This window comes from Mustelus asterias, chromosome 18 (assembly GCF_964213995.1).
Source record: "Mustelus asterias chromosome 18, sMusAst1.hap1.1, whole genome shotgun sequence".
Lineage (NCBI taxonomy): Eukaryota > Metazoa > Chordata > Chondrichthyes > Carcharhiniformes > Triakidae > Mustelus > Mustelus asterias.
This window is the reverse complement of record NC_135818.1, coordinates 12,155,599-12,227,687: the sequence shown is the minus strand read 5'-3', so window position 1 is coordinate 12,227,687 and position 72,089 is coordinate 12,155,599. Positions and strand designations below refer to the sequence as shown.

Sequence of the window (72,089 nt, the reverse complement as noted above, 5' to 3'; positions counted from 1 at the left end):
CCATGTTCATTTCAAAGCATCCTCCAAAGACCATATTTATGTCTTTGCTTTTGACTGAAAGCTGTTGTACGCAGTCCTGATTACTGCTCAGATGATGATTGAGAGATAAATATAAGGCGAGGGTGGGATGGACTAGGGTAAGATGCTCCTTCAGAGAGCTGGTGCAGACTTGATGGGCTGAATGGCGTCATACCATACTATGGAAACCATAGAAACGATAGAAACCCTACAGTGCAGAAAGAGGCCATTCGGCCCATCGGGTCTGCACCGACAACAATCCCACCCAGGCCCGATCCTCGTATCCCGACATATTTACCTGCTAATCCCACTAACCCTCATATTTACCCACTAATCCCTCTAATCTACGCATCCCAGGACACTAAGGGGCAATTTAGCATGGCCAATCAACCTAACCTGCACATCTTTGGACTGTGGGAGGAAACCGGAGCACCCGGAGGAAACCCACGCAGACACGGGGAGAATGTGCAAACTCCGCACAGACAGTGACCCAAGCCAGGAATCGAACCCAGGTCCTTGGAGCTGTGAAGCAGCTGTGCTAACCACTGTGCTACCGTGCCGTGCAGGATACTGTAGGGATTCTACGGATATTATGTTGAGGGTGGGCAGCTAGTGGGAGGCTTGAAGATCATTGGAATTGTCAAGTCGAGAGATAGCAAAAGTGGGATTAGGGTTCACCAACAAAGCTGAGGAGGGAGGGGAGGTGGGTGATGTTACAAAGAAATGGACAAAGAACAAAGAACAAAGAAAATTACAGCACAGGAACAGGCCCTTTGGCCCTTCAAGCCTACACCAACCGTGCTGCCCATTCGAACTAAAAAAACCCATCCTTCTGGGGACCATAAACCTCTACTCCCATTCTATTCATGTATTTGTCCAGATGCCTCTTAAAAGTCACTATTGTATCTGCTTCCATTACCTCCCCCGGCAGCGAGTTCCAGGCACCCACCACCTTCTGTGCAAAAAAACTTGCCTCGTACATCTCCTTTAAACCTTGCCCCTCGCACCTTAAACCTATGCCCCCTTGTAATTGGCCCTTCCACCCTGGGAAAAAGCTTCTGACTATCCACTCTGTCCATGCCTCTCATAATCTTGTAGACTTTTATCAGTTGGGGGAGAATTTACTTTTACACAGAGTTGTTATGATCTGAAAAGCTCGGCCTGAAATTGTGATGGATGTCATCGGCCCAATAACTTTCACAGGGGAATTTAATAAATATTTATAGAGGATATCATTTCAGACCTGTGCTTTCAAAGAAATCCCTTCTTCTGTGCTGTAAGATAGACATCATGCTGTGTTTCGTCAGGATAGCCCCTTTCCTCAAAAACACGGACATTCATCTGTCGGGTAAGCAGGGATGTCCTATCTGATTTATGGGTTAAGTGGAGCAGAATGCAAAGCTGTGTCTCTCAGATAATGGGTCTGATGGAGTGCTCATTAATACTGACACTCATTGTGAGCTCACAGGATATTGATGAGTTGGCTCCATGAAGGCTTTCTCAAGGTTAGGCTACACGGGATTACATGGCATGCCAGCTATATGTTGGGAGTTGGAAGGACATATGTGTCTGCTGTGTACTCCATTCATTCACCTTTAAACAGGTGACAATTGAATGCTGCTCAATGATGTTTAAAGTTTATTTATTAGTGTCGCAAGTAGGCTTACATTAACACTGCAATGAAGTTACTGTGAAAATCCCCTAGTCGCCACACTCTGGCACCTGTTTGGGTACACTGATGGAGAATTTAGTACGGCCAATGCACCTAACCAGCACGTCTTTCGGACTGTGGGAGGAATCTGGAGCACCCGGAGGAAACCCACACAGACACTGGGAGAACGTGCAAACTCCACACAGACAGTGACCTAAGCCGGGAATCGAACCCGGGTCCCGGGACGCTGTGAGGCAGCAGTGCTAACCACTGTGCCACCGTGATGTTGAATAAAATTGCTGAGTTTTCCTTTAATATAACCCTTCCCCATTTCGTGCTAGGCACATTATCTAGGCTGATACTCCAGTGAAGAACCGTGGGAGTGCTACACTGTGGGAGGCATTGCGATGTTAAAATCAAGGCTCCCTTTGCCCTCTCAAGGAGGATGTAAAAAAATGCCAAGGTACCATTCGTAGAAAAGAAAGACAGGTCTCCCAATGTCCTGGGAAATATTTCTCACTCAACCAACACCACAACCCAGACGAATGCAGCAAACATTGTCGTTTGGGGAAAGTTTCTGTTCATACATTCATAGATTTCCTGCAGTTCAAAAGAGGCCATTCGGCCCATCGAGTTTGCACTTACTCTCTGACAGAGTATCTTACCCAGGCCCGCTTCCCCACCCTATCCCCGTAACCCCCATACATTTCCCATGGCTAATCCCATCCAACCTAAACATCATGGGACACTAAGGGCGGAATTTTCCTGGAATTGTAGTGGGCGGGACACGGACCATTTAAAGGTCCATTGACCTCGGGCAGGATTTTCCAGTTTTGGGGCAAGCACGGCTGAAATATCCTGCCCTAAGGGACAATTTAGCATGGCCAATCCACCAGCACATCTTTGGAGTGTGGGAGGAAACCAGAGCACCCGGAGGAAACCCACGCAGACATGGGGAGAATGTGGAAACTCCACACAGACATCACCCATGGCTGGAATTGAACCCAGGTCCCTGGAGCTGTGAGGTAGCAGTGCTTGCCATCGTGCCGCCCTTCTTTGAAGATAAGGATTTCATAAACAATTTTCATCTGTCGCAGTTTTCAATGACACGCATGTGAGAATCCAACTGTTAGTTTGACATGGATTAATCGGATCCAAATACATCAATTGTTGGAAGATTAAATCCTTCCTACTATAGCCCGCAGACAAGTCAGATGTACATTGGTGATACGTCACATTTGAAAATGTGCCACACACTTTGGCTGCTAAATATCATCAGTGACGACTGTTCAAAAGTAATTAACTGGTTTTGAACCTGAAAAGGAACTAGACTAAATCCTCCTTGAGGCAAATTGTGGACTCAGGGGTATCTGGTGTGACATTGCTGTCCATTGTTCTGCGTGAATAAAACTACCGCACCCAAATGATAAAAGAAAAATGAAATAATTTTTTGCATTGTAGATCTGTGTCACCTCATCACACCATCTGAATGCTTATCACAAACTTCTTTCAGGAGTGATTGTTGGGGAAGGGTTGTTGAATTCTAGCATGTGCAGTGGCTCCGATCTGTCAGCAACCCTTTTGCTGGCCAGTTTGATGACTGGCCAGCTGGGATTCTCGCATTGCTGCCCCCCGCCCCCCCCCCCCCAGCTCCCACCATGGCCCGATCGCGGCCCCCACAAACATTCCTGGGCTAACCCCGCTCCCCCCCCCCCACCCCCTCCCCGTCCTGGAGCTCCCCGATCTCCAACCCCCCACCAGCTGTGATGATACCCCCAACCCCCCCCGCAACCCGGCAGACCCCAAGCCCCTGGGAGGCAGACCCCACCTCCCGCCCCCCAGCCCACCCCAATTGCTGGCCTCCCCTCCAGCCCCCGACTGGATCCCAATGCGGAGTGGCAGCGGGACCCCCACCCCCACTAATCGCCCCCTAGGCCACGCCCCAGTTGGTCCTAACCCTAGGCCCTGCCCCAGGCCCTGCTCCCGAGGCCCCACCCCTTGGCACTTCCCCATGCTCGATGGGCAGTTCCAAGGTGCTCCCTGGGCACGGACACTTTACCCCAGTGCAGTGCCAGGGGCACAGGCTGGCACTGCCAGGGTGCCCATGCCCAGGGGGCACCCCCTGCTGCCCAACCTCCTGGGGGCCCCGGTTCCCCCTCTTCACTCCAGCAGGGTCTCCCACTAGTTCCCCACAAGTGGGGAGCTACTCTAAACCCCGCCGGAGTGAATTTATACTGGCAGGGTGGGAGATGTTACTGGGCCTGGAGACTTCAGTCCCGGGCCCGATATCACATTCAAATAACATTAAAATTAGATTAAAAGTATTTACTTGGTCTTCCCCCCCGTTTCCTGCGTGGTCCCGACTGCGCCGGATTTCTGGAGACGCGCGTGCGTCAGGAACGCTTGTGCGAATCTCGCAAATCAGCGCACGTGCGCACCGCCCGAACGAACCCGTCAAAAAATTAGCGGGTCGGAATTGGAGAATTGTCCCCCACATCTTTTCCTTTTGCTTAATACCCACAAGCCCTAACATAGTTCGGACATTACACTGATTTAAGTTTTAGGTGTTTTGCAATACGTTGTTGTTTTCCCCTTGAGAAAGCCGGCAGCTGAATTGACGTGAGGATGGCTTCGAAGAGAATATTAGTAGTTCCTCCCAGCACCCCCAAGATTTCCCACATCTAACTCCAGTGCCCCAGTGCCAGGTTCTGGACTCCACCCCCCACCCGCCCTCCCCACCAACCTAAGGATTGGCTCAAGGCTCTGACCCCACCCCAGGCTCCTCGGTCATACTTAGCTGACACTACGGCCTGTTCTCGAGTGTGACGTATCATCGTAAACAGTCCCAGGATGTGTTTAACAAAGCCTAGCAGAAACAAGGCATCCAAAGTACTTCCAACTATAATGATATACAACTGTGCAACGGATAGGTAAGCACAAGGCTCCTACATACAAACATACAAACTAGGAGCAGGGATTACAGAAGCATCCCTCTCTGAGTTCTCGTGACACGTGGTCAGACACTGAGGATGTATGTTAGCTATTAGCATAATAAATATTAACCCTTTATAGCACAGATTGCTCCCCGTTTAGCTCGCTGCCAAGCCAGTCAATCAGGCTGACATCCAGGTTGGGAACTTAAAGGGTCAAAATGAAGTAAATATAAAGGTGTTCGAGCTCCATAACCCACAATTCCAGGTTTCCCATCCGAAACCCTGAGCCCTCCACCTATCCATAACCCACCCCTGTAAATATGATGCTACACAAGAACATTAACTTTTGGCGTTCTTTCGTGATGTACCAAAGAAGGAAACTGCAATGGTTTTCTCAAGTAAAGTTGGTTGCTTTCCAGATGACGGGATTAGCACGTTCCCTGATTATTCCAGCAAGGGCACAAGATCTGAAGCTGTAATTAATCAAATCTGAAGTAATCCGTAATGCAAATATTGAAATGTGAATCTGGCTCCAATTTAGACCAGCTCCAGCTTTGGAAATGTGACCATTCCTTTATCAATAAATTGCATCACTAATCACTTTAAAAATAAACAAGATCGCAATTTAATCAAACTATATCCCTAGGGTAAAAGATAAGCAAAGAAAAATTCTCTTAACATTTACTTAACCCTGTTTAGAAAATCCCATTCATTTTCTTCCTTAATAGTTCTTGATTTCCATCGTATATTCATTGGGTGACGATATCTACGGCCAAATCTCACTCCAGCAATCCTCTAATACAGAAGTTATGATGGTTGAATCATTTATGAACTATACATAGAGCTATATTTAATCCTAATTTTCCATTTGATTTGATTAGATTTGATTTATTATTGTCAGATTTATTGGAATACAGTGAAAAGCATTGTTTCTTGCGCTATACAGACAAAGCATACTGTTCATAGAGTACATAGGGCAGAAGGAAAGGAGAGGCTGCAGATTATAGTGTTACAATCATAGCTAGGATATAGAGAAAGATCAATGTAATATGAGGTAGGTCCATTCAAAAGTCTGATGGCATCAGGGAAGAAACTATTATTGAGTCGGTTGGTATGTGATCTCAGACTATTGTATAATTTTTCCCGACGGAAGAAGGTGGAAGAGAGTATGTCTGGGGTGCGTGGGGTCCTAGATTATGCTGGCTGCTTTTCCAAGGCAGCGGGAAGTGTAGACAGAGTTGATGGATGGGAGGCTGGTTTGTGTGATGGACTGGGCTACATTCACGACCCTTTGTAGTTTCTTGCGGTGTTGGTCAGAGCAGGAGCCATGCCAAACAGTGATACATTCGGAAAGGATGCTTTCTATGGTGCATCTGTAAACGTTGGTGAGAATGGTAGCGGACATGCTGACTTTCCTTAGTCTCCTGGGAAAATAGAAGTGTTGGTGGGCTTAACACCCAGCTGAAAATAATTATTTTACAGTTTCCTCTGTGCTATATAGAATCTTAGTTAGGCCGCACTTGGAATATAGTGTTCAATTCTGGTCGCCACACTACCAGAAGGATGTGAAGGCTTTGGAGAGGGTACAGAAAATATTTACCAGGATGTTGCCTGGTATGGAGGGCATTAGCTATGAGGAGAGTTTGGAGAAACTTGGTTTGTTCACACTGGAGCGACAGAGGTTGAGGGGCGACCTGATAGAAGTCTACAAGATTATGAGAGGCATGGACAGAGTGGATAGTCAGAAGCTTTTTCCCAGGGTGGAAGAGTCAATTACTAGGGGGCACAGGTTTAAGGTTCCGGGGGCAAGGTTTAAAGGAGGTGTGCGAGGCAGATTTTTTACACAGAGAGTAGTGGGTGCCTGGAACTCGTTGCCGGGGGAGGTAATGGAAGCGGATACGGTAGTGACTTTTAAGGGGTGGCTTGAAAAATATATGAATAGGATGGGAATAGAGGGATATGATCCCCAGAAGGGTAGGGGGTTTTAGTTAAGTCAGGCAGCATGATCGGTGCAGACTTGGAGGCCCGAAGGGCCTGTTCCTGTGCTGTAATTTTCTTTGTTCTTTGTATATGTCAATCAGTTCCCCAACTATGGCCTGAGGGGCATCAGTCGCAAGTCAAGTTCGAACAATCCAGCCCAGAATTGTTAGGGCCCTGGACCAGTATCTTTGTTTCAACCACCCTTTTGTAAGCCACACTGAGAGACCTCTTCCATGCTCAGGAAGTCTCTAGCCACTGAGTCACTTTCACAAGGCACTCCCTATTTAAACTAACCAAATAAAACACCTGAAAGAAAGCATCAATTCCTCAACACCCTCACTGTCTTTAAATTCAATAATCCCAAGACAAAAATGGAATCATACTGTTTATTCCCAGAGGAGCTCTCAATTTCTGTGAGGACACTTGACCAGAATCCCAAATTACATGTGGAAGACAGACTAGATCCCAACATTTTATTTCTATTTCGGCATAAATGTGAGGATAAGATACCTCACTCCTGGAGTAATTCCGCCAACAAATTAGGAATATTTTACAGTAAAACAAATTTAGTTAATAACAGTTCAGGTGTAACTCCAACAAAATGAAACAGCTTAACTATCACCTGATGAGCAATATTTGAACATGAAAAGAAACAACTTTAATTTCTAACTTATCACAGTTTCAGTTCCAAACAAGCAACATTCTTCTCACAGAATCAAAAACAACTTTAAATATAGTTAGCAACCAAATATGCTTGCTGCAATGAGTGCTGGCAGTCTTGAAGCTTTCAGAGAGATTTTGTGGAGACAGCAGTTTGCAGACCTCCATCTTTAAACCAATCCCACCCAGGACTCAAAAGCTGATTTTCTTTTCTCTGTTACATACTTAGCTCCTCCAATAACTCCATTATTACATGATCCTGCATATCTAAACCCACCTTCCATTCATTTAATCAAAACCCCAGTCGACCTTTTTCTTTTTGTAAACAAAATTCCATTAGTTTTCTCCTGAGCAAACACTGCATGGCTGAAATAGATAATTATCCTGCTTTCCCAGCATCTGAGCTGTATTCCTACCAGACATACCAACTGTTTTAGAAAAGAACTGAACTTTAAAACAGTCCCCTTAAAGATAAAAAACAGTATACATTTCTAGAGGAACTACTATTATCACAGAATACACACAGCTCTGCTGACCCCTGCTTATAACAATATATTTGGCAGTGTCCCAACTGGCCACCAGTACACAATCAATGGACAGGATGTGGTCTCCTGTACACTTGTCATATCTTAATAGATACTGGCTGCATGCAAGCCAACACTAATTCAGGAGCACTAATTCACTGATTTTGGACCTTCTAGTTTAACAAGGATCAGTGACCCACTGGTGGATAAATTCCAAGTTGGGAGGCAAAGCACTACTAGGAGATATATGTAAATTGTAAGTACATATGTTACCTTTATAGGATTTTTATAATGAGATGCTGGAGTGAAATAGCATGCAGCAGATATTTTCACATGGGGGTATGAGACAGAACTTCTCTTAACCTTAGAAAGGATGGTTAGAGTTTTTTCATGCTTTGCGTTCCACTATGGTATCTTACCCACATCATCTCAGGCACATTTATACAGTTTAGAATCATAGAATCCCTACAGTGCAGAAGGAAGCCATTTGGCCCATCGGGTCTGCACCGACTCTCTGACAGAACATCCCACCCAGGCATTATGCTCGTAACCCCATGTATTTACCCCAATAATCCCCTCTTAACCTACACACCTTGGGACACCAAGGGGCGATTTAGCACAGCCAGTCCACCTAACCTGCACATCTCTGGACTGTGGGAGTAAACTGGAGCACCCGGAGGAAACCCACGCAACCACGGGGGAGAGCATGCTAACACCACACAGACGGTGACCCAAGCCGGGAATTGAACCCGGGTCCCTGGCGCTGTGAGGCAGCAGTGCTAATCACTGTGCCATAGTGCCATTTTTATATAATGCTACAAAAGAAGGTAATTAAATCGTGTGGACATGTTTTATCAATAACATTTATTCCCAATAATTTACCAGAGATATTATACCATTGGATAAGTCAAATTACAATCATTGGTTAAACTTATTAAGTTTATATAAATAAACTTATCTTATATCTCTTGATTGAGTAAATGCTGAGAGGCTGTTTCCCCTCATGGGAGAATCTAGGATCTGAGGGCAGAGTCTCAGAATAAAGGGTCGCCAATTTAAGACTGAGATGAGGAGGAATTTCTTCTCTCAGAGGGTTGTGAGTCTTTGGAACTCCTTGCGACAGAGAGCTGTGGGGCAGAGTCCTTGTCCGGAATCTTACCACCGTTCATGCTGGTGGGATTTTCCCATCCCGCCGCAGTGAATGGAGATTTGGCTGGCTGCCAAATTCTCCAACCTCATTGCAGCAGGAGTGTTGCATGGCTGGGAAGTAAGATCGCACCCCTTTTCATAGAAGATTCATAGAGACCCTACAGTGCAGAAGGAGCCATTCGGCCCTATGAGTCTGCACCGACAACAATCCCACCCCAGGCCCTATCCCCATAGCCCCAGACCGTTACCCCACTAATCCTTCCAACCTACATATCCCAGGACACTAAGGGGCAAATTAGCATGGCCAATCAACCTAACCTGCACATCTTTGGGACTGTGGGAGGAAACCGGAGCACCTGGAGGAAACCCTCGCTGACACGGAGAGAATGTGCAAACTCCACACAGACAGTGACCCAAGCCAGGAATCGAACCCAGGTCCCTGGAACTGTGAGGAAGCAGTGCTAACCATTGTGCCACCGTGCCCCCCAAATATGGTTAAGGCTAAGATAGATAGAATTTTGATCAGTAAAAAAAAACAAGGGTTACAGGGAAAGGGCAGTAATATAGATTTGAGGGGCATCGAATCAGCCATGATCCTATTGAATAGCACAGCAGGGTAGAAGGGTCGAATGGCCTACTCCTGTTCCTATTTTTATTTGGCCTTATATCTCAGAGCTCTGCAGAGATTACACTAGTTTATAATTGTGCAATAGGTTTATTTACATGAGTTTTAAGCTATCACTGCAATCAAAAAATGTTTGTATTTATGCTTACAGATTACCTTCTGGTAGCTTCTGTGCTGCCTGTTTACTTTGCTCGGAGTCCTCGCCCAGGCTTAACCAATAAAGCACAGTGAGCATAGATCAGTTTCAAGACTCACATAGCGAACACAGAACAATTGAACAATTCAACACTACAGGTGGAGGTGGCTGTTCAAGGCTTGGGGGGGCTGGTGATGGTGAGGTTTGAATTGATTCAAACCTCACCATGAGCAGCACAGTGGCACACTGCCGCTTCACAATGCCAGGGACCCAGGTTCAATTCCAACTCGGGTCGCTGTCTGTGTGGAGTTTGCACGTTCTCCCCGTGTCTGCGTGGGTTTCCTCCGGGTGCTTCGGTTTCCTCCCATCAGCCAAAGATGTGCGGGTTATGTTGATTGACCATGATAAATTGTCTCTTAGTGTCAGGGGAACCAGCAGGGTAAATATATGGGGTTACAGGGATAGGACCTGGGTGGGATTGTTGTTGGTGCGGGCTTGATGGGCCGAATGACCTCCTTCTGCACTGCAGGGATTCTATAAAGTACAATCCAACCTCCATGCCCAGGCTTAACCAATCAAACACATAATGTGGAGATGCCAGCATTGGACTGGGGTGGACACAGTAAGAAGTCTCACAACACCAGGTTAAAGTACAACAGGTTTATTTGGATTCACAAGTTTTTGGAATGCTGTTCCTTCATCAGGTGACTTACCTGATGAAAGAGCAGTGCTCCGCAAGCTCGTGATTCCAAATAAACCTGTTGGACTTTAACCTGGTGTTGTGAGGCTTTTTAATGCAATCAAACACAGTAAGCGTGGATCAGTTACCAGACTCACATCATGAACACTAAACAATTGAACAAGTTGATGCACCATTGATTACGCAAAGACTCGTTGTTGCGAAATAACAGGCTTTTATTTACGAAAGAACTGGAGCCACACCCGAACCGATAGCTATTCCGAACTGAGGCAAAAGGGGCGGAGAGCAGTCGCCTTTATACCCCGAGAAGGGCGGAGTCCCGGATTGAGGCAGCAGGGGCGTGTCCAGGCATATCACATAAACAGACAATACTACAGTGGTTCACCACATTCACCCCCTGTTCAAAAAAAAGAGTTCGGCGGGAGCGAGGTGGTGGAACGACAGTCACAGAGTTAAAAGTTCAGTCTCTCCGGGGGCTTGATCTGCCGCTGCGACCGCCACAGTGTCAGCCGTGATGCCGTTTCAGGAGGCTGCGGTGATGGGTCAGACGCCAGTCCGTAATCGGTGAAGCCGTCAGTAGCCCCTTCGGACTGCCGGGTGTGTGGAGGCTGCTCCTGGGGCTCAGGCGTGCCGTACACGGGGGCTAGATGTGTGTGCTGTGACCCTGGTGCATCATGGGCGACGTTGGGAGCTGAGGGTGAGGGGCCGTGGGACGTGGCACCTGCGGGTGCCAGGTGGGCGAATGGAGACCATGTCCTCCCGCCCGTCGTGATACGCCACATAGGCGTATTGGGGGTTGGCGTGGAGGAGTTGGACCATTTCGACCAGAGGGTCCGATTTATGGTTCCGCACGTGCTTCCAGAGCAGGACAGGGCATGGGGACGTCAGCCACGACGGTAGTGAGGTCCCCGAGGAGGACTTCCTGGGGAAAACAAACATTCGTTCATGAGGGGTGGCATTGGTAGCCGTGCACAGTAATGACCTAATTAAGTGTAGCGCATCAGGGAGGACCTCTTGCCAGCGGGAGACTGGAAGACCCTTAGACCGGAGAGCTAATAGAACGGCCTTCCAGACTGTCGCGTTCTCCCTCTCCACCTGTCCGTTCCCCCTGGGGTTGTAGCTGGTGGTCCTACTCGAGGCTATACCTTTGGAGAGCAGGTACTGGCGCAGCTCATCGCTCATAAAAGAGGAACCCCGGTCGCTATGAATGTAGCTAGGGAAACGGAACAGGGTGAAGAGGCTGTGCAGGGCCCTGACGACCGTGGCCGAGGCCATATCCGGGCAGGGAATAGCGATGGGGAACCGCGAATACTCATCGATGACGTTGAGGAAGTATGTGTTGCGGTCAGAAGACGGGAGGGGGCCTTTGAAGTCAACGCTTAGGCGTTCGAAAGATGGCTTTGATGAGGTGCGCTCTGTCTGGCCGATGGAAGTGCGGGTTGCACTCTGCGCAGACCTGGCAGTGTCTGGTTATAGACCTGACTTCCTCGATGGAATAGGGCAGGTTCCGGGCCTTGATGAAGTGGAAGAACCTGGTCACCCCCTGGGTGGCAGAGGTCGTTGTGGAGAGTCTGTAACTGGTCTAGGTTCGCGCTGGCACAGGTCCCCCGGGATAGGGCATCTGGGGGCTCATTGAGCTTCCCAGGCCAGTATAAAATGTCGTAATTGTAGGTGGAGAGCTCGATCCTCCACCTCAAAATCTTATCATTCTTGATTTTGCCCCGCTGCGCGTTACTGAACATAAAGGCAATGGACCGTTGGTCCGTGAGCAGGGTGAACCGTTTGCCAGCTAAGTAGTGGCACCAGTGCCTTACAGCCTCCACGATGGCTTGTGCCTCTTTTTCAACAGAGGAGTATCGAATTTCAGGGCCCTGGAGGGTGCGCGAGAAGAAGGCCACGGGTCTGCCCGCCTGGTTAAGAGTGGCGGCTAGGGCAACGTCAGACGCATCGCTCTCCATCTGGAATGGGACGGATTTGTCTACAGCGTGCATCGTGGCCTTCGCGATATCCACTTTGATGCGGTCAAAGGCCAGCCGAGCCTCCGCCGCCAGGGGAAAAGATGTGGATTTGATGAGCGGACGGGCTTTGTCCGCATAATTGGGGACCCACTGGGCGTAGTACGAGAAGAAGCCCAGGCATCTCCTCAGTGCTTTGAGGGTGGTGGGGAGGGGAAGTTCCAGGAGGGGACGCATGCGGTCAGGGTCGGGGCCGATGACCCCGTTCTTCACAACACAACCAAGGATGGCGAGGCGGCGCGTGCAGAATACGCACTTCTCCTTATTATAGGTCAGATTGAGGAGTGCCGCGGTGTGGAGGAATTTTTGGAGGTTGGCGTCGTGGTCCTGCTGATCATGGCCGCAGATGGTGACGTTATCCAGGTACGAGAAGGTGGCCCGCAGCCCGTTCTGGTCCACCATTCGGTCCATCTCACGCTGGAAAACTGAGACCCCGTTGGTGACGCCGAAGGGGACCCGAAGGAAGTGATAGAGATGGTCATCCGCCTCGAAGGCAGTATATTGGCGGTCTTCCAGGCAGATAGGGAGCTGGTGGTATGCAGACTTCAAGTCAATGGTGGAGAACACCCGATATTGCGCAATCTGATTGACCATGTCAGAGATGCGGGGAAGGGGATACGCGTCCAACTGCGTGTATCGGTTAATGGTCTGACTGTAGTCGATGACCATGCAAAGTTTCTCCCCAGTCTTAACAACCACCACTTGGGCTCTCCAGGGGCTGGTACTGGCCTCAATGATCCCCTCCCCCAGGAGGCGTCGCACCTCGGACTTCATAAACGCTCTATCTCCAGCGCTGTACCGTCTGCTTTTGCTGGCAATGGGCTTGCAGTCGGGGGTGAGGTGTTCAAAGAGCGAGGGAGGGGCGACTTTAAGGGTCGAGAGACCACAGGTGGTGCGCGGTGGCTGGTCTGTTAGCTGTGGATTGCGGATGGAGATTGAGGGAAAAGGCCCATTATATGCCATGGCGACGCTCCCAAGGTGACACATGAAACCTAGCCCCAGTAGTACGGCAGCGCAGAGCTGTGGCTGCACGAGGAGCCTGCACTTCTCGTACACCATGCCCCATACAGTCAGAGTTGCCACACAGTAGCTGAGGACATTCACCGACTGGGACGTCGAAGCCATGGAGATTGATTGCTGCATTGGCAGTACTGGCTGTGCGTAGCGACTCACCGTGTTAGGGTGGATAAAACTCTCCGTAATCCCACTGTCAAATAAACAGTTAGTAGTGTGGCCGTTTACCTTGATGTCCATCATAGACCAGGTGAGTTGGTGAGGCCTGGACTGGTCCAACGCGACCGTGGCCACCGTCGGATTAGGCGAGGAGCCACGCGGTGGACGGTTCCCAAAATGGCGGCCCGCGTGGCTCACATGTGGCTGATGTCATCCAAGATGGCGGCCCCCGTGGGTCCACGCGGCTGATGGCGTCCAAGATGGCGGTCCCCATGGGTCGCACGCGGTCGATGGGGTCCAAAATGGCGGCTCCTGCGGTGCGCACGCGGCCAATGGCGTCGAAGACGGTGCCTCCCGCAGATCGCACGCGGCGCTGCTGGGCCTCGAGGCTGATTTTGCCCTGCAGACTTTCAGGTAATGGCCCTTCTTATCGCCGGGCAGCGTCATCGTGGGTGCTTCTCCAGGCCGCAGAAGTAGCACCTCGGGTCTCCGGAGACTGCCGCAGTGGTCAGTTCGGTGTCAGGACGGGGCGTGGCGTAGGCTTGCGGCCCTCCCGGGTACAGAGATGGCTGCGGTCGCGGTGTCCACGGTGCGCCCTCGTGGTCGGGGTTGTAGGCCTCGAGATTCCGAAAAGCCACCTCCAGCGAGCCGGCAAGCTCCACAGTCTTCTGCAGGTCCAGCCCACCTTGTTCCAGCAGGTGCTGCCGGATATAGGTCGACCTGATGCCCGCGACAAAGGCATCTCTGATCAGGTCGTCGGCGTTTTGGGCGGCTGAAACGGCCTTGCAGTTGCAGGCTCTGCCGAGTGCACGCAGTTCGCGCAAGAATTGTTCAGTCGATTCCCCGGGCTGCTGTCTGCGAGTGGCCAGCAGGTGTCTGGCGTAGACCTCATTCGGCTGCCAGTTGTACTGGCTCTTTAGGAGATCGATTGCCTCCTGGTAAGCTTCCGCGTCTCGGATTATTGCGAAGACGTGAGCGCTGACGCGGGCGTGGAGCACGTGTAGTTTGTCGATGTCGGTTATGACGGCGGAGGAGGAGGCGATGAAGGTCTCAAAGCAGAGCAGCCAGTGATCAAAACAGTTTGAGGCCCCAACAGCCTGGAGGTCCAAGTCCAGTTTATCAGGTTTTAAGAGTTGCTCCATCCCAAAACTTTCGTAAATAAAATTGATGCACCATTGATTACGCAAAGACTCGTTGTTGCGAAATAACAGGCTGTTATTTACGAAAGAATTGGAGCCACACCCGAACTGATAGCTAATCCGAACTGAGGCAAAAGGGGCGGAGAGCAGTCGCCTTTATACCCAGAGAAGGGCGGAGTCCCGGATTGAGGCAGCAGGGGCGTGTCAAGGCATATCACACAAACAGGCAATACTACAGTGGTTCACCACACAAGTCAACACTACAAGTGGAGGTGGGTGTTCAAGGCTGCGGGAGCGGGGAGTGGGGGGGAGGGGTGAGGTTTGAATTGCTTTGTAAGGTGCTATCCAGCCTGTTTGTCAAGCGGCCTGCGAGGGGTCAAACACATGGAGATATAATTGTGAAATGTTACTGGTGCAGCAGCAAATGTTCTTTTTTTTCTTTGCTGGAAGACTTAAATCTCAGTTATTATTATTGCCTTCAAAACAAAAATAAAATATAAAGCTGGCAAACAATGAAAATGCATTATATCAGGGAACACATTGTAGGTTTTTCGCATACTAAAGTTTGATAAATCATCTGACTCAGCATGTAGTGGATGAAATGAATCTGCATTGTAATGACAGTGATTATTTACCGTGTTGCAGTTGCTTTAAATCACTTGTTGGACTTTGCACAGAACGGAGGCATCTTTCTCGTACGATGTTCATAACTCGATGAGCTGTCAGAAGTAACCGTGATAGGTTGGAAATGCAACACTGGAGTGAATATCACCAATAGGGAAAGACCCCAATCGAAATTCAAGCCAACAACTCTTTTGGGACTCCCAACCTCCGAAAGAAATCAAGCAAGCTCATGATGCATCATTAAACATTGCATACATTAAACCATCTCTGCCTCGGCATGGTGACACAACAGTTAACACTGCTGCCTCATAGCACCAGGGACACGGGTTCGATTCCTGGCTTGGGTCACTGTCTGTGCAGGGTCTGCACGTTCTCCCCGTGTCCGCGTGGGTTTCCTCCGGGTGCTCCGGTTTCCTCCCACAGTCCGAAAGACATGCTGGTGTTACGTGCATTGGCCATGCTAAATTCTCCCTCAGTGTACCCAAACAGGCGCCGGAATGTGGCGGCTAGAGGATTTTCACAGTGACTTCATTGCAGTGTTAATGTAAGCGTACTTGCGCCACTAATAAATAAACTTAAAAGCTTATATTTCTCAATTTCTTTCTTTGCAACACACACCAAAACAGGCCTGGGTATAATCACATTGGGCCTGTCTCAGAGGTCACAAGCTTCTTAATCTGTTCTACCTCTGCTATTGTCAAAAAAGTATCAGTCACTCTGCTAGAAGTCTGCAATGTTCTCCAATTCCACTGCCACCACAGGCCATTCCACATGTTGACCTTTCTTTGAGTTTGTATTAACCTTGGTCATGCTGGGATCCTGTTTATCCATTTCCTTGCTGATTCTTGAAGAGGTTTGCCATGGCTACCTTTATTCCAATATCAACACCATCAATTTCTCTTAATCTTCCCTCGCAGCTCAGCTGGCTAATCCCATTTATCACCTTTCTTTCCACCAAGCCAGGGATTACTCCACTGCATGGTGTGCTGCCCAGAACAGGATACAGGAGACAAGCTGGACAGGAATCTGATCTTGATCCAATCTAATTATCATGCCCTTGGTTATGTACTGCCTCATTTAAACTCTGCATCCTAAGAAATTATTTGCATTCCCTTTGACTATCAGTGCTAAACGATGAACGATGTAGATTACCCTCTTGTGCTGTTTGCAGTGAATTGTTCCAGTTTATTTTGTACCCTCGCTGTTTCATTCCTAAATTTGATGACTTTACATTACAGGGTTGTGAGTTTTTGGAACTCCTTGTCACAGACAGCTGTGGGGACAGAGTCCTTGTGTATATTTAAGGCTGAAAGAGATAGATTTTTCTTCAGTAAGGAAACCAAAGGTTACGGGGACAGGGCAGAAAAGTGGACATGAGGCATGTTGGATTAGCCGTGATCCTATTGAAAGGTGGAGCAGGTTCGAAGGGCCGAACTATCTACTCCTGTTCCTATTTCTTATTGTCTTATTGCACAAGGGATGTTTTGAGGAGTTGCGGAACATAGATTCATGGGAACGGATTTAACTTCAAAATATAGTGTGTGTGTGAGTGTGTGCGCGAGTGTGCGCGCGAGTGTGCGCATGTGAGTGTGCGCGCACAAGTGTGCGTGTGCGAGTGTGCGCGCACGAGTGTGCAAGTGTGCATGTGAGTGTGTGTGCGAGTGCGAGTGTATGAGTGTGCGAGTGTGTGTATAAGTGCGTGTGTGTGCGTGAGTGTGTGTGTGTCAGTGTGTGTGTGTGTGAGTGAGTGTGTGTGTGTGTGTCTGGTGTGTGCGAGTGCAAGTGTGTGTGCGAGTGTGTGTGCGAGTGTGCGTGTGAGTGTGCGGGCGAGTGTGCGAGTGAGTGTGTGTGTGTGCGAGTGAGTGTGTGTGTGCGAGTGTGTGTGTGCGCGAGTGTGTGCGTGTGGCCATTATTGTAGTTATGTGTACCTTTGTTTTGTGCTGTGAAGTGTTAAGTGTTTTATCTGTTAATAAACCTTTTTTTATTTGCGTGCTTCCAACAAGACTGGACCTTTCCAGGTTTGCATATCTTTCCTCACATTATAGTAAAATGAAAAAACACACTGGCATTCCAGGTACCCTTCGGAGTTTTGGGATACCATCGTGTCAGTGGGGTTCTAGAGTGGTGACCACACAAATCAAGGGATCCCAATTTGACTGGCCCAGGATTGTTTTGCACACTGGACAACATGATGTATTTATGTTCCTGCTCAGTTTTAAAAGCCAACCGGTTGCAGTAAATGTTAAAGTGAGCAAGTCTGTCCAATCTCAGGGCGGGAACTCTTAAAATGAAGCCTGGTAAATTTTGGGCAGGGCAGTACAAGAGAGAAGGCGGGAAATTAAAAATTACAGCTCTTCCTCGCTGATTCTTCTCCCTGTGCCTCCAGCGACTCATTGGGTGTCAGCTGGAGGTCTCACACATCCACCCTGTGTGATTGGGAAGGGGAATCTCAGAAAGGCACTGCCTTCCTACACCGAATTGGAATGCAAAAAAGACTCATTACCCAATCGGATGATAATTGACTGTCAGCCAAGCAGTTTCCCCCACCCCCAACCCCACCCCCTGCCTCCTTTTTCAGTACTTTTACATCTGGCAAAAAATGGAGAGAAATATTCAAAATAATTACAAAAGAAACCAATCTTTTTTAATCCCCCGATGATTTTTTTCCACAATTTCACTCAGCGGTGTCCTACAGACTGATCCTCAATTTCCTGGAGACTCCAGACCAATATTAGAGGGTTGGCAACCCTATTATGAATAGATAGTGTGATAGCTCAGGTTGGTTGAAAAATTTAACCTCGTCCTTAGAACATGTTGCTGTAACTCGGGTCAGCATTCACACACTTAAGTCCATCAGAATGCAATATGTTGTTTGAAATAGAGTATATACAAAGACCTAACTAATGAAACCTTAAAGCTGATTTAATTGGGATTGAGATGATCGCAGGAGTGTCAGACTGTCAGGCGGTTAAGATTACTTAATCTCAGGGCTTGTTATGGTTCAGGTTAGAAACTCCAAAGTGTTTTATGGAGCCCACCTGAATCAAAAGTTTTGCATCTTGAATTTGACGAGGGAGCTTTTATCAAACAAAGTTTATTTAAGGATATAGTTAACATGAATAGTAAGAACATTAGCAAGAACTTTTATCAATTACAAACAATCATAATAATGTCTAACCCTTGACAATGATCTCTACAATGTTCCAATAAAACCAATCCCATAAACAAAAGACCCTTTTCACAGATTTAACACATTTAATGCTCACGTGATGCTGGTATCGAGGCCGTCAGTTGAATTCTGCAGTCAAATGTTCTTGAGACTCAGAAAGTTTGAAGACAAGACAGCTTCCCAAAACATCAGAGAGACCCTGGTCCAGCCCCCAACAACAGCAGGTTTTCACTCTTCTGGAAAACAAGAGAAATTCCAAAGGGAAAAAATACAGGGAGAGAGGGAAAACAGTTCTTTTTAGCTTGCTGTCCCTTCTAAAACCAAAAAACTCAAACCTGCAACTCCAAACTGAAACTAAAAATGAAATCCCAGTCACCTGACCTGCCCAGTTTTTTTTTCTCCTCCCAACAATGACATTGCCTAAGGCTCTGAACATGAATTTTAAAAACTCTTAAAGGTACACTCACATCACAGGCTTGCATTTCAAAAATATTTTGTAATCCGCTTTTCAACCTCTGAGAACTAGGGAGACGATGGCTGAGTGGTATTATCGCTAGACTATTAACCCAGAAACTCAACTAATATTCTGGGAACCTGGGTTTGAATCCCCCCACGGCAGATAGTGGAATTTATATTCAATTAAAAAAAATCCCTGGAATTAACAATCGACCATGAAGCTATTGTCGATTTGTCAGAAAAACCCATCTGGTTCACTAATGTCCTTTAGGGAAGAAAATCTGCCGTCCTTACATGGTCTGCCCTACATGTGACTCCAGAGCCACAGCAATGTGGTTGACTCTCAACTGCTCTCTGAAATGGCCCAGCGAGGAACTCAGTTTCAAGGGTAACTAGGGACTGGCCAGCCAGTGACATCCATGTCCGACGAATGAATAAAAAAAGATCTCTTTTCTGCTTCATGTTCTCAGGCTGAGTTACGCTTAGCTCAGGCTGGACGGGTGGGAAATTCATGCATTTTCAGAGATAGTTTCGGAGACAATCCCAATTTTCACACCATTATCCCAAATCCTGAACTCCCCTTCCCTCCCTCCCCACCCTGAACCCACACACAACCTTTTGGAAAGACTTTCTGTTTCTGAAAACAAACTCACCCCATGCAAGAAGCACTTTTCCAATTCACTCACTCCGCAGGAGCTCATTGTTGACAGTGGGTGAAATTTTACTACCACTCCCGCTGACTGGATTTTCCGGTCCTGCTGAAGTCAATGGACATTTGAGTGCCTTGCCACATTTTCTGACCCTACCATCATCGCGACAAATGTTAAAGTTCCCCTCAGTGTCATTCTCCTCCCCTGCGCCCCTGCCTTTCTCCCTCAGATGTCCGAACCCTTATGTTGTCCATTCTTTCTCTCCTCTTACCTGTGACCTTATCCTGTCAACTCTCTGCATGCTGGCAACGTACTGACATAGCCACTTTCTTTCTTCTCCTGTGCCAACTGTGCCTGCTTTCCCAGAAATCCCCTTTTACCCAAACAGTCCCTGATCTTAGGGCATCGAAAATAATCAGCCTTTTGGCTATGATCAAGCGTCAGATCAAGCCCAATATGAGGTACAATATCTTAGCTTGGATCTTGTTTGTCTCGCTTTAGGGAACATCGAATTGGATTCAATTGGATTTTAAAATTTCAAGTTTATTTATTTATTAGTCACAAGTAAGGCTTACATTAACACTGCAATGAAGTTACTGTGAAAACCCCCTAGTTGCCAAACTCCGGCGCCTGTTCGGGTACACTGAGGGAGAATTTAGCATGACCAATGCACCTAACCAGCATGTCTTTCAGATTGTGGGAGGAAACCAGAGCACCTGGAGGAAACCCACGCAAACACGGGGAGAACGTGCAAACTCCATACTGAAAGTGACCCAAGCTGGGAATTTGAATTTGGTTTTTGGAGCAAGCAAGGAATGGATTTGTGTTTCCCGTTCCATTCTGACCACTGGCTTTGTAACTTTGAGGATGGAATAAAAAAAATTAAAAATTAATATCCTAGTATAAAAATTAGATTAAATGTCAACAAGGAAGTTTCAAAATGGAGGCTATGCAACTGGATGCCAAGACATTTCAGTCAGTTTGAGGAGAGCATGGAAAATCACCCATCAAGTTGCAGGATTGAATGTTTCCTCAGTTCCTCTGATAAAGTTAGTGATCCACCAATATCCCTAACTCCCATTTCTGCTTATCTGCAACTTGGATGTTGATTATTAGACAGAGCTGGACAAAGAGATTGGCTCAACTGACAGGATTCTCTGACCGTTCATGTCCCATTGCCACTGCAAGCAAGGATGGAGAATTTGGTGCTCAGCCAAATCTCCATTCATTGCAGCGGGACTGGAGAATCCTGCCGGCATGAACGGCCACAGGGGCAGGATTTTCCAGCCACTTTCGGCAAATAAATCCTTCCCGAGGTCAACGGACCGACGCATGGTCCGCCCCCCGCCCGCTACAATTTCCGTGGTGGGTGGGACGGGAAAATTCCCCCCGCATTGATAGGGGTTGATAGGGTTGTTAAGAAGGCGTATGGAGTGTTAGCTTTTATTGGTAGAGGGATTGAGTTTCGGAGCCATGAGGTCATGCTGCAACTGTACAAAACTCTGGTGCAGCTGCACTTGGAGTATTGCGTACAGTTCTGGTCGCCGCATTATAGGAAAGATGTGGAAGCGTTGGAAAGGGTGCAGAGGAGATTTACCAGGATGTTGCCTGGTATGATGGGAAGATCGTATGAGGAAAGCCTGAGGGACTTGAGGTTGTTTTCGTTAGAGTGAAGAAGGTTAAGAGGTGACTTAACAGAGGCATACAAGATGATCAGAGGATTAGATAGGGTGGATAGTGAGAGCTTTTTTCCTCGGATGGTGAAGGCTAGCACGAGGGGACATAGCTTTAAATTGAGGGGTGAGAGATATAGGACAGATGTTAGAGGTAGGTTATTTACTCAGAGAGTAGTAAGGGCGTGGAATGCCCTGCCTGCAGCAGTGGTGGACTGGTCAACATTAAGAGCATTCAAATGGTTATTGGATAAACATATGGATAATATTGTAATAGTGTAGATTAGAGGGGCTTTAGATCGGTTTCACTGGTCGGAGCAACATCGAGGGCTGAAGGGCCTGTACTGCGCTGTAATGTTCTATGTTCTATACGAACAGGAGTAGGCCATTCAGCCCATCGAGTCTGCTCCTCCCATTGGCTGATCAGATATTTTATTGCCTGTTACACATCTTATAATGCTGGGTTTCAATAGTCCAGGTTTACAGCCTGATTAGAATTGAGGTCATAGGCAGAGACAACAGTGAGGGTTCTATGAAGACCATCCTTTAAGTTTATTCAAGTACTAAATAGAAAAGGCCTTCAAGCTCATAAAATTCAATTTGAATTTTTCTTAATTTAGCTGCAGATGGTCCCATTGCAGCAAAGCAAACATCCTTTTTTTAATTTTAAAATTTCATTCATCTGGGCATCACTCGGTGGGATTTTCCAGCTGCGCTCCCACCAAAACCGGAAAATCCCATCGGAGGTCAACGGACCTTTGCATGTTCCACCACACTCCGCCCGCTACAATTCCTGTGGCAGATGGGATGGGAAAATTCCCCCCCAATGAATTTATTACCCATTCCACAGGTAGTGGTGAGCTGCTTGCTTGAACAGTTGCATTGCAATATAATTGGAGCAGTTAGATAGACTAATTTTTAAGAGTCAACCACATTACTGTGGGTTTGGAGTCACTTAGGTCAGGCCAAGAAAGGATAGCAGATTTCCTTCCTTTTATTCCAGCAATCGACAATGGTTTTATGGTCATAGAATCATAGAACAGATCATAGAATCCCTACAATGCAAAATGAGGCCATTTGACCCATCGGGCCTGCATCAAGAACAATCCCACCCAGGCCCTATCCCCGTAACCCCACTCTGCTAATCTCCCTGACACTAAGGGAGAATTTAGCACGGCCAGTCCACCTAACCCGCACATCTTTGGACTGTGGGCGGAAACCGGAGCACCCGGGGGAAACCCCACGCAGACACAGGGAGAACGTGCAAACTCCACACAGACAGTCACCCGAGGCTGGAATTGAACCCGGGTTCTTGGCGCTGTGAGGCAGCAGTGCTAACCACTGTGCCACCGTGCCGCCCATTATTAGACTTTTAATTCCAGATTTTTGTTAAAATTTGAAACCAAGGTCCCCAGAGCATTACTTTATTTATTAGTGTCACAAGGAGGCTTACACTAACACTGCAGTCAAGTTACCGTGAAAATCCCTTAGTCACCACACTCCAGCATCTGTTCGGGTACACTGAGGGAGAATGTAGCATGGCCAATGCGCCCAACCAGCATGTCTTTTGGACTGTGGGAGAAAACCGGAGCACCCGGAGGAAACCCACGCAGACACGGGGAGAACGTGCAGACTCCGCACAGACAGTGACCCAAGCCGGGAATCGAACCCGGGTGCCTAGCGCTGTGAGGCAACAATGCTAGCCACTGTGCCACCATGCCACCCAGGTCTCTGGATTACTAGTCCAGTGACAACACCATTATGCTGCCGCCTACCTGGTTTTTGATTTGATTTTATTTGATTTATTATTGTCACATGCATTAGTATACAGTGAAAAGTATTGTTTCTTGCGCACTATACAGACAAAGCATACCGTTCATAGAGAAGGAAAGGAGAGAGCACAGAATGTAGTGTTACAGTCATAGCTAAGGTGTAGAGAAAGATCAACTTAATATCAGATAGGTTGATTCAAAAGTCTGATGGCAGCAGGGAAGAAGCTGTTCTTGAGTCGGTTGGAACGTGACCACAGACTTTTGTATCTTTTTCCTGACGGAAGAAGGTGGAAGACTCCACCCAGACTTTTACTTTCTCACTTTAAAGATCCTTAAATAGTTTGTATCAACAGAAGCTCAAACTTACGGATTTTCTGACAGAAATTCCAAGGAACCAGTGCTCCGGTTTCCTCCGCAGTCTGAAAGACATGCTGGCTAGGTGCATTGGCCATGCTAAATTCTCCCTCCGTGTACCTGAACAGGCGCCGGAGTGTGGAGACTCGGGGATTTTCACAGTAACTTCATTGCAGTGTTAATGTTAGCCTACTTGTGACATGCATAAATAAACTTAAACTTCGAAACTAATGGCTAGAATTCTCTGACTGTTCATGCCGGTGGGATTCTCCAGTCCCGCTGGCAGCGCACCCCCATCCGTGGGTTTCCTGCCAGTGTGGAGTGACATCAATGACATTAACACTGCAATCAAGTTACCGTGAAAATCCTCTAGTCACCACACTCCGGCGTCTGTTCAGGTACACTGAGGGAGAATGTAGCATGGCCAATGCACCCAACCAGCATGTCTTTTGGACTGTGGGGGAAAATGGAGCACCCGGAGGAAACCCACGCAGACACGGGGAGAACGGGACTGGAAAATTGACAGTGGCGGGACTGGAAAATCCCGCTGCCAGCAGACTTGGTTTACAGGTGCAGCAGGTAATTAAGAAGGCAAATGGAATTTGTCCTTCATTGCTCGAGGGATGGAGTTTAAAAACAGCGAGATTATGTTGTAGCTGTATAAGGTGCTGGTGCGGCCACACCTGGAGTACTGTGTACAGTTTTGGTCTCCTTATTTGAGAAACGATATACTGGCACTGGAGGGGGTACAGAGGAGATTCACTAGGTTGATTCCAGAGTTGAGAGGGCTGGCTTATGAGGAGAGACTGAGTAGACAGGGGCTATACTCATTGGAATTCAGAAGAATGAGGGGAGATCTTATAGAAACATGTAAGATTATGAAGGGAATAAATAAGATAGAAGCAGGAAAATTGTTTCCACTGGCGGGTGAAACTAGAACTAGGGGGCATAGCCTCAAAATAAGGGGGAGCAGATTTAGGACTAAGTTGAGGAGGAACTTCTTCACACAAAGGGTTGTGAATCTGTGGACTTCCCTGCCCAGTGAAGCAATTGAGGCTACCTCATTGAATGTTTTTAAGGCAAAGGATAGATAAATTTTTGAACAGTAAAGGAATTAAGGATTATGGTGAGCAGGCGGGTAAGTGGAGCTGAGTCCACAAAAAGATCAGCCATGATCTTATTGAATGGCGGAGCAGGCTCGAGGGGCCAGATGGCCTACTCCTGCTCCTAGTTCTTATGTTCTTATGTTCTTAAACAATGCGCCACCTCCCGTCGGTGAGAAACATGCATGAATCTCACCCAATATTTCTAAACCTTGGCCATATATTTCCAAGTCTTGGTCAACACCTAATATTAGCATCAAGCACCTCTGAGTCAGGCCAAGTGCAAAAGACAATCATTCAGTCTCGTCTATCTCAGGAAAAACACACCTAGTAGCATTATGCTCCCAGGACACGATTATAGTCTTTTGTCTCAGTGATGTTGGCAGGCGTTGCTAAATTATGACAGTTTAATTCTGTGGCTCCACAGCCAGTAGCAGAGAGTGCCAATACTAGTCTCATTTAGAATCATAACAGTTGGCAAAGAGAGTAGGCTTCCATCTTGGGCTGAATTTAAACTCAGGGTCCAGTGATAGAGGGATACAGTGAAACCCCACTAAGCTATACTTTAAACGTATTAAACTGCTCATTCACTCTGAATGGTGTCTTCAATCTGTATTAGGGAGATTAAAAGAAAAACTCCTCTCAAAATAGCCAGGATCAGAATTTTGAATATTTATCTTCTTCCCTTCAAGCAAAGTGATGTGATTAGTCCCAGAAGAATGAATGAGAAAAGCATATGTTGGAATTGCTTCCGAATTAGATCAAACTCTAACCGCTTAATGTGGCAGCACAGATATTCTGTTTTAAGATTTAAATTATCTACTTATGGTTCAAATCCCTTATCGACTTAATTTTCAAATCCTTTCATCCAGAAGGGCTTCTTCTTGACAATCGAGCATGTGCAAGATCAGAATCAATGAAATAAGTGGCTTCACATGTAACCAACTTGTTCCACAGTGAGGCCACTAGTACCACCTTGGTTGGCTCTCCGCAACCGTCTGGAAGTCCTGACTGCCCCTGTGCTCAAATGAACTGTTCTTGCTCCTGAAACCATTGTCGATTGTTGTCCCTGGGCTAGTAATCCAGAGACCTAGGGAATGCTCTGGGGACCCTCATTCAAATCCCACCAAGGCAGATGGCGAAATTTGACTTTTAAAAAAATATGGAATTAAAAAATCTAATGATGACCATGAAACCATTGTCGATTGTTGTAATAAAGGGAAGGAAATCTGCTGTCCTTACCTGGTCTGACCTACATGTGACTCCAGACCCACAGCAATATCGTCGACTCTTAAAAATGACCTATCCAACTCAAACAAAAACAGAAAATGCTGGAAAATCTCAGCAGGTCTGACAGCATCTGTGGAGAGAGAAAAGAGTCAATGTTTCGAGTCTGGATGACCCTTCAGGGTTGAAACATTGGCTCTAGTCTCTCTCCACAGATGCTGTCAGACCTGCTGAGATTTTCCAGCATTGTCTGTTTTTGTTTCAGATTCCAGCATCTGCAGTATTTTGCCTTGACCTTTCTAACTGCTCCAGTTGTAAAGTAATCGCTGCAACTGTTCAAGAAGGCAGTTCACCATCACCTTTATGGGCAGCACAGTGGCACAGTGGTTAGCACTGCTGCCCCACAGCTCCAAGGATCTGGGTTTCGATTCCCGCTGGATAACTGTCTGTGTAAATTCTTCCCGTGTCTGCATGGGTTTCCTCCGGGTGCTCCGGTTTTGTCCCACAGTCCAAAGATGTGCAGCTTAGGTTGATTGGCCATGCTAAATTGCCCCTTAGTGTCAGGGGGATTAGTAGGGTAAATACGTAGGGTTACGGGAATAGAGCCTGGATGGGATTGTTGCCGGTGCAGACCCAATGGACCGAATAGCTTCTTTCTGCATTGTAGGGATTCTATGATTCCAAGAGATGAGTTCAGTTCACTTAAAATCATTTGACAGCATTTCCAGGACAGTACCAATAGCGCCATGGATACTGGACGCTGGAATGTCAGACACTAGTGGCCATTTGAGGGTTTTGAGTTGCCCATTCATTGCTGCTACTCTCTCCATTGAGATCTAGCCTCTGGAGATTGAGTTGCCTCTGTCCAGGGTTTGAGCAAGGAACAACCAAAATCTAAGGGGTCCTCCAACTGGTCCCAATTCAATGCTCAAAATTTACTTCCACAGTGGTCATTCAATTCTACCTATCAAAGACAGCGGTCAAACTTCAATCTTTTGCCATTTTTATAAAAACATTTCTGAAGAACTTCTGGGAGATGGCGCTGCTTTCAAAATAGCTGAGAAAGATTGGACTTCCATTTTTTTCTATAATGTCAAGAAGTCGGGATATGAAATCATAGAATCTCTACAGTGCAGAAGCAGGCCACTTGGCCCATTGAGTCTGTGTCGACTCTCTCCGATAGAGCATCACACCCAGGCCGTATCTCAGTAACCGTATTTACCCCCCTAACCTACACATCTTGGGACATTAAGAGGCAATTTAGCATGGCCACCTAACCCGCACATCTTTGGACTGTGGGAGGAAACCAGAGCACCTGGAGGAAACCCAGGCAGAGACGTGGAGAACGTGCAAACTCCACACAGACAGTCACCCGAGGCCGGAATTGAACCCGGGTCCTTTGAGGCAGCAGTGCTAACCACTGTGCCACCGTGCCGCCTATCTGTTTTAATACTAAAATAAAGCAGATTGAAATTCTTCTCACATGAGTGATCATGTCCAATACCTGATTTGATTTTTTTGTGATTATTTATGCCTTTCGCAGTTGAGGTTACGAGTACCAGGATATAGAACATTTCCAGTTCTGTTATAGCATTGTGTGGTGAGCTGATTGCTAATGCACCATTGAACCTTTGTGCTTCCTTTGCAGTATTGGATTAATGAGTACACATCCACACTTGGAATAGGGGTTTTTCATTCTGGCATTGAGATCTATGGAAGAGGTAAGTACAGAGATATTGAGTTGTGTCCTCTGCACCCATACCATGCTGCTTCTCAGCTTATCCTCGTTGCAAATCAACTTAATTCTTAGGAGAAATTTGAACAGATAGTCAAAAATACCTGAAAACCATTTCTGTCAGTGTTAGAATCAAAATGCAATTTCAACTAATCTACATATTATTACATAGGACTCAGAAGTGGTCTACCTTTCTATTATCTATCTCAGATTTGCACATAAATGTCATTGATTACAGTAAGGAGTCTAACAACACCAGGTTAGAGTCCAACAGGTTTATTTGGTAGCAAACACCAATAAACTTGTTGGCCTTTAACCTGGTGTTGTTAGACTCCTTACTGTGTTTACCCCAGTCCAACGCCGGCATCTCCACATCATTGATTACAGTAACAGAGTAATGTACAGAATTAGTACGGACAATTATAAAGTCCAGCCGGCCTGTCCAAAAACTTACACTTTCTTCCATGACTCTGTCTCTCACACTCCTCATTAATGATCCCAATCAAGTATCTCAACCCCTCTCTGTTTAATTTCCCAGCACCATCCACTTACACTTGTTCCCATTTAACTTTGCACAACTATGGCAATAGCTGTCAGCATGGCACGAATTGACATTATAAACCGTTGAAAAGCCTAGATGAAGGGCCAACAAAGGTTCAGAAGGATAGGGGAAAGATTGAGATAAATCACAGCGTAATAAGTGATACAAAATTTGGGCATAGAGTCATAGAATCCCTACAGTGCAGAAGAGGCCATTTGACCCATTGGGTGGAATTCTCCTGTCCCACCCAACACGGGAATTGTAGCGGGTGGGACAGGGGCCATGCCAAGGTTCATTGACCTCAGGTGGGATTTTCCAGCCTTGGGGCGAGCGTGCCCAGAAAATCCCGCCCATTGAGTCCGCACCGACTTTCCGACAAAGCATCCCACCCAGGCTCAATCCCCTGAACCCCACCTATTTATCCCACTAATCCCCCTAACCTATATACCTTGGGACACTAAGGGGCAATTTAGCATGGCCAGTCCACCTAACCCGCATCTTTGGACACTGAGAGGCAATTTAGCATGGCCAAACTTACACACCTTTGGACTGTGGGAGGAAACAAGAGCACCCAGAGGAAACCCTATATATCCTCAATATTCAGTGACTCTGCATACATTTTATAGGGAAAATTATCAGGGCAAGAGAGCTATGCCATTATCATAGAACCATAGAACATAGAACTCTACAGTGCAGAAGGGGGCCATTCGACCCATCGAGTCTGCACTGACCACAATCCCACAATCCCTATCCCCATAACCCCATGCATTTACCCTAGCTAGTCCCCCTGACACTAAGGGGCAATTTTGCCTGACCAATCCACCTAACCCGCACATCTTTGGACCATGGGAGGAAACCAGAGCACCCGGAGGAAACCCACACAGACACGGGGAGAACGTACAAACTCCACACAGACAGTGACCCAAGCCGGGAATCGAATCCGGGTCCCTGGCACTGTGAGGCAGCAGTGCTAACCACTGTGCCACCGTGCCACCCTTAATTCATACTAAGCTACTAATTTCCTGGGATTTTTGCACCCCTTCACCAAATCCCTTGAGAAAACCATGAAAATTGAGTATCATAGCTCCCTGCTCCATGACCATTCCAACTCAAGTGGAAGGAGATTATGAATTTGTGACAATGCACCTATGGGCCGGACTCTCTGACCTCGCCTGCAGCTGGGATTCTCTGGTCCTGCTGCAGTGAATGGAGATTTGGCTGAGCGCTCAATTCTCCATTCTCTCTGGCACCGGTGGCGGGACATGAATGGCTGGAAAATTCCGGCCTAGTTCTTCACTGTAACCACTTAGGCTGAAAGATAATGGGTGAGATTTTACCGCCTTACTCAAGCAAGACCAGAAATTCCCGCTTGAGGTCAATGGAGATTTCTACTGGCGGACCCTCACCCACTCCGATTCCGTGGCAGGCGAGGTGGTAGAGCTCCAGACAATTGGTGGATTCTTGGCTACCTTTAGGTTCTCAACATGGAAGGATGATAAAAGCTGGGGTGCTTTATCTCTGCAGACTGGAATCACTTGAATGGACTCTTATGTACGTATTATAAAACACACATTCCACCATTAAACATAAATTATCATTGTCATCATTGGACGGCACGGTGGCACGGTGGTTAGCACTGCTGCCTCACAGCGCCAGGGACCTGGGTTCAATCTGTGTGCAGTTTGCACATTCTCCCCGTGTCTGCGTGGGTTTTCTCCGGGTGCTCCAGTTTCCTCCCATACTCCAAAGATGTGTAGGTTAGGGTGATTAGTGACATAGGTACATGGGGTTACAGGGATAGGGTCTGAGTAAGATAGAGTCATAGGGGTTTACAGCATGGAAACTGGCCCTGCGGCCCAACTTGTCCATGCTGTCCTTTTTTTGTACCACTAAGCTAGTCCCAATTGCCTGCGTTTGGCCCATATCCCTCTATACCCATCTTACCCATGTAACTGTCTAAATGCTTTTTAAAAGACAAAATTGTACCCGCCTCTACTGCTACCTCTGGCAGCTTGTTCCAGACACTCACCACCCTGTGTGTGAATAAAATTGTCCCTCTGGACACTTTTGTATCTCTCCCCTCTCACCTTAAACCTATGCCCTCTAGTTTCAGACTCCCCTACCTTTGGGAAAAGATGTTGACTATCTAACTGATCTATGCCCCTCATTATTTTATAGACCTCTATAAGATCACCCCTAAGCCTCCTACGCTCCAGAGAAAAAAGTCCCAGTGTATCCAGCCTCTCCTTCTAACTCAAACCATCAAGTCCTGGTAGCATCCTAGTAAATCGTTTCTGCACTCTTTCTAGTTTAATAATATCCTTTCTATAATAGGGTGACCAGAACTGTACACAGTATTCCAAGTGTGGTCTTGGGAGAGAGTTGGTGCAGAGGATGGGACAACAACCCAATGGCGCATGTGCAGTCTGGGCCCACTGCTCCAAAGATGTGCGGGTTAGATGGATTGGCCATGTTAAGTCGTCCTTTAGTGTCAGGGGGCTAGCAGGGTAAAACATGGGGTTACGGGCTTAGGGCTTGGGTGCGATTGTTGTCAGTGTAGGCATGATGGGCTAAATGGCCCCCTTCTGCACTATGGGATTCTATGATTCTAAATTGGGAATCCTGCCCCTCGCTGTTTCGGGAGATTTCAGTGTCACAATGACGGGAAGGGAGTGCTAATCTGCATTGAAGTACATTGTTAGAATAGAATCTACAAGTTTTTAAGTGGTTTGCCTTTGTTTCAGTAACCTTTTCCCCATTCTCTTTGACAGAGTTTGCCTATGGTGGCCATCCCTACTCTTTCAGTGGAATATTTGAGATCACTCCCGGAAATGCTACCGAATTGGGAGAAACCTTTAAATTCAAGTAAGGATTCAGTGCAGTAAAGCGAATGCAATTCTGTACGAACATGATGTGCATGGTGGATTCTGCTGATATGGAATGATGCGGAATAGACAGTTAGAAGTTGCAGAAGCGCATTATTCCATTAAGTTATTGAAATCAAAAATATCAGGGCATGCTGACAGTTTGAACATAGAACCATAGAAAAGTTACAGTGCAGAAAGAGGCCATTCAGCCCATCGTGTCTGCGCCAGCCAAAGAGAAAAAGGAAATTAGCGCCTCATTTCAATCCCCCTTTCCAGCACCTGGTCTGTAGCCTTGCATGTTGCAGTGCTTCAGATGCAGATTTTTGATCAATTGGGCCAGTGGGCTGATGAATGGCAGATGGAATTTAATTTAGATAAATGTGAGGTGATGCATTTTGGTAGATCGAATCAGGACAGGACCTATTCTGTTAATGGTAGGGCATTGGGGAGAGTTATAGAACAAAGAGATCTAGGACTGCAGGTTCATAGCTCTTTGAAAGTGGAGTCACAGGTGGACAGAGTGGTGAAGAAGGCATTCGGCATGCTTGGTTTCATTGTTCAGAACATTGAATACAGGAGTTGGGACGTCTTGTTGAAATTGTATATTAGTAAGGCACACACTTGGAACACTGTGTACAGTTCTGGTCACCCTATTATAGAAAGGATATTATTAAACTAGCAAGAGTGCAGAAAAGATTTACTAGGATGCTACCGGGACTTGATGGTTTGAGTTATAAGGAGAGGATGGATAGACTGGGACTTTTTACCCTGGAGCATAGGAGGCTTAGGGGCAATGTTATAGAAGTCTATAAAATAATGAGGGGCACAGATGAGGTACACAGTCAAAGGTAGAGGAGTCTAAAACTAGAGGGCATAGATTTAAGGTGAAAGGGGAGAGATACAAAAGGGTCCAGAGGGGCAATTTTCTCACTCAGAGGGTGGTGAGTGTCTGGAACAAGCTCCCAGAGGCAGTAGTAGAGGCGGGTACAATTTTGTCTTTTAAAAAGCATTTTGACAGTTACATGGGTAAGATGGGTTAGAGGGATATGGGCCAAATGCGGGCAATTGGGACTTGCTTAGTGGTAAAAACTGGGTGGCATGGACAAGTTGAGCCAAAGGGCCTGTTTCCATGCTGTAAACCTCTATGGCTCTATAGCTCTATGACACTATCCAGCTACTTTTTAAATAAGTTGAGCATTTCAGCCTCAAACACCAACTTAAACAGTGAATTCCAGATGCCCACCACCCCCTATGTGAAAAGGTTTTTCCTCATATCCCCTCTAATCCTTCTACCAATCCCCTTAAATCTATGCCCCTGGTAACTGTGGTAACTTTCTCCAAGGCAGCCTTCACGACACACGACGGCGCAGAGTCGCTGAGCAGAAACTGATAGCCAAGTTCCACACACATGAGGACGGCCTCAACTGGGATATTGGGTTCATGTCACACTATCTGTAATCCCCACAGCTTGGCTGGACTTGCAGAATTTCACTGGCTGTCCTGTCTGGAGACAATACACATCTCTTTGACCTGTCTTGGTGCTCTCTTCACTCACATTGTTTGTACCTTTAAGACTTGATTAGTTGTAAGTATTCGCATTCCAACCATTATTCTGTAAATTGAGTTTGTGTCTTTATATGCCCTGTTTGTGAACAGAATTCCCACTCGCCTGAAGAAGGAGATTAAGGCTCCGAAAGCTTGTGGCTTTTGCTACCAAATAAACCTGTTGGACTTTAACCTGGTGTTGTTAAACTTCTTACTGTGTTTACCCCAGTCCAACGCCGGCATCTCCACATCCTGGTAACTGTGCCAGGGGAAACAGGTCTCTCCTGTTTACCTTAAGGTGCCTCGTGATTTTGTATGGCCTAATGGTATTATCACTAGACTATTAACCCAGAAACTCAGCTAATCTTCTGGGGACCCATGTTCGAATCCTGCCACGGCAGATGGTAGAGTTTGAGTTCAATAATAAAATTGAAGATTGGCAAAGGGAGGTTTGGATCGGATCAACAGGAGCAGCAACATGTCGGGTCGCGGTAAAACCCAAGGCAAAGGGCGCGCCAAGACCTCCAGAGCCGGCCTCCAGTTCTCCGTGGGCCGCATCCACCAGCTGCTGCACAAGGGCCACTACGCCGAGCGGGTGAGTCCCGGGGTCCTGGTGTGCCTGGTCACCATGCTGGAGTACCTGACCACTGAGATCCTCGAGGTTTAGGACAATAAGCATCAAGCCCCTGCCACCTGCAGCTGGCCATCCACAATGCCGAGGAGCTGGGCGGGGTCACCATCACCCAGAGTGGCATCCTGCCCAACATCCAGGTCATGCTGCTGCCCAAGATGTATGCCTGAGGAGGGTGGAGGAACCAGATGTGAGAGAAAAATAAATTAGGTCATCCCTTAGCCTTCTCTGTTCTAAGCAAAACGACATTAACCTTTCCAATCTTTCCTCATAGCTGCAATTTTCAAGTCCTGGCAACATTCTTGTAAATCGCCTCTGCACTCTCTCTCTCTCTCTCTCTCTCACTCCAGAACAATTATGTCCTTCCTCTGATGTGGTGACCACAACTGAACACAAAATTCCAGATGTGGTCCAACCAGTGTTCAAACAGTTCTAACATTGCATCCCTGTTTTTGTGTCAAATACCTTGTCCAATATAGGAAAGCATTCAATTTGTTTTCTTGAACACATTGCCCATCTCTCCTGCCACCTGCAACTAAACACAGAAACTAGAAGCAGGAGTAGGCCATTCAGCCCTTCGAGCCTGCTCCGCCATTCATCTTGCTCATGGTTGATCAGCGAGTTCAATATTCTGATCCCCCCTCCCTCCCATATCCCTCGATCCCTTTAGCCCGATCCACTTTAAGGTCTCTCACTTCCTCGACCTCTGACAATACTTTCCCATGTTTGGTAGCTTCTTATATAAAAATTACATTTAGTGAATATATTAAATCAATTTTGCCCCATGCTTATGTTCTGATCTCCTCCCAGGACCCCATTCTGAGTGTTAATGTTGAAATTGTGTTGCAATGGAATAAATGCGTTAAGTTAGTAATTAAATACTGCTATCCCAAATTGGGAAGGGTTAGGGAATCATTGCAAGATATAAACCATCTCACTCTGGATGTCTGGGAGGAACTGGGAGAGCCTGTGTCTTATCTTTACTGTCTTGGATGAATGCTGTTTAAAGGTAAAGGCTGGCTTCAGACTCATTGTGATTACTGTGTATCCACACCCCAGTCTATCAGTATCAGTGTAAGTGCAGTGATTACTGTGTATCCACACCCCAGTCTATCAGTATCAGTGTAAGTGCAGTGATTACTGTGTATCCACACCCCAGTCTATCAGTATCAGTGTAAGTGCAGTGATTACTGTGTACCCACACCCCAGTCTATCAGTATCAGTGTAAGTGCAGTGATTACTGTGTATCCACACCCCAGTCTATCAGTATCAGTGTAAGTGCAGTGATTACTGTGTATCCACACCCCAGTCTATCAGTATCAGTGTAAGTGCAGTGATTACTGTGTATCCACACCCCAGTCTATCAGTATCAGTGTAAGTGCAGTGATTACTGTGTACCCACACCCCAGTCTATCAGTATCAGTGTAAGTGCAGTGATTACTGTGTATCCACACCCCAGTCTATCAGTATCAGTGTAAGTGCAGTGATTACTGTGTATCCACACCCCAGTCTATCAGTATCAGTGTAAGTGCAGTGATTACTGTGTATCCACACCCCAGTCTATCAGTATCAGTGTAAGTGCAGTGATTACTGTGTATCCACACCCCAGTCTATCAGTATCAGTGTAAGTGCAGTGATTACTGTGTATCCACACCCCAGTCTATCAGTATCAGTGTAAGTGCAGTGATTACTGTGTATCCACACCCCAGTCTATCAGTATCAGTGTAAGAACATAAGAACTAGGAACAGGACTAGGCCATCTGGCCCCTTGAGTCTGCTCCACCATTCAGTAAGACCATGGTTGATCTTTTCATGGACTCAGCTCCACTTACCCACCCGCTCACCATAATTACTTTACTGTTCAAAAATCTATCTACCTTTGCCTTGAAATCATTCAATGAGGTTGTAATAAGTCTGGAAAGTTCCGTCACCAAAATCCCTTTATTTACAACTTTAACAGCAGTACACAGAGTGCTATCAACTGGCAGTCTACGTTTGGGAGTGCCAGAGGAACTGATACTCCCGGTTAAGTGTAGTGATTATTGTGTATCCACACCCCAGTCTATCAGTATCAGTGTAAGTGCAGTGATTACTGTGTACCCACACCCCAGTCTATCAGTATCAGTGTAAGTGCAGTGATTACTGTGTATCCACACCCCAGTCTATCAGTATCAGTGTAAGTGCAGTGATTATTGTGTATCCACACCCCAGTCTATCAGTATCAGTGTAAGTGCAGTGATTATTGTGTATCCACACCCCAGTCTATCAGTATCAGTGTAAGTGCAGTGATTACTGTGTACCCACACCCCAGTCTATCAGTATCAGTGTAAGTGCAGCGATTACTGTGTATCCACACCCCAGTCTATCAGTATCAGTGTAAGTGCAGTGACTATTGTGCACCCACACCCCAGTCTATCAATATCAGTGTAAGTGTGGTGATTACTGTGTATCCACACCCCAGTCTATCAATATCAGTGTAAGTGCAGTGATTATTGTGTATCCACACCCCAGTCTATCAGTATCAGTGTAAGTGCAGTGATTATTGTGTATCCACACCCCAGTCTATCAATATCAGTGTAAGTGCAGTGATTACTGTGTATCCACACCCCAGTCTATCAGTATCAGTGTAAGTGCAGTGATTATTGTGCACCCACACCCCAGTCTATCAGTATCAGTGTAAGTGCAGTGATTACTGTGTATCCACACCCCAGTCTATCAGTATCAGTGTAAGTGCAGTGATTACTGTGTATCCACACCCCAGTCTATCAGTATCAGTGTAAGTGCAGTGATTACTGTGTATCCACACCCCAGTCTATCAGTATCAGTGTAAGTGTAGTGATTATTGTGTATCCACACCCCAGTCTATCAGTATCAGTGTAAGTGCAGTGATTATTGTGTATCCACACCCCAGTCTATCAGTATCAGTGTAAGTGCAGTGATTATTGTGTATCCACACCCCAGTCTATCAGTATCAGTGTAAGTGCAGTGATTACTGTGTATCCACACCCCAGTCTATCAGTATCAATGTAAGTGCAGTGATTACTGTGTATCTACACCCCAGTCTATCAGTATCAGTGTAAGTGCAGTGATTACTGTGTATCCACACCCCAGTCTATCAGTATCAGTGTAAGTGCAGTGATTACTGTGTATCCACACCCCAGTCTATCAGTATCAGTGTAAGTGTGGTGATTACTGTGTATCCACACCCCAGTCTATCAATATCAGTGTAAGTGTGGTGATTACTGTGTATCCACACCCCAGTCTATCAGTATCAGTGTAAGTGCAGTGATTATTGTGTATCCACACCCCAGTCTATCAGTATCAGTGTAAGTGCAGTGATTACTGTGTATCCACACCCCAGTCTATCAGTATCAGTGTAAGTGTGGTGATTACTGTGTATCCACACCTACTGAAGTGGTGAGGAGTGGTGGGAGTTGCGTGGTGATGGAATGGCTTTCTCCCTCAGTTCGTTGGGTGGTTAACCTGTGGATGTGATTCACAGCAACAGCACTGGTTTTGACCCCGGTTCCAGCTGAGGCTGGCTGAGGGCCTACATTGCCCTACCCACGGTAAACAAATCACAGCCTTTTGCTGGGGAATAATCATCAAGAATGTGCCCCCGGCAGAGATCAAGAAAAAGAAGACAAACCTGCAGCAAGAGGCTCTTCAGCCCATCGTGTCTGCTCTGGCTCTCAAGCACCTATCCATTCTCATACCATGTTCCACCACTTTGTCAGAACTGTAGTCATTCTCTATATTTCCGAGCTTAATTTCAGATCTATAGCATATTGTGTCTCTTTCATCACCTAGAGGCTGCAGTAAATACACTGTTATGCTGTCATTCACTGTTACACTGGATTATGTGTTTGCCAATCATTATACTCAAACTCACACTCTTAATACAGTATGCTGTGATACCACAGCAGTGATAAACTTACGATATGTACATTGGGCATTCAGACTTGAACTGGTTCCAAAGCAGAGCAGATTACAAGATCCCTTCCTCCAAAGATTCCTACATGCCTTCGTCCTGCTATTAGGAGGGATGCTCATTCGGAGAACTTTAGGCTCAGTGCAAAACAGTCCCACTTTGAGTCTGGCGGTGCAAATGCACTCGAAAGCCCCCTTCAATTCATTCATTTCAGCCTCGGCATGCAAGGTCCAAAAGTGTTGCCAAAAATTTAGATTGCCATAATAATCACTAGGTAACTTCTCATTAATCATTCAGCGAGTCAGTTGCAGACTCGATGGGCTGAATGGCCTCCTTCTGCACTGTGGGGATTCTATGATTCATTGTCGTAAATGCAATAATTGGTTAGCACTGCTGCCTCACAGCGCCAGGGACCCAGGTTCGATTCCTGGCTTCGGTCACTGTCTGTGTGGACTTTGCACGTTCTCCCCATGTCTGCGTGGGTTTCCTCCGGGTGCTCCGGTTTCCTCCCGCAGTCTGAAAGACATGCTGGTTAGGTGGATTGGCCGTGCTAAATTCTCCCTCAATGCACCTGAACAGGCGCCGGAGTGTGTCAACTAGGGAATTTTCACAGTAACTTCATTGCAATGTTAATGTAAGCCTACTTATGACTAATAAATTTAAAAAACTTTAAACTCTGCAACGGGATCCCACGATATCAGTGCGATCAATGATGGGTTAATCCATTTCGGTGCCGTTGGCTGAGAGATAAATGTTGACCAGGATACAGGAAAATTTCTCTGTGCTTTGAGGAACACCTTCGCTGGAATTTTACCACCCCACCAGCCATGGGAATCAGAGCGGGCGAGGGATGGACAATGGCGGGTCTGTTGACCTCGGGCGGGATTTTACACTTTCGGGATGAGCAAGGCTGTAAAATCCCATAGCATGAGATCTTTCACATTCATTTCAACAAGCAGGGGGGGCCTCAGTCCAACATTAACAGAATTGCAGAAGGGTTACAGTGCAGAAGGAAGCCATTTTGCCTATCATGTCTGCACCAACTTGCTGAATGGACAATTCACTTAGTGCCATTTTCCTGCCTTCTCCCCCTAATCCTGCACATTCTCTCTTTATCAGATACTTATATCTCATGAAAAGATTTACACCACACCTTTCAAAATCTCAGGACAAGCCAGAACAATAAAACATAGTCACTGTTGTTGGAAATGTGGCAGCCAATTTGCAAGTGTAGCAATCTCCCACAAACACCAATTTGATAGTGTCTTGATAATACGTTTTGGTGATGTTAATTGGGGAATCGATTTTGTGAAATTTACTCAATGTAGCACTTAAGTGTCACCTTAGATTGAAACTTCACGATGATGGGGCTTGACTCACTGAGGGAAGGCGGTGGCCTCGTGGTATTATCGCTGGACTATTAATCCAGAAACTCAACTAATGTTCTGGGGACCCAGGTTCAAATCCCACCACGGCAAATGGTGGAATTTGAATTCAATGATAAAAACATTCTGGAATTAAGAATCCACCATTGTCGATTGTTGGAAAAACCCTTCTGGTTCACTAATATCCTTTAGGGAAGGAAATCTGCCGTCCTTACCCTGTCTGGCCTATATATGACTCCAGAGCCACAGCAATGTGGTTGACTCTCAACTGCCCTCCAAGGGCAACTAGGGATGGGCAATAAATGCTGGCCAGCCAGGCATGCCCAAGTCCTACGAATGAAAAGAAAACTGGTGTCAGCTGTAGCTAGGTTGGTAGCACTCTTGTCCCTGAATCACGAGGGCCAAATGGCCTACCCCTCCTCCTATATTTTAGGTTCAAGTCCCAATCCGGAGCTTGAATGCAAAGATCAAGGTTGATGCTCCAGTGCAGCACTGAGGGAGTGCTGCATTGTCAGAGGTGCAGCCTTGCGGATGAGGCCCTGCCTGCTTGATTGGATACACAAGATCCCATAGTACCGCTTTGAAGAAGAGCTAAGTTATTACTGGTGTCCTGGCCAATGCTTATCCTTCAATTTTTTTTATTCATTTGTGGGACATGGGCATCGCTGGCTGGCCAGCATTTATTGCCCATCCCTAGTTGCCCGAGGGTTGAGTGGTAAGAGTTGAGAGTTAAATACATTGCTGGGGATCTGAAGTCACATGTAGGCCAGACCAGGTAAGGACGGCAGATTTCCTTCCCTAAAGGGCATTAGTGAACCAGATGGGTTTTTCCTGACAATTGTTTCATGGTCATCAGTAGATCCTTAAATTCCAGATTTATTTTTATTTAAATTGAAATTCCACCATTTGCTGCGGTGGGATTCGAACCCAAGTCCCCAGAACATTAGCTGAGTTTCTGAGGGGATTAATACTCTAGTGAAAGTACCACTAGGCCATCACCTCCTCTTGTTAGGTATCACCAAGACAGATGATCTGCCCATTGTCACATTGCTGCCTGTGGAATCCTGCTGTGCACAAATTGCTGCTATGTTTCCTATATTGCAGTGGTGACTACAGTACTTGAGTTCTAAAGTGCTTCGAGTCATCCCGTAAATGCGACGGGCATGATCCTATCAGCCGTTCACGCCACGCTCCCGCTGCAGAGTGAGGTCGGAGAATTTGACGCCCAGCGAATTCTCCATTCACTGCAGCGGGATGGGAAAATCCCACCGGTGTGAACAGTGGTAATGCAAACTTTAATTCCCATTGATATCAATTCAATTTCCAAACCCTTCCACTGACAACTGTTGATGGGACTCCAAAATAATCAGAGTCTGGAAGCACTTTGCTCAACTCTAATGAATTCTGTATAATGGAGGTCCATTCACAAGTTCCTGTGTTTTATTTACATTGACTGTTAGCTTTTCATTCCCCTGGTATTAGTCTCATATTTATTCTTAGCTCTACTGTAGCATGTTACCAAATAAACACTTTTACTGTGGGCGGCACTGTGGCACAGTGCTTAGCACTCCTGCCTCGTAGCTCCAGGGACCCGGGTTCAATTCCCAGCTTGGGTCGCTGTCTGTGTGGACTTTGCACATTCTCCCCGTGTCTGCGTAGGTTTCCTCCGGGTGCTCCAATTTCTTCCCACAGTCCAAAGATGTGCGAGTTAAGTGGATTGGCCATGCTAAATTGTCCATGGTATCAGGGGGATTAACAGGGTCAATACATTGGGTTACAACGATAGGGCCTGTGTGGAATCGTTGTCAGTGCAGGCTCGATGGAGCGAATTGCCTTCTTCTGTACTGTATCAATTCTATGAGTTATTTCAACCAGCCAGGGATTTTGTTTTACAGAAATAACCCCCTGCGCAATGATGGACTTGGATTTATCTCATTCAAACTATTTTTATTTAATACTTGCTACAACCAGGTTCCTGTCGTTTCAGCTGGCTTTAGCTATTTCTCAAATTAGCCCTTCTGACTGTGGCAAAATGCAACTTCCAGCCCCTGATTGTGATTGCTTACTATAAAGCAAGATGACTTGAATCAGGCCTCACTCTGTGGGCAAGGCCTCACTCTGTGGGCAAAGCCTCAATCTGTGAGTCAGGCCTCTCTCTGGGTCAGGATTCACTCTGTGATTCAGACCTTGCACTGCGAATGTGCTCTGTGATTCAGACCTTACTCTGTCAGGCCTCGCTCCATGGGCAAGGCCTCACTTTGTTAGTCAGGCCTCTCTCTGCGCCAAGCCTCACTCTGTGGGCAAGGCCTCACTCTGGGCGTCAGGCCTCTCTCTGGGTCAGGCTTCGCTCTGTGATTCAGGCCTTGCGCTGAGAATGTACTCTGTGATTCAGACCTTATTCTGCCAGGCCTGGCTCTCAGACCTCACTCTATTGAGAGCAGCTTAAACCTCTGCTACTATTTGGAGCTTCTTCGAATAGAAGCTGTTAGGATCCTGGATTGTCTCAATAAATGCTTTGTTGAAAATTCAGTTATGAGTCCCTGGTGTTAAATGCACTAGTCAGTTTGAAACTGAACCATACAGGGAGAAAGATCTCAGAGTTAACTTTGACTACATGCTGGGTTATTTATTTCATTTTTCCCAAGTGATGATGGAATTTTAAAGTATTCTCAGCATCCTTCACGATGAGATTAGAAACTCAACGGGGGTGATTTAGCCTATGTTTGCCATCAGAGAGAACAGCAACAGAAAAATAAGAGAGAATCGGGAAACACATTTTCCCTGCCCCTTACTGGTGATGTAACGAGGTTCCTACTTAGAGAAGTCGGCTACCTCATTTAAATACAGTTTAATGTTTTAACCTATGGTTGAAAGGCCTCCCATCCATATTACTGCCCCCCCCACTCCCAACCCCTGACAGAATATGGAAACCTTGCCAATGTAATGTCATTGATGGTAAGCAGTCATGGGGATCCCATGGATATTCCAAGGTAAGTGTGGACCCTGGTGGGAGAGGGCTATGCACAGGCACTGTCCTGGCATTGCTCCCTCTGGGCAGCCCTTCTGGAAGGGGTTCCCCTTATGTGTGTTGAGGAGGGCTGATGCCTATCAGGTGGAAGAGGGGGGTCACTCCGATGCCTGCAAGGGAGGTGGAGAAAAGGGGTTGCCTTGATGTCTGGAGCAGAAGGGGGTCACTCCGATGTCTGCAAGGGGGGGTGAGGAAAAGGGGTTGCCTTGATGCCTATGAGGGAGCAGAGGGGGTCACTATGATGCTTGCAAGGGAGGTGGGGAGAAGGGGTTGCCTTGATGTCTATGAGGGATCAGAGGGGAGTCACTCCGATGCCTGCAAGGGAGGTGGGAAAAGGGGTTGCCTTGATGCCTATGAGGGAGCAGAGGGGGGTCACTCCGATGTCTGCAAGGGGGGGGGGGGAAGGGGTTGCATTGATGCCTATGAGGGAGCAGAGGGGGGTCGCTATGATGCCTGCAAGAGGGTGGGTGGGGAAAGAGGGTCGCCCTGATGCCTGCAAAATGAGGGGGTGCCCCAATGTCCACATTGTTGAATGTGAGCCCCATCGTATTTGCTGTGGTGGGGGGGAGCGGGGAGGCCCTCGTGTTTGTGAGGGGGGTCCTAACGTGTCTGTGGAGCGGGAGGGTGAAGGCTGTGAGGGGGGTCCTAATGTGTCTGTGGGGTGGGTGGGGTGTGTGAGGGAGACTGTAACATGTCCTTGGGGGGGTGTGAGGGGAGGGTCCTAATGTGTCCATGGCGAGTGTAGCTGGAACTGTTTGCTTTCAGAGCTGATTGGGGCGCCCTTTAAAGAAGGTGCCACGGTCTCCGTGGAGCCAGCCTCGCCAGCTCTATCAGGCCCCGCCCACCAGAGGGATGGCATAAACTCCGCCCACTCATTTATTTTCTTCAGAGAGACTCAAGATTTAGAGAAAACTCTTCTGTGCAGCTGGAGAGCAACAGGCCGGATTTCAGCCAGGACCTGACTCTCTGAACAGATATGGGCAAATTGCCCCCACAGTCTGTGCTGACTACCATCCATTGATCACGCTGGGTAATGCATGTGGCTTTAATGAGGATTGGATGGGAATGAACTGTCAGACTCTTGTTACTATGAGGCACCTGAAGAGGCAGAGGAACAGCAATGATCATATTGAATGGCAGAGCCAGTTCAAAGGGTCTAATGTTCCACTCCTGTTCCTATTTGATTTGATTTGATTTATTATTGTCACGTGTATTGGGATACAGAGACACGTATTGTTTCTTGCGCACTATACAGACAAAGCATACCATTCATAGAGTACATAAGGGAGAAGGAAAAAAGAAGTTGCAGACTGTAGTGTCACAGTCATAGCTCAGGTGTAGAGAAAGATCAACTTAATGCAAGATAAGTCCATTCAAAAGTCTGATGGCAGCAGGGACAAAACTATTCTTGAGTTGGTTGGTTCGTGATCTCAGACTTTTGTACCTTTTTCCTGATGGAAGAAGGTGGAAGAGAGAATGTCCGGGGTGCGTGGGGTCCTTGATCATGCTGGCTACTTTTCCGAGGCAGTGGGAAGTGTAGACAGAGTCAATGAATGGGAGGCTGGTTTGTGGATGGACTGGGCTTCGTTCACAACCGTTTGTAGTTTCTTGCAGTCTTGGGCAGAGCAGGAGCCTGTACTGAGCTGTGATACAACCAGAAAGAATGCTTTCTAACGTGCATCTGTAAAAATTGGTGAGAATCGTAGCTGACACGCCGAATTTCCCTGTAACCTATTTCCAATGTAACCTTCTTAACTAAGACCCACACATGAAATACAGGCAAATGTGAAGTTGCTTGAGTCAGGACAAATGGGAGAGAGATATCCTGTGGTTCATATACTGGGTAGACCTATCAGTTTTGTTCTGGAAACCAGTAAAAACAAAATTTCTGAAGAGACTTGGAAAAAGTTGAGAGTGGAGGAAATTGGGAAAAAGACGGGAATGGGCAGGGGTAGGAAAAGGATGGCTGGTACAGGTGTTTCACAACCCAAGTTTCTATCTCAAATAAAATAAATCATAGAATCATAGAATCCCTATTGTACAGAAGGAGGCCATTCGACCCATCGAGTCTGCACCAACAACAATGCCATCCAGACCCTATTCCCGTAACCTCACATATTACCCTGGTAATCCCCTGACACTAGGGTCAATTTAGCATAGCCAATCAACCTAACCTGCACATCTTTGGACTGTGGGAGGAAACCGGAGCACCCGGAGGAAACCCACGCAGACACGGGGAGAATGTGCAAACTCTGCACAGTCAGTGACCCGAGGCCAGAATCGAACCCGGGTCCCTGGCGCTGTGGGCAGCAGTGCTAACCACTGTGCCACCGCGCCACACAAGAAATGTGATATGAGAGTTTTAAAACAAAATAGCTCTATTGGTAAAAGTCAGGGCTATTGATTTCAAGCTGTCACAGAAATTCATTGGATTATGAAAGCTGGCAATGCCAACCCAGTGCCAGGGTGAGCCCTCTGGGCAGCACCATGGTTCCTAATGTGTGTTGGGGAGGGTTGATGCCTGTCAGCTTTGTGACACAGAATGCCATGTAGCAAATTGACTTAGTCTATTGGTGGTAATCAGTGGGAGGTGGAATTACACGGTCGGGTGTCCTGAATGGCATGTGCAGCCTATCCTCTGACTCACAGTGAGCAGCGCCAGTGGGAGATCTGGACACATCAGGCCCGATTTTACCATCAAGTTGCGCCCATTATCGGGCGTTAAAAGCTTGGTAAAGTCGGGCGTGAGGCAAATAGCACGATCCGTGCCCGCCTCCGCGCTGGTTCCCCCTTTACCAAGGCCCGAAAATGGCTGCGATCGGGACCGTGCCCGAAACAGGCACAACGGCCATTTGAATATATTTGCATGTATTTAAATTGATGGACTATGCACCCAACCTTACCGGCACTTCCCCCTTTACCATCACATTCACCCATTCCAAATCGGCACGAAACAGACATGCTCCATAGAAGTCCGATTCGGGCGCTCTAGTTAGTGAGGAGGTAAGTGCCGAGCGTCCGATGGCTCTCTGCTTGAGACCGGTGAGGGGGGAGGGGGAAGGGGGGGGTCCGCTGCCACACTGTCTGTGATCGGTGGGGAGAAGGGGGGAGGGGCCCGTGATCGGTCTGGCGGAGGGGGGTGGGGGGATAAGAGGGTCAGTAATGTTGTGGGGATGGGGCAATGTCAGTGGGGGCCAGGGGGAGGCAGTATCCAGCCCGGGAGCGATGTGGCAGGGGAGCCGCATTCTATTTTTTTCTGCGCATGCGCAGTTGGAGGCACCAATCGGAGCTGCAGGATTTTGAGTGCATTAAGCGCCATCCACAGGCTTGTGCAGCGCGATTCGGAATCACTGATATTTTTGCAGCAGAGTGCGTATGGGGGCGCCTGAGAACGGGTCTAAAAGTCGGATCTCAAACACTCCCAGTTTCAAGTCCTCCCAGCACTTAGAATCAAAATGGTAAAATAGGGCCCATCGAATATATTCCTGAAATTGTTCTTTTTATCCAGAGAGGCCATCGCCCTTGGCACCACAGACTTCACGGAGGAAGACGTCGACAAAATTATCGAAGAGCTCGGCAAGGAGTTCAAGGGCAATGCCTACCATCTCATGCACAAGAACTGTAACCACTTCTCCGCAGGCCTGGCAGAGGTACGATAACATGTTAATGTACTCCAGCACTGCAGTCTGATAAGACATGAACCTGCACTTGAAGCAATGAATATATATTCATTTATTAATATTAAAACAACAAGAGTAATGTCAACATTCCTTTGTGAGCTGTGAAACGGTTTAAATTTACATTCCCCGACACTGTGAAATGAACATATTCTCATCTGTTTTGCATTATAATCCATTTTGTGTCATAGAATTCCGCAGTGCCAGAGATATTTATCTAAGTATGGTTAGATGTATGTATTACGTAAGAGGAAAATATATCATGCACCATCCCTGGCTGAATCTAGCTCCATATGAGGGGTGACCTGATAGAGGTTTACAAGATGATGAGTGGCATGGACAGAGTAGATAGTCAGATGCTCTTTCCTAGGATAGAAAAGTCAAGTACTAGGGATATAGGTTTAAGGTGCGTGGGGAAAGGTTTAGAGGAGATGTGCGAGGCAAGTTTTTTACACAGAGGGTGGTGAATGTCTGGGACGCGCTGCCCAGGGAGGTGGTGGGAGCAGGTACGATAGCGGCATTTCAGGGGCAACTAGACGAATACATGAAAAGGATGGGAATGGAAGGATACGGACTCCGTAAGTGCGTACGGTTTTAGTTTAGGCAGGCATCATGATCAGTGCAGGCTTGGAGGACTGAAGGGCCTGTCCTGTGTTGTACTGTTCTTTGTTCTTTGTCCAACCCACTCTTCCCCTGGGTAAGGCATTAAACTGGAGATGCTTTGGGTGTTTGGTCAAGCCCAATTCATTGCCAAACTCATTAAATGAAACATATACAATATCCACCATCCTGTTTCCTCAGAAGTGCTGGATTGAGATTGGTGTCGTTGCATTTCAGAGATGACAGATTATTTTGCACTCACTTCCCACCCCCACTGTTACATAGAAACATCGGAACAGGAGTGAGCCATTCAGCCCCTCGAGCCTGTTCCGCCAATCAAAGAGATCATGGCTGCTCTGTACCCTAACTCCATATACCTGCTTTAGTCGAGATCTCTAAATACATTTGCTTAACAAAAAAAAATCTATCTCGGATTCAAAGATAGCAAATGATCAAGCATCAACTTCTATTTGTGGAAGAGAATTCCACATCTCCACCACCCTTTGTGTGTAAAAGTTCTTTCTAAATCTCTCCTGAGTGGTCTGGCAAAGATTTTTAGACTATGCCTCCTAATTCTAGAACCTCCAACCAGTGGGAATAATTTATCTTCATCTACTTTGTCTTTTTCTGTTAATATCATAGAATCCTACAGTGCTGAAGGAGGCCATTCGACCCATCGAGTCTGCACTGACCACAATCCCACCCAGGCCTTATCCCCATAACCCCCTTCATTTACTCTAGCTGGTCCCCCTGACACTGAGGGACAATTTAGCATGGTCAATCTACCTAACCCGCACATCTTTGGACTGTGGGAGAAAACCGGAGCACCCGGAGTAAACCCACGCAGACACGGGGAGAATGTGCAAACTCCGCACAGACAGTGACCCAAGCCGAGAATTGAACCTGGGTCCCTGACACCTGTGAGGCAGTAGTGCTAACCACTGTGCACCCGCGCCGCCTATCTTGAAGACTTCGATCAGATCACCCCTTAACCTTCTAAATTCTGGAGAAAACAGTGCAGAAGGAGGCCATTCGGCCCATCGAGTCTGCACCGACCACAATCGCACCCAGGCTCTATCCCCACAACCCCACATATTTACCCCGCTAATCACTCTAACCTACACATCCCGGGTCACTAAGGGACAATTTATCATGGCCAATGCACCTAACCTGCACATTTTTGGACTATGGGAGCAAACCGGAGCACCCGGAGGAAACCCACGCAGACGCGGGGAGAACGTGCAAACTCCACACAGACAGTGACCCAAGCCAGGAATCGAACCCGGGTCCCTGGCACTGTGAGGCTGTAGTGCTAACCACTGTGCCCTCATTTCTCTTCAGAACTTAACCCCTGAAGTCCAGATATCAGTCATGACTGACAGCCATTATACCACTATTCTTGTAATGCAATAGTGCCAGTTCTAACCTTTGCAGTCAGCTCACCCTAAAGTTTTTCAGAATTGGAAATAGTCGCCAAAATCTTGCTGCCCTTTACGATGGTGGTATCTTAGGATCCTGCCGATGGTGCACCCTCTCCAAGGGTTTCCCGGCACCAAGGGGTACATTCAATGAGAAGCCCTGTTGACAACGGTGGGACCATAGGATCCCGCCACCAGCGAGTGGCGTGCCATCTCCCACCGCCATGACAAATGCCACAGAGAAGGAGAAAAATCCCACCTAAGGTGCTTTTTCCAAATTGAAATGCATTTCAGAAGCATGGGGAAGAGAGGGATCGGGAGAGGGGGAATTATTCAATGTCATTAGGGTGGAGTGTGGCAGGGGAAGGTCTACTCCATCTATTCTCTGTGAAAGAATTCCAATTCTCTTCCCTCATCTGGTACTGCACTAAGGCAGACTTTCATCTGTTTCCATAGCTAGTTATTGCTGGAACAGGTCACAAGTCTGTCGCCAGGGACTTATAGCTCTAGGGAACTCCACTTCACAGCAAGCGTGGCTGACCAGGAGTCTCTCCCACTCTTACTATCAGCCATTGGTGTGTTTGGAAAGATTTTGCAGGTTGACACTCTACAGGCGGGATTTTCCAGCCACACTCACCCAAAACCAGAAAATCCTGCCCGAGGCCAACAGACCTTTGCATGGTCAGGCCCTTTCCCGTAATCCCAAATATTTATCCCGTTAATTCCCCCTATCCTACACATCTTGGGACACTAAAGGGCAATTTAGCACAGCCAATCCACCTAACCCACACATCTTTGGACTCTGGGAGGAAACCAGAGCACCCGGAGGAAACCCACACAGATACGGGGAGAATGTGCAAACTCCACATAGACAGTGACCCAAGGCCAGAATTGAACTTGGGGCTTCACTGTGCCACCATGCTGCCTCTCTTTGCACATCTTTGTACTGTGGGAGGAAACCAGAGCACCTGAAGGAAACCCACACAAACACTGGAAAGGAGTCACAAATTGTGGGTTACTTAAAAAACATGAGTAAAGTTGGCTGGACTGTTCATACCATACAATAACTTGTATTGTATGAACATGGCTTGGTAGCACAGTGGTTAGCACTGCTACCTCACAGCGCCAGGGACCCGGGTTCAATTCCAGCCTTGGATGACTGCCTGTGCGGAGTTTGTACGTTCTCCCCATGTCTGCATGGGTTTCCTCTGCTGCTCAGGTTTCCTCCCACAATTCAAAGATGTGTAGGTTAGGTTGATTGGCCATGCTCAATTGCCCCTTATTGTCAGGGCAATTGGGGGATAGGGCCCTGGGTGGGATTGCTGTTGGTGCAGGTTCGATGGGCCGAATGGCCTCCTTTTGCACTGTTGGGATTTTATGATTCTAAGCTACATTCCAGGAGACTGATGAGTTAACCTGTGCTGGTGAAAAATGAAGGAAATGGAAATGGGGGCAGAAATCCCAGAACTGGGACCCACCTGCCATTTTCAAAGGACTCTGGAGTTAGCCCTATTCTGTGAAAATCTGGACCTTTGAGCTTAGGAAAAGGATAGGCAGGCAATCTCTGCATTGTGCATTCCTGCTTGGACAATACCAGAGCAAAGACAGAAATCTCCTATACTGTTACATCAGCGTCAATTGTTCTCAGGTCTGGTGCAAACAGTAGAATAAAACCCACAATTGAAATAAGAGGTGTACCAGGTAGCTTAGCCGAATCTTTCATTAATATCGGGAAATTACCGACCGGTGAGTCTAACCTCAGTGGTTGGTAAGTTGATGGAGAGGATCCTGAGAGACAGGATTTATGATCATCTAGAGAAGTTTAGTATGATCAAAAGTAGTCAGCACAGCTTTGTCAAGGGCAGGTCGTGCCTTACGAGCCTGGTTGAGTTCTTTGAAAATGTGACCAAACACATTGACGAAGGAAGAGCGGTAGATGTGGTCTATATGGACTTCAGCAAGGCGTTCGATAAGGTCCCCCATGCAAGACTTCTTGAGAAAGTGAGAGGGCATGGGATCCAAGGGGCTGTTGCCTTGTGGATCCAGAACTGGCTTGCCTGCAGAAGGCAGAGAGTGGCTGTGGAGGGGTCTTTCTCTGCATGGAGGTCAGTGACCAGTGGAGTGCCCCAGGGATCTGTTCTGGGACCCTTGCTGTTTGTCATTTTCATAAATGACCTGGATGAGGAAGTGGAGGGATGGGTTGGTAAGTTTGCTGACGACACCAAGGTAGGTGGTGTTGTGGATAGTTTGGAGGGATGTCAGAAGTTGCAGCGAGACATAGATAGAATGCAAGACTGGGCGGAGAAGTGGCAGATGGACTTCAACCCGGATAAGTGTGTAGTGATCCATTTTGGCAGATCCAATGGGATGAAGCAGCAGTATAATATGAAGGGTACCATTCTTAGCAGTGTAGAGGATCAGAAGGACCTTGGGGTCCGGGTCCATAGGACTCTTAAATCGGCCTCGCAGGTGGAGGATGCGGTCAAGAAGGCGTACGCCGTACTAGCCTTCATTAATCGAGGGATTGAGTTTAGGAGTCGGGAGATAATGCTGCAGCTTTATAGGACCCTGGTTAGACCCCACTTGGAGTACTGCGCGCAGTTCTGGTCACCTCATTACAGGAAAGATGTTGAAGCCATTGAAAGGGTGCAGAGGAGATTTACAAGGATGTTGCCTGGATTGGGGGGCATGCCTTATGAGGATAGGTTGAGGGAGCTTGGTCTCTTCTCCCTGGAGAGACGAAGGATGAGAGGTGACCTGATAGAGGTTTACAAGGTGTTGAGAGGTCTGGATAGGGTAGACTCTCAGAGGCTATTTCCAAGGGCTGAAATGGTTGCTACGAGAGGACACAGGTTTCAGGTGCTGGGGGGTAGGTACAGAGGAGATGTCAGGGGTAAGTTTTTCACTCAGAGGGTGGTGGGTGAGTGGAATCGGCTGACGTCGGTGGTGGTGGAGGCAAACTCGTTGGGGTCTTTTAAGAGACTTCTGGATGAGTACATGGGATTTAATGGGATTGAGGGCTATAGATAGGCCTAGAGGTAGGGATATGATCAGCGCAACTTGTGGGCCGAAGGGCCTGTTTGTGCTGTGGCTTTCTATGTTCTATGTTCTATGTTCTAATATAAAAATAACACACACATGATTCTCAGTGGTTATAGAAGACAAGAGCTAGGCTTTTAAAGTTTATTTATTTATTGTCACAAGTAGGTTTACATTAACAGTGCAATGAAGTTACTGTGAAAAACCCCCAGTCGCCACACTCCGGCGCCTGTTTGGGTACACTGAGGGAGAATTTAGCATGGCCAATCCACCTAATCAGCACATTTTTTGGACTGTGGGAGGAAACCGGAGCCCCCCGAGTAAAACCCACGCAGACACGGGGAGAACGTGCAGACTCCGCACAGAGTGACCCAAGTCAGGAATTGAACTTGGGTCCCTGGCACTGTGAGGCAGCAGTGCTGACCACTGTGCCACCGTGCCGCCCCAATAGGAGGCCTGGAGCACTGGAAATGTTATTTCATTAGCCATCGGTGAGAAGATATGGTAAATTAGTTAAGTAATTATTGGGAAAGTAATGTCAGACTAATAGGTTTTTGTTATAGATACCGAAGAAGGAGATAAGAAGCAAAGCCATAAGTGACATCCATGGTTTCTCATTAGTGAATCAAGGTCATTAACATGAAATTAACCAAATGTAATTCGAAAGGGTTGCGATATAAACTGTATGTAAAATATACAGTCACTGAGGCTCTTATCCAGTCTCACTGAGGATAGCCTAAGCTAGTGAAACATACTTTCAATCTCTTGAAGAAAGTTCCTGGTATGTAAAGTATGTTACATGGCAGACTTTTCCCGTCCTGCCCGCCATGGGAATCGTAGTTTTAAAGTTTATTTATTAGTGTCACAAGTAGACTTAAATTATCACTGCAATGAAGTTACTGTGAAAATCCCCAATTCGCCACATTCCAGCGCCTGTTCAGGTACACCGAGGGAAAATTTAGCATGGCCAATACAGCTAACCAGGCACGGTAGCACAGTGGTTAGCACTGCTGCTTCACAGCGCCAGGGACCTAGGTTCGATTCCCGACTTGGGTCACTGTCTGTGTGGAGTTTGCACGTTCTTCCCGTGTCTGCGTGGGTTTCTTCTGGGTGCTCCAGTTTCCTCCCACAGTCTGAAAGACATGCTGGTTAGGTGCATTGACCCAAACAGGCGCCGGACTGTGGTGACTAAGGGAATTTCACAGTAACTTCATTTCAGTGTTATTGTACGCCTTACTTGTGACTAATAAATAAACTTTACTTCACTTTAACCAGCATGTCTTTCGAACGGTGGGAGGAAACCGGAGCACCCGGAGGAAACCCACGCAGACACAGGGAGAATGTGCAAACTCCACACAGACAGTGACCCGACCCAGGAATCGAACCCGGGTCCCTGGTGCTGAGGCAGCAGTGCTAACCATTGTGCCACCATGCCACCCAATAGGAGGTGGGACATGGACCATGCAAAGGTCTGTTGACCTCAGGCGGGATTTTCTGGTCTTGGGATGAGCACAGCTGGAAAACCCTGCGCTTCGTATCTATATACCACAGGCAAAGCATGTAAAGAATTGTGCTTTATTATCTAATTGACTTGAATTAATAAAAAGTTAATATCAGAGTTTAAATGCTTCTGAGTCCTCTAACCTGTACAAGATGTAGAGGATTATATAACAGTTTGCTGTGTCAACCCAACACCAATCTGCACCTTTCAAATAGCAGCCATCTTATGCCAAATATGTAGCAAGTTGGCCATGTTATTCCATAAGGTGGAGAGACCCAGTTTCCAATGAATACTCCCAATGCAACTGGACATTGAGATAACCTATTCAGTTTAGCTCAGGTGGCTGGACAGCTGGTTTGTGATGCAGAGCGATGCCAAGAACGTGGGTTCAATTCCCGTACCGGCTGAGGTTATTCATGAAGGCCCTGCCTTCTCAATCTTGCCCTTCACCTGAGGTGCAGTGATCCTCAGGTTTAATCACCACTAGTCACAGTCTATGGTCATCTATGATGAGCAGAGAGATCTCGGTGTCCATGTGCATAGATCCCTGAAAGTTGGCACCCAGGTTGATAGGGTTGTTAAGAAGGCGTACAGAGTGTTAGCTTTTATTGGTAGAGGGATTGAGTTTCGGAGCCATGATGTCATGTTGCAGCTGTACAAAACTCTGGTGCGGCCGCACTTGGAGTATTGCGTACAGTTCTGGTCGCTGTATTATAGGAAGGATGTGGAAGCATTGGAAAGGGTGCAGAGGAGATTTACTAGGATGTTGCCTGCTATGGTGGGAAGGTCTTATAAAGGCTGAGTGACTTGAGGCTGTTTTCGTTAGAGAGAAGAAGGTTAAGAGGTGACTTAATAGAGGCATACAAGATGATCAGAGGATTAGATAGGGTGGACAGTGTAAGCCTTTTTCCTCAGATGGTGATGGCTAGCACGAGGGGACATAACTTTAAATTGAGGGGTGATAGATATAGGACAGATGTCAGAGGTAGGTTCTTTACTCAGAGAGTAGTAAAGGCATGGAATGCCCTGCCTGCAACAGTAGTGGACTTGTCAACATTAAGGGCATTTAAAGGGTCATTGGATAAACATATGGATGATATTGGAATAGTGTAGGTTAGATGGGCTTTAGATTGGTTTACAGGTCGGCGCAACATCGAGGGCCGAAGGGCCTGTACTGCGCTGTAATGTTCTATGTTCTATGTTCTATCTGGGACTAGGGTGGCTTTATCTCCAGTGAGTGCTTGATGCTGACATTGGGGCCCAGGTGATGGGCTCTTTTCCAAATTCATGATATAACTGAAGTGATTCACCCTCAAGCTGAAAACACAGGCCAATTGTCTCCTAGCTATATTCATTAAAAATGAACAAATGAAAACTCCTGGGCAAGGGGGTAAGGCCTCTTGCTGGGAGCTGATACACGGGAAGGCTGTTCCGTCCATATGTGAAGTAGGAAAGATATTTATCGCCTGGATGAACATAGAAACTAGAATCAGATGTAGGCCATTTGGTCCTTCGAGGATGCTCCACCATTCATTTTGATCATGGCTGATCATCAAATTCAATATCCTGATCCCCCTTTCCCCTCATGTCCCTTGATCCCTTTAGCCCTTGGAGCTATATCTAATTTCCTCCTTGAAATCACCGAATGTTTTGGCCTCAACTACTTTCTGTGGTAGTGAATTCCACACATCCACCACTCTTTGGGTAAAGAAATTTCTCCTCACCTCAATCCTAAAAGGTTTTTCCCTTAAACTCAAACTGTGACCCCTAGTTCTGGACTCCCCCACCATTGGGAACATTCTTTCTGGATCTAATATGCCTAAACCTATTAGAATTTTATAAGTTTCGATGAGATCCCCTTTCACTCTTCTAAATGCCAATGAATATAATCCGAACCAACTTAGTCTCTCCTCATATGACAGACCTGCCATCCCAAGAATTAGCCTGGTAACTCCCTCTATGGCAAGGACATCCTTCCTCAGATAAGGACACCAAAACTGCGCACAATACTCCAGGTGTGGCATCACCAGTGCCTAGTACTGAATGAAGACTTCACATCAATTTTCAGCTCGGGTCACTGTCTGTGTGGAGTCTGCATGTTCTCCCCGTGTCTGTATGGGTTTCCTCCTGGCGTTCCAGTTTCCTCCCACAGTCCAAAGATGTGTGTGTTAGGTTGATTGTCCATGGTAAATTGCCCCTTATTGTAAGGGGGATTAGCAGGGTAAATAGGTGGGACTACGGAAATAGGACCTGGGTGGAATTGTTGTCGGTGCAGGCTTGATGGGCCGAATGGCCTCCTTCTGCATTGTATGGATTCTATGATTCTATCAAAAGAAAAAAAACATTTCATCCTTCTGGTTAGACCAGGATTCAAAACGTGATCTCAGAAATTAGGGCTGACTCCTTCTCGTGCTGTTGACTCAGAGTTGTTTGCCCAGTCGATCAACAATTCACACCTGTCATTTTACTGCACCCTGACATGGGTTGCTCCCAGACTAACTCCAGATAGTTTGGAAAGTAGGGGGGCAGGATGGGAGTGGGGAGAAGTGGAAGTGCAGCAGTTTCTGAGGAACAGGGACACTCACTCATTCTGCCTTGTATAGACTCAGATCCATTACATTTGACCAACGTCAGAAACCATTAGACTGGGCCAAGTCACACAATATTGGAATTTTTCCTTAAGTTAATAATTCACAGCTGGCACCAGACCAACATTAAAGCTGTATTTTAATTGCTTTTAGTAAATGGTCCAAACATGCCAATGTCCCTGATGCGGAACAGGACATAAAATAGGATTAGGCAATCCACATGGGAATTGACTCAATCTGATGTGTACTCATGAACCAGTGGCATATACCTGAGGACAGTGGTACATGACAGTCAGCAACAGAACACACGCGTCATTGGGAGTGTGAGTGGGAGATAGTGATCAGCATGGAAGACTCAACCCTGGGAATCAGGTTCAGCATCAGGATGTACTGATCAATGAGACAGACAGGAATTGGCTCATGGCCAAGCAGGTACTGAACAGGGAGACAGGTCAAGGGTGATGCATTAAGAATAGGGCGGCTCGGTGGCACAGTGGTTAGCACTGCTGCCTCAAAGCGTCAGGGAACCGGGTTCAATTCCGGCCTTGGGTCACTGTCTGTGTGGAGTCTGCACATTCTCCCCATGTCTGCATGGGTTTCCTCCGGGTACTCCGGTTTCCTCCCACAGTCCAAAAGATGTGCGGGTTAGGTTGATTGGCCAGGTTAAATTGATCCTAGCATCAGGGGAATTAGCAGGGTAAATATGTGGAGTTACGGGGATGGGGCCTGGGTGGGATCGAGGTCGGAGCAGACTCAATGGGCCGAATGGCCTCCTTCTGCACTGTAGGGATACTGTGATTCTATGAATTGAGATGGCAATTCAGCCCATTCCGCCCATTTTAACCCCAGGGTGCAATAGTACAAGAGATTAAGTGAGTAACTACAGGATGGAGTTGCACTGCAATGACACTGAGAAATATGCATTGTACAAAGAACAAAGAACAAAGAACAATACAGCACAGGAACAGGCCCTTCGGCCCTCCAAGCCCGCGCCGCTCCCCGGTCCAGGATTGAATCCTGAATCCAGGATCCCCACCCAATTTTCCAGCCTATCTACATACCAATATCCTATCCACCGAGCTGTCCCTCACAGCTACGATGCTTTGTTCATTACAACCTATTAACTTACCCCCACCCCCCCATTCCAGACCATGTGATCTCCAGGGAGAGGCGAAAACCCAGAGTGAAAAACCCCAGGGCCAATATGGGGAAAAAAAAATCTGGGAAATTCCTCTCCGACCCCCTGAGGCGATCGAAACGAGTCCAGGAGATCACAATGGCCCCGATCGGAAAATGCTTCCCAACCCTAGTCATTTCCACTTCCACGAACACCATATGAATCCCCTGCCCCCGAGACAGGTTCCCAACTATCCGCAGTCTCACTCTGTACTGGCACCAGCAAGATGATCGTAGAATGAAGCCTTGAAACGAGAAACCAGGAACAATTAGCCCGCGCCGCTCCCTGGTCCAAACTAGATCACTCTTTTGTATCCCTCCATTCCCACTCCGTTCATATAGCTGTCTAGATAAGTCTTAAACGTTCCCAGTGTGTCCGCCTCCACCACCTTGCCCGGCATCACATTCCAGGCCCCCACGACCCTCTGTGTGAAATATGTCCTTCTGATATCTGTGTTAAACCTCCCCCCCTTCACCTTGAACCTATGACCCCTCGTGAACGTCACCACCGACCCGGGGAAAAGCTTCCCACCGTTCACCCTATCTATGCCTTTCATAATTTTATACACCTCTATTAAGTCTCCCCTCATCCTCCGTCTTTCCAAGGAGAACAACCCCAGTTTCCCCAATCTCTCCTCATAACCAAGCCCCTCCATACAAGGCAACATCCTGGTACCTGACCCAATGCTATCCTGACTCACTCTTAACAACATGAAGACCTTCCTCAGCATTTTAAGTTCAAGTTTACTTGTTAGTATAACAAGTAGGCTTACATTAACGCTGCAATGAAATTACTGTGAAAATCCCCTAGTCGCTACACTCCGGTGCCTGTTCGGGTACACTGAGGGAGAATTTAGCATGGCCAATGCACCCAACCTGCACGTCTTTGGACTGTGGGAGGAAACCGGAGCACCCAGAGGAAACCCACACAGACACAAGGAGAACGTGCAGACTCCGCACAGTGACCCAAGGCTGGAATCGAACCCAGGTCCCTGGCACCGTGAGGCAGCAGTGCTAACCATTGTGCCACCGTGTTGCCTGGCTGTTGCGGGAGAAATGGGTTCCTTGTTATGTCTGACTTTTGGGCACAGGATTCACGCAAGAGAACCAATTCTCAGACGCGATCCCGCATGTTGGTTCCTCCCGAGAGGTGCATCAATGCTGACTGGAGACAACTTCCACGTGTTATGTAAAAGCGCATCTTTTGTTTTCAGTGTGACTAACAACATAAAAATGGCATCTTCACGTCAAATCAGTGATTTCTATCTGCACAGGGCCAAGAACAGGTGCTCAGCCCCTTGAAGTGGCCATGTTCAGGGACCCTGCTGCCAAATTCTGCTGAAGGTGTGTGGACCATTTGCAACTCTGCTTTGCACCCAGTATTTCCTTGGCGGAAGCAGAATTCCTTGAAGGAGACTATAAATGGCTTGGAGTTTGCTGTTGTAAGGATGATGACACTGTTAGCATTCCATTTTGTTACTCTGTGAAACTAACAACAACTTCTGACGTCCCCATACGAGCAGTTAAATGTGGAAATGGGGGCGGTACGGTGGCACAGTGGTTAGCACTGCTGCCTCACAGTGCCAGGGACCCGGGTTCGATTCCTGGCTTGGGTCACTGTCTGTGTGGAGTTTGTACATTCTCCCCGTGTCTACGTGGGCTTCCTCCGGGTGCTCTAGTTTCCTCCCACAGTCTGAAAGACGTGCTGGTTAGGGTGCATTGACCTGAACAGGTGCCGGACTGTGGCGACTAGGGGAATTTCACAGTAACTTCATTGCAGTGTTAATGTAAGCCTTACTTGTGACTAGTAAATAAACTTTAGAAGTTGCTGCTGATTATTCACTGCTCCACCACCAAGTGCAAAGTCCTCGCAGATAGAAATCACTGATTTGATGTGAACATGCCCCTTTTTGTGTTGTTAGTCTCGTCGAAAACAGAAAGACATGCATTTTTATAGCACTTTTCATGACTTCTGGACTATTTTAAAGTCTCTTTCTGAAATGTATCCACTATTGTAATGTAGGAAACGCGGCAGCCAAACTGCACAGTGAATTCTCGCCAACAGCAATGTGATAATGACCAGGCAATCTGTTTTTGTGCTGTGGATATAAGGAGCAATATTGTCTTGGATACTATGGATAACTCCCCTGCGCAACTTTCAAATAGTGCTGTGGGACCAATCACTTTTACCTGAGAGAGCAGGTGAGGCCTCTGTTTATGTCCCATGTATCTCTGACAGTGCAGCACTTCCTGCGGACTGCTTTGGAGTGCAGCCTTAATTTTTGTGCTTAAGTCCTCAAGTGGGACTTGAACCCGGAACCTGTGACTCAAACAATGCTACTAATTGAGCCACATCTGACATGGGGCGGCATGGTGCCACAGTGGTTAGCACCGTTGCCTCATCAATCCAGGGATCCGGGTTCAACTCCGGCCTTGGGTGACTGTATAGAGTTTGCACATTTTTCCTATGTCTGCGTAGATTTCCTCCGGGTGCTCCAGTTTCCTCCCACAGTCCAGAGACGTGCTGGTTAGGTGGATTAGCCATGCTAAATTACCCCTTAGTGTTGCAAGATGTGTGAATTAGATGGATTAGCCATGGGAAATGTGGGAAATACAGGGAAAGGGTGGGGGAGAGGGTCTGGGTAAGATACTCTATCAGAGGGTCAGTGCAGACTCAGTGGGCCGAACGTCCTCTTCTGCACTACAGGGATTCTATGAACAAAAATGTTACCTTTTTGAGTGAAGGTGTTTAATCATGCCGGAGTTTCATAATTACTCTCAAATATCCTCTGAAACCTAGAAAAATAAATGTTATATTTGTGGATTAGCTAATGTTGTTATCCCAGGTTAAGAATAACCCTAGGTTTTGCTAAACATTTTCAAAACAATAAAAGGTAATTAAAAAAATTATTTATGTCACTTCAATTTCTCCCATAATCCCATGTGTATGTCGCACTCGTGACTTCACTTCCTGCAAAATTATAAAAGGTAATGGTAAAACACATTTGCTACTTCCTGGCTTTCTGTCTGTGAGAATCCTTCAATGTGGTTGGCTGCTCAGCCTACTTGATGACATTACTGTTGCTGGCCAGAGATTCCTCCGATTGACAGCAGCAGAATGAAATGAATATTGGGAAAGGGGAAATGCATGCCATAGAGCTATATATGGGATATTTTCTTTAAGATCAGTTTCAATACTGTCACCCCATCATTGGCCACAAAATCCAGGCCAAGTTCTTTATCTTAAGTGGATCTGTAACTTCCTCTCGGTTCCACAGGAAAACCGCACATCAGTTCCACCCACACTCACCTCTTCCCTGTTTGCTTGAACTCCACCCCCATCTCTCCCAAACCATGTCTGTAGGCTGGCTCAGCATCTAAAGGGGCCATTCTGAGAAAGCCCCAACCAACAAGCTGCATAGGAACATCCGATAGGTGCCCACCGCTAATTATTTTATATTCATTCATGGGACATGGGCAATTCTGGCTGGCCAGCACTTATTGCCCTTGGAGGGCAGTTGAGAGTCAACCACATTGCTGTGGCTCTGGAGTCACATGTAGGCCCGACCAGGTAAGGACAGCAGATTTCCTTCCCTAAAGGACATTAGTGAACCAGATGGGTTTTTCCGACAATCGATAATGGTTTCATGACCATCAGTAGATTCTTAATTCTGCATTTTTAAAAAATTGAATTCCAATTCCACCATTTGCCGTGGCGGGATTCAAACCCAGGTCCTCAGAACGTTAGTTGAGTTTCTGGACTAATAATCTAGCGATAATATCACTCCGGCCATTGCCTCACCACTTGCCAGTACGAAGTTGGTGAGGCCTAAGGTCCAATTTCAAACAAGTCTGGGGCTTTTGCTTTCAGATCTCCAGATGCCTTGCCTGCCCGTGTGGCGGGTTGCTGGACAGATCAGTTTAGCACGATAGTTCCGATGTGCACAGTTCATAATGAAGCAAGAAAGAGAGCAAAGTTTTACTAGGCTGATTCCTGGGATGGCGGGTCTGTCATATGAGGAGAGACTCAGTCGGTTAGGGTTATATTCATTCATATAAAATTCTAACAGGGTTAGAGAGGGTAGATTCAGAAAGAATATTCCCGGTGGTGGGGGAGTCCAGAACTAGGAGTCATAGTTTGAGGATAAGGACTAAGTTTAAGGACTGAGGTGAGGAGAAATTTCTTAACCCAGAGGGTGGTGAATGTGTGGAATTCACTACCACAGAAAGTAGTTGAGGCCAAAACGTTGTCTAATTTCAAGAAGAAATTAGATATAGCTCTTGGGGCTAAAGGGATCAAAGGATTTGGGAGGAAAGAGGAGATCAGGATATTAGATTTGATGATCAACCATGATCAAAATGAATGGCGGAGCAGGCTCGATGGGCCAAATGGCTGCCTCCTGCTTCTATTTAAAAAAAGTTAAAGTTAAAGTTTATTTATTAGTCACAAGTAAGGCTTACTGTAATTAATTTACAGTGAAATTCCCCTAGTCGCAACACTTAGGCACCTGTTTGGGTCAATGCATCTAACCAGCACATCTTTCAGACTGTGGGAGGAAACCGGAGCACCCGGAGGAAACCCACGCAGACACGGGGAGAACATGCAAACTCCGCACAGACAGTGACCCGAGCCAGAAATTGAACTTGGGTCTCTGGCGCTGTGAGGCAGCAGTGCTAACCATTATGCCCCTGTTTCTATGCAAAGAACAATGCACCCTTAATTCAAGCACATTAGAACAATAGTGCTAAAGAAATACATTTTTGATGTTGCCGCTATCATCAGTTGGTGCAAGATGAAATTCCTTTTGTTTTCATTTTAAGTTTATTTATTAGTGTCACAAGTAGGCTTACATTAACACTGCAACAAAGTTATTGTGAAAATCCCCCAGTTGCCACACTCCGGCGCCTGTTCGGGTACACTGAGGGAGAGTTTAGTATAGCCAATGCATCTAACCAGCACGTCTTTCTTTCGGATTGTGGGAGGAAACCGGAGCACCCGGAGGAAACCCATGCAGAGACTCCGCACATACAGTGACCTAAGCCAGTGACCTAAGCCCGGATCCCTGGCACTGTGAGGCAGCGGTGCTAACCACTGTGCCGCCGTGACATCCAGTCCATCAGATTGTGGTACATCCCCCATCAAAAAGAAAACCCATCAGAGGTCTTGTTTTCGCCCAATAGGAATGGACCTGAGATAGCTCTGGGAACAAACATTGCAAAGCCCTTCATCTTCTTCATCAGTAGAATCAGTCAGAACAGGAAGCACAAATTGATCGAGCTGTCCCCTCGGTTAAGTGAAGTAATCTAACGAGAGCATTATCGCCATGATGGCAGTGTTTGAATGTCTATTTTGTGCAGACACTCAGCTTACTGCTGAGTGAGCTTCAGTGAATGCCAAAATGTAAATGATGAGGTCCCGGATAAATGAAATAAGATTCCTGCTCGCTCCTGAACCAACACAATTACTAACAGAGCCCCGTGAAAAAAGGTCTAAAAAAGTGAGAGGTTGCTCTTGAAAGAGGATATGTGAAAACTGATAGATGTGTGAAGAAATGGAAAGAATGAAATAAAGCAATGAAACAAATTGAGTGTCAGACGAGAGCTGTCATCTTACCAAGTGATTGGGTTAGACAGCGTGCAGTGCTGGAGGAAGTGCCTTTCATTCCTTAATATCTCTTGCCACTTGCTGTCATGCCATGCTGGTAAATCTCACAGGAAGATAGGGTTCTCTCCTCCTTTCTTTAATATGTGAAAATGCTGTGAGATTTTACAGATCCAGAGGGTAATGTGAGTGGCAGTTCACAGCTAACCCAAGGAGACAATACAAATAATCCATTAATATAAACTCAGCAAATACCTTTCACACAAATCTACACTTCAGGCTTGGCTTCCATCCTTCATTGGTTAACCCATGACTACTTGAGTTTAGCAAGATGTGCGGGTTAGGTTGATTGGCCAGGTTAAAAAAAAATTGCCCCTTAGAGTCCTGAGATGCATAGGTTAGAGGGATTAGCGGGTAAAATATGTGGGGGTAGGGCCTGGGTGGGATTGTGGTCGGTGCAGACTCGATGGGCCGAATGGCCTCCTTCTGCACTGTAGGGTTTCTATGTTTCTATGTAAACTCACATCTATCTTGACCAATCGCAACACACGTCTGTATTGACCAATCACAACTCACCTGTCTTGACCAATCCTACCGCGGCTACGTTCGCGGCCGGGTGTCCCTGGAGAGGGAGTATGCGGTGTCCACGGGCGGGGTTGACGCCTTCCGTGCCCGCTGGGCACCGCAGGGGTTGGGGTGCATTATTGACCCTAATAATCACATTTTAATTTGATGTTTTTAAGTTTCCTTTGTACTTTGATTTCTGTTCGGGCTGTTCCCCCTCCTTTTTGGGGAGCTGCCCCTTTTACTTTGTCCTGATTTAATCTGAGTTTGTTTATTTGGTTTGACCTAAAAAGAGAGGGCACAAGGTGAAACTTTCCGCGTGCTGGCTGAGTGCGCGGGGACATCCGTCCGGCACGCGGCCAAAGCCATCCTAGACCTTAGGACGGTCGTGCTCAGCCCCAAAACTGCACGCAAACTCGAGACGGCGCAGGCGTGCGGTGGGATCCCGCCCGAGCGTTCCCCTGTTCGGGCGGAATTCCACATTGGCCCAAAGCCTCTGCCCCCCTCCCTGGGTGAGGTGCCCCACAGCCTGAGCCGCCTCGCGGAAATGTCCTCCATGCCTTTTTCTACCGTGCGGAGGCGTTTCCTGTACGGGCTGCTGCTGCACACCTTCCACTACCGCGTCCTCGCCCGTCGCCCGGATACACCTTGGCGGGCCTTGTTGCCGCCGGGCGGCGGAGGTCCCTGCTGGAGGTCCCTCTACGGAGGGATCTCCCCCAATTACGTTGGGGACCTGGGGTGGAGGATGATGCATGCAGCAGTTCCGCACAACCGTAGGATTCACTGGTTCACGGGCTCCGAAGACTGCCCTTTCTGCGGCCTTGTGGAGTCCGTGGACCATGTCTATGTTGTGTGTCTTAGGTTGCACTCCCTTTATGTTTTCCTGAAGAACATTTTGTTGATGTTTTGTCTGCACTTCAGTCCCACGCTCCTGATCTACGGACACCCGGTGCGGAGAGGGGAGGGTCGGGATGACGACCTCCTCGTGAACCTGCTCCTGGGCCTGGCGAAATGCGCCATTTACCAGTCCAGGCAGCGGGCGATCGAGGGGGCCGTCCATCCTGACTGTCTTCCCCTCTACCGCGGCTACGTTCGCGGCCGGGTGTCCCTGGAGAGGGAGCATGCGGTGTCCACGGGCGGGGTTGACGCCTTCCGTGCCCGCTGGGCACCGCAGGGGTTGGGGTGCATTATTGACCCTAATAATCACATTTTAATTTGATGTTTTTAAGTTTCCTTTGTACTTTGATTTCTGTTCGGGCTGTTCCCCCTCCTTTTTGTGGAGCTGCCCCTTTTACTTTGTCCTGATTTAATCTGAGTTTGTTTATTTGGTTTGACCTAAAAAGAGGGCACAAGGTGAAACTTAAATCTGATTTTTAAAAATCTCAGGATGACCATGAGCCTTGGTGAATTCTTGCAGTGTATCTTGTAGATATTTCAAGTGCTTATCCAAATACTTTTTAAAGTTGTAAGGTTTCCGGCCTTTACTACCTTCCCAGGCAGTGATTCCAGATTCCCAACACTCTCTGAGTGAAAAAGATTTTTTGTCAAATCCCCTCTGAATCTCCTGTCCTCACCTTAAAACTATGCCCCCTCGTGATTGACCCCCCAACCAAGGGGGACAGCTTCTCCCTGCTCACCCTGTCAGTACCCCTCATAATATTATACACCTCAATCATGTCACCCCTTAGTCTTCTCTGCTCTAAAGAAAACAATCCAAACCTATCCAGCCTCTCCTTATAGCTCAAATGCTCCATCCCAGGCAACATTCTGGTGAACCCCACCATAAGACCATAAAACATAGGAGCAGAATTAGGCCACTCGTCCCATCGAGTCTGCTCTACCATTCAATCATGGCTGATGCTTTTCTCATCCCCATTCTCCTGCCTTTTCTCTATAACCCCTGATCCCCTTATTAATCAAGAACCTATCTATCTCTGTCTTAAAGACACTCAATGACCTGGCCTCCACAGCCTTCTGCGGCAAAGAGTTCCACAGATTCACTCACCACTCTCTGGCTGAAGAAATTTCTCCTCATCTCTGTTTTAAAGGATCGTCCCTTTAGCCTGAGGTTGTACCCTCTGGTGCTGGTTTTTCCTACAACTGAAAACATCCTCTCCACATCCACTCTATCCAGGCCTCGCCGTATCCTGTAAGTTTCAATAAGATCCCCCCCTCATCCTTTTAAACTCCAGCGAGTACAGACCCAGAGTCCTCAACCGTTCCTCATATGACAAGCTCTTCATTCCAGGGATCATTCTTGTGAACATCCTTTGGATCCTTTCCAAGGCCAGCACATCCTTCCTTAGATATGGGGCCCAAAACTGCTCACAATACTCCAAATCTAGTGCTATCACATCCTTCCGATAGTGAGGCGACCAGAACGGCACACAGTACTCCAGCTGCGTCCTAACTAAAGCTTTGTACAACTCCAACATTTCCTCCTTGTTCTTATACTCAACAGATGGTACACACTGCTGCCATTCTGCGTGGATGGTGGTGGGAGTGAAAGTTTAAAGTGGTGGATGGGGGTGTCATGATAGAATGTAAATGGAACGGTTTTATTCAGTTCCAAGATAGATGCACGTATAGCTCCATTTCTGTAACCATGCAAGATTGACTGGTTAATTCAGATTTGACAATTGTCATTCATTTATATATAGAACTGCTATCAAAAGCTTCGATAGGATTGGTTTGCATTAGACAACACATGTTGCACTCTCTACTCCTTGCAGACTGACTAATACCAACAGTCGTGTCTAACTGTTACATTGCCAGATTGTTGAGGAACTGTCTATATAACTGTCGACTCAAAACGGATATGAACCAGTTACTCTTCCTGAAGTAAGAGGACATACATTTCTGCTCCTCATGTTACAGCTTGGAAGGGTACTGAGATTTATATCGCAGGCAGTTTTACAAATTCCGCAGATTATGTTGTATGTTTTAGAATCTTCAATGCTGTGTGGGTCTTGTGGCACATTAGCATTCCTGCCTCTGAGCTAAGGGCCAGGGTTTGCATCCCACTTTGTTTGTGATGCAGTTCATAGTTGGTCAGCCTGCAAAGTGGGCAAAGTGATAATGTCACAGGACTAGTAATCCAGAGGCCTCAGGCTAATATTTTGGGGGACACGGGTTCAAATCTCATCACGGTCGCTGGTGGAATTTGAATTCAATCAATAAATCTGGAATCATAAAGCTAGTCTTAGTAATGATGACCATGACAACTATCATCGATTGCCGTCAACACTTTAGGGAAGGAAATTTGCCATCCTTATCCTATATGTGACTTCAGACCCACTGCAATGTGGTTGAGTCATAGCTGTGAGGTGGCACGGTGACACAGGGGTTAGCATTGCCGCCTCACGGCTCCAGAGACTTGGGTTTGATTCCTGGCTTGGGTCACTATCTGTGTGGAGTTTGCACATTCTCCCCGTGTCTGCGTGGGCTTCCTCCGGGTGCTCCAGTTTCCACCCACAGTCCAAAGATGTGCGGGTTAGGTTGACTGGCCGTGCTAAATTGACCCTAGTGTCAGGGGGACTAGTCGGGTAAATATGTGGGGTAACGGGAATCGAGAGGGTGGGATTGTGGTCAGTGCAGACTCGATGGGCTGAATGGCCTCCTTCTGCACTGTAGGGATTCTATGATTCTATGAGTCTGCCCCTCTGGAGTGGCTCTGGCCAGCCACTCAGTTCAAGGGCAATTAGGGATGGGCACGAAATGTTGGCCTTGCCAGCAAGCCCACATCCCTTGAAAGAATTTCTAAAAATCTTACGCTCCAGAGGAGAAAGGAGTGTGGAAAACATACAAAGGAAGAAGCTTTTTTATGTTGATTGCATTCTTTCAGGGATACAGAACGTGGAAATGTGAGATAAATATATAATCAAATGAAACATAGAAGGTGGGATTTTCCAGTCCCGCTTGCCGCAGGTCTGAAAATTCCCGCATGAAGTCGACAGACCTTTTGCCAGTCCATCAAATTTACCCGTCAAATTGATGACGTTTCCTGTCAGGGTTTCCTGAGAAAAGCTAGGCCTCAGAATCCAGGAACTGCCAAAAATAATCAAACATTTGGCCTATGATAATATTTCAAGTTTTAGAACTCCCAAGGCAGTGAATGGTTTCACTGATACTGAATCATGGAATCCGAGCAGTGTAGAAAGAGGCCATTTGGCCCATCAAGCCTGCACTGACAACAATCCCACCCAGGTCCTAGCCCCGTAACCTCACATGTTTACCCTGGGCAATTGAGCTTGGCCAATCAATCTAACCCGCACATCTTGGGACTGTGGAAGGAAACCAGAGCATGCAAAGGAAACCCACATAGACATGGGGAGAACGTGCAAACTCCACACAGGCAGTCACCCAAGACTGGAGTTAAACCCGGGTCCTTGGTGCTGTGAGGCAGTAATGCTAACCACTGTGCCACCATGGTGCCCATATCTCTAAATTCCTCTGGACTCACCTTTCTTGCCTGGGCATGAATGAACTTAAAAACATTTTTTTAGAGAATAGATGCTTTTGTACACTTGTTAAGTGATCCATACTCAGAATTATGGCAGCACGCTGGCATAGCGGTTAGCACTGCTGCCTCACAGCGCCAGGGATCCAGGTTCGATTCCCGGCTTGGGTCATTTTCTGTGTGGAGTTTGCACGTTCTCCCTGTGTCTGCGTGGGTTTCCTCCGGGTGCTCCAGTTTCCTCCCACAGTCTGAAAGACGTGCTGGTTAGGTGCATTGGCCGTGCTAAATTCTCCCTCAGTGTACCCGAACAGGAGCCGGAGTGTGGCGACTAGGGGATTTTCACAGTAACTTCATTGCAGTGTGAATGTAAACCTACTTGTGACACTAATAAGTAAACTTTAAAAAAAAGGGTGCCAGAGTGTGGCGACGAGAGGATTCTCACAGTAACTTTATTGTCGTGTTAATGTAAGCCTACTGGTGATACTGATAAATAAATATATATATTTTTAAATTCCATTCGGTAACCCATAAGTTGGTTTGCCGTTGTCTGAAGCCGTGCTTGGTGTCTTCCAGATTCTCTGCGGGAAGGAGATCCCTCGCTGGGTGAACCGGTTAGCGTACTTCAGTTCCTGCATCCCGTTCCTCCAGAGCTGTCTTCCAAAGGAATGGCTCACGCCTGCGGCCCTCCAGAGTCACATCAGCAGCCAGGGTCTAAATAAGGACGATCAGAGTGACACAGGAGATGATGAGTCACCTTCCACCTCTGCGGCCGCCTCAGGAACCAGCAGGACCTGCAGACACACCAGAGTCTAACTGTGTCTCTGAATTGTAACTGCTTTGACCCTTTTTCCAGTTTTTCATAGCTGTTCTTTTGTAGACTTTCTGTGACAGCCCTTAGAGCACAGGCCTGGGATTGAGTGGAAACGGCTCCGGCACTTCTGTCTCAAGAGAGAGGGACAATGTGGAGGTCAGCGGTGACAACCGAGTTACCGGCAAGAGCTTAACAACGGGGTACCTGGGTAACCAAGAAGATGACGTTGGAACACTCGGCTCAGATGCTCGTCCAGACCTTTTTTACAACATTAATTGTGCACGTTTCACCTTGAAAACCAAACTTGCTCTTTTGTTCAAACCCCCATGAAACGAAACTATTGCAATCTCTGCTCAATGAACAACGAGTGTCAGTAATGATATCAAAGGGAAATATATTTGTAAAAGTTAATCCGACTGGAAACCAGACATTACTCTCCTGAGCTGGGGATTCATCACATACAGATTTCTTTTTGCCAATTTCTGTTTAAAAGTGGTGCAGTCTTATTTTAATCACTTTGGGGATCCCAGTCCAATGAATAGTAGATGAGCTACATGGGAACAGAGGCAATAGCAAGAAGAGCACAGGCACATGGATAAGGTTACTACACTGACACTAACAACAGGGAGACTGTACTGACACAGATAGGGACACTGTACTGACTCAGATAGGGAGATTGTTCTGACACAGATAGGGATACTGTACTGACACAGATAGGGATACCGTACTGACACAGACAGGGATACTGTACAGACACAGGCAGGAACACTGTAGTGACACAGACAGTGATATGGTACTCACACAGATCGGGAGACTGTACTGACACAGATCGGGAGACTGTACTGATACAGACAGGATACTAAACTGACACAGACTGCAATACTGTACTGACACAGACAGGGAGACTGTACTGACACATACAGGGATACTGTACTGACACAGACAGGGATACTGTACTAATGCAGACAGGGAGACTGTACTGACACAGTCAAGAATACTATTCTGATACAGACAGGAATACTGTACTGACACAGTCAAGAATACTGTATTGACACAGACAGTGATATGGTACTCACACAGATCGGGAGACTGTACTGACACAGATCGGGAGACTGTATTGGCACAGATTGGGAGACTGTATTGGCATAGATCGGGAGACTGTACTGATACAGACAGGATTCTAAACTGACACAGACTGCAACACTGTACTGATACAGACATGGAGACTGTACTGACACATACAGGGATACTATACTGATACAGAGAGGGATACTGTACTGACACATACAGGGATACTGTACTGATACAGAGAGGGATACTGTACTGACACATACAGGGATACTGTACTGACACATACAGGGATACTATACTGATACAGAGAGGGATACTGTACTGACACATACAGGGATACTGTACTGATACAGAGAGGGATACTGTACTGACACATACAGGGATACTGTACTGATACAGAGAGGGACACTGTACTGACACATACAGGGATACTATATAGACACAGGCAGGAATACTGTAGTGACGCAGACAGTGATACGGTACTGACACAGATAGGGAGACTGTACTGACACAGACAGGGAGACTGTACTGACACAGACAGGATAATGTACTGACACAGACAGGGAGACTGTACTGACACAGACAGGGATACTGTTCTGACACAGATAGGGATATTGTACTGACACAGACAGGGAGACTGTACTGACACAAACATAGACACTGTACCTGACACAAGCAGGAATACTATACTGACACCGACAGGGATACTGTACTGACACAGACAGGGATAATGTTCAGAGATAGGTGTTGATTCTATACCGTCACAGACAGGGATACTACACTGACACAGACAAGCATACTATACTGATATAGACAGGGATGTCGTACTGACCAAGACCTGGATACTGTACTGATACAGATAAGAATACTACACAGATACAGACAGGGATACTGTACTGATATAGACAGGGATATGGTACTAATATGGACAGGGATATTTTACTGACACAGACAGGTTGCCTGTCCTGACACAGACAGGGTAACTACTCTGACACACACAGGGATACTGTACTGATACAGACAGGAGCAGTATATTCACACAGGCAGCAATACTGTACTCATACAGAGAGGGATACGGTACTGACAGATAGGGTCACTGTACTGATATAGAGGGGGATATCGTTCTGGTAAACAGGGATAATATACTAACACAAACTGGAATACTGCACTGTTAATCAGGGACACCGTACTGACACAAACAGGAATACTGTACTGACACAGACAGGGATACTATTCTGACACAGACAGGGATACTGTACTGACACAGACAGGGATACTATTCTGACACAAATAGGCATACTGTACTGATACAGACAGGGATTCTGTACTAACACAGACAGACTTACTGTACTGACACAGACAGGGATAATACTGACACAGACAGTGATATGGTGTTGACACAGAAAGGGAGACTGTACTGATACAGACAGGGAGACTGTACTGATACAAACTGCAAAGCTGTACTGACACAAGCAGGGATACTGTGAAGACACAGGAAGGGATACTGTACTGACACAGGCAGGGATGCTGTGCTGACACAGACTGCATACTGTACTGACATGGACAGGAATATTGTACTGACATGGACAGGAATATGGTACTGACACAATCAGGGACACTGTACTGACACAGACAGGGATACTGAACAGACACAGGCAGGAATACTGTAGTGATGCAGACAGTGATGTGGTACTGACACAGATAGGGAGACTGTACTGACACAGATAGGGATACCGTACTGACACAGACAGGGTTACTGTACTGACACAGACAGGAATACTGTGCTGACACAGGCAGGAGTACTGTACTGACATAGACAGGGGTATGGTACTAGCACAGACAGGAATACTGTACTGACACAGTCAGGGACACTGTACTGGCACAGACAGGGATACTGAACAGACACAGGCAGGAATACTGTAGTGACGCAGACAGTGATATGGTACTCACACAGATAGGGAGACTGTACTGACATAGATCGAGAAAGTCTACTGATACAGACTGCAATACTGTACTGACATGGACAGGAATACTGTACTGACACGGACAGGAATACTGTACTGACACGGACAGGAATACTGTACTGACACGGACAGGAATACTGTACTGACACGGACAGGAATACTGTACTGACACAGGCAGGGATACTGTACTGACACAGACAGGAATACTGTACTGACACGGACAGGAATACTGTACTGACACGGACAGGAATACTGTACTGACACAGGCAGGGATACTGTGCTGACACAGAAAGGGAGATTCCTGACACAGGCAGGAAGACTGTACGGACACGGGCAGAAATACTGCACTGACACAGACAGGAATGCTGTACTGACACATACAGGAATACTGTACTGACACGGACAGGAATACTGTACTGACACAGACAGGAATACTGTACTGACATGGTCAGGGATACTATACTGACACAGACAGGAATACTGTACTGACACGGACAGGAATACTGTACTAACACAGACAGGAATACTGTACTGACACAGACAGGAATACTGTACTGACACAGACAGGAATACTGTACTGACACGGACAGGAATACTGTACTGACATAGATAGGGATACTGTACTGACACAGACAGGAATACTGCACTGACACAGACAGGGATACTGTACTAACACAGGCAGGAATACTGTAGTGATGCAGACAGTGATATGGTACTGACACAGATAGGGAGACTGTACTGATACAGACAGGGATACTGTACTGACACAGACAGGAGACTACTGATACAGACAGGATACTGTGCTGACACAGACTGGGATACTGTACTGACACAGGCAGGAATACTGTACTAACACAGGCAAGAATACTGTACTGACACAGACAGGGATACTGTACTGACACAGACAGGGGTATTGTGCTAATACAGGCAGGGATACTGTATTGACAGACAGGGATATTGTACTGACACAAACAGGAATACTCTACAGACACAGGCAGGGATAACATACAGACACAAACAGGAATACTGTACTAACACAGACAGGGATGCTGTACTGACACAGACAGGGATACCATACTGACACAAACAGGAATACTGTACTAACACAGGCAGGAATACTGTACTGACAGACAGGGATATTGTACGGACACAAACAGGAATACTGTACTGACAGACAGGGATACTGTACTGACACAGGCAGGAATACTGTACTGACACAGACAGGAATACTGTACTGACACAGACAGGGATATTGTGCTAATACAGACAGGGATACTATTCTGACACAAACAGGAATACTGTACTGACACAGGCAGGAATACTGTACTGACACAGGCAGGAATACTGTACTGACACAGACAGGGATACTGCACTGACACAGGCAGGAATACGGTACTGACACAGACAGGGATACTATGCTAATATAGGTGGGGATACTGTACTGACACAGACAGGGATACTGCACTGACACAGGCAGAGACACAGCACTGACACAGGCAGAGATGTTGAACTGACACAGGCAGGGATACTGTACTGACACAGGCAGGAATACTGTACTGACACAGACAGGAATACTGTACAGACACAGACCGGGATGTTGAACTGACCGAGACCTGGACATTGTATTGATATGGACTGGAATACTGTACTGACACAGACAGGGATATATTCTGGGACAGGCATTGATTCTACACTGACACAGACAGTGATACTGTACTGACAGATAGTGGTACTGTACCATCAGATAGGGGTACTATGCTGGTAAACAGGGATACTGTGTGAAAAACTGATACTGCACTGAGATAGACAGGGAGACTGTACGAACACAGACAGAGATACTGTGCTGACACAGACAGTGAGACTATACTGAAACAGACGGGAATACTGTACTGATATAGACAAGGATACTCCACTGACACAGACAGGTTTACTGTACAGAAACAAACATGGGTACTGTATATACACAGACAGGGATACTGTACTGACACAGACAGGGATACTGTACTGACACAGACAGGAATACTGTACTGACACAGACAGGGATACTGTACTGACACAGACAGGGATACTGTACTGACACAGACAGGAATACTGTACTGACACAGACATGGATACTGCACTGACACAGACAGGGATACTGTACTGACACAGACAGGAATACTGTACTGACACAGACATAGACACTACTGATACAGACTTGGAGTCTGTACTCACAGGACATTGTA

The 72,089-nt window shown here is 47.0% G+C and overlaps 1 protein-coding gene across 1 annotated transcript; it reads left to right on the top strand.

Moving 5' to 3' along the window:
* Window positions 1-13,812: 13,812 nt before the first annotated feature.
* On the top strand, window positions 13,813-66,831 carry LOC144506881 (deubiquitinase DESI2). Its single transcript, XM_078233236.1, has 6 exons — window positions 13,813-13,978; window positions 27,275-27,279; window positions 27,380-27,452; window positions 30,779-30,872; window positions 44,903-45,044; window positions 66,592-66,831. The coding sequence occupies exons 1-6, from the start codon at window positions 13,813-13,815 to the stop codon at window positions 66,829-66,831; spliced, it is 720 nt and encodes a 239-aa protein (XP_078089362.1).
* Window positions 66,832-72,089: the final 5,258 nt, after the last annotated feature.

Coding starts and splice junctions, on each gene's coding strand:
- LOC144506881 (XM_078233236.1), top strand. CDS start 13,813: ATGGCGTCCAAGATGGCGGTCCCCATGGGTCGCACGCGGTCGATGGGG. Junction 30,873..44,902: donor GGAGAAACCTTTAAATTCAA/GTAAGGATTCAG, acceptor CTTTTTATCCAG/AGAGGCCATCGCCCTTGGCA. Junction 45,045..66,591: donor TCTCCGCAGGCCTGGCAGAG/GTACGATAACAT, acceptor GGTGTCTTCCAG/ATTCTCTGCGGGAAGGAGAT.